Source organism: Perca flavescens, chromosome 7 (genome assembly GCF_004354835.1).
Source record: "Perca flavescens isolate YP-PL-M2 chromosome 7, PFLA_1.0, whole genome shotgun sequence".
In the NCBI taxonomy this organism is placed as follows: Eukaryota; Metazoa; Chordata; class Actinopteri; order Perciformes; family Percidae; genus Perca; species Perca flavescens.
In genome coordinates, this window is record NC_041337.1 from 22524391 (window position 1) to 22587469 (window position 63079).

At 39.7% G+C, this 63079-nt stretch overlaps 2 protein-coding genes across 5 annotated transcripts in view; one reads left to right on the plus strand and one right to left on the minus strand.

Moving 5' to 3' along the window:
* cntn3a.1 (contactin 3a, tandem duplicate 1) overlaps nucleotides 1–18037 on the plus strand; it is a 138704-nt gene extending 120667 nt beyond the window's left edge. For all 3 annotated transcript variants that reach the window (XM_028582439.1, XM_028582440.1, XM_028582437.1), the window contains 12 exons: nucleotides 2714–2841; nucleotides 5416–5591; nucleotides 8657–8774; nucleotides 9605–9763; nucleotides 9964–10113; nucleotides 11359–11429; nucleotides 11756–11990; nucleotides 13220–13335; nucleotides 13614–13800; nucleotides 14751–14863; nucleotides 15748–15916; nucleotides 16624–18037. In XM_028582439.1, the coding sequence (XP_028438240.1) occupies nucleotides 2714–2841; nucleotides 5416–5591; nucleotides 8657–8774; nucleotides 9605–9763; nucleotides 9964–10113; nucleotides 11359–11429; nucleotides 11756–11990; nucleotides 13220–13335; nucleotides 13614–13800; nucleotides 14751–14863; nucleotides 15748–15916; nucleotides 16624–16715 (1714 nt within the window). In that variant the 3' untranslated portion in view covers nucleotides 16716–18037. The remainder of the gene's footprint in view (nucleotides 1–2713; nucleotides 2842–5415; nucleotides 5592–8656; nucleotides 8775–9604; nucleotides 9764–9963; nucleotides 10114–11358; nucleotides 11430–11755; nucleotides 11991–13219; nucleotides 13336–13613; nucleotides 13801–14750; nucleotides 14864–15747; nucleotides 15917–16623) is intronic.
* A 3675-nt stretch (nucleotides 18038–21712) lies between these two features.
* Nucleotides 21713–60611, minus strand: si:dkey-178k16.1 (band 4.1-like protein 1). Of its 2 annotated transcripts, XM_028583463.1 has the most exons (25): nucleotides 60564–60611; nucleotides 60201–60275; nucleotides 59917–60096; nucleotides 47138–47226; nucleotides 46654–46803; nucleotides 38916–39020; nucleotides 37663–37705; nucleotides 37475–37550; nucleotides 34755–34973; nucleotides 34541–34628; nucleotides 34303–34455; nucleotides 33109–33206; nucleotides 32012–32187; nucleotides 31379–31626; nucleotides 30699–30737; nucleotides 29716–29745; nucleotides 28700–28858; nucleotides 25992–26042; nucleotides 25192–25593; nucleotides 23946–24167; nucleotides 23802–23861; nucleotides 23478–23567; nucleotides 23226–23306; nucleotides 22513–22629; nucleotides 21713–22397 (listed from the first exon to the last, which is right to left on the minus strand). In XM_028583463.1, the coding sequence occupies exons 4-25, from the start codon at nucleotides 47207–47209 to the stop codon at nucleotides 22392–22394; spliced, it is 2685 nt and encodes an 894-aa protein (XP_028439264.1). In that variant the 5' UTR covers nucleotides 47210–47226; nucleotides 59917–60096; nucleotides 60201–60275; nucleotides 60564–60611; the 3' UTR covers nucleotides 21713–22391. The 2 variants fall into 2 exon arrangements, with proteins under 2 accessions (XP_028439264.1, XP_028439266.1); XM_028583465.1 differs by lacking the exons at nucleotides 29716–29745; nucleotides 30699–30737; nucleotides 60201–60275; nucleotides 60564–60611 and having other exon boundaries at nucleotides 59917–60162.
* Nucleotides 60612–63079: the final 2468 nt, after the last annotated feature.

The following is a 63079-nucleotide window of genomic DNA, read 5'->3' on the forward strand; positions in this document are numbered from 1 at the left end:
ACTACACAAAGCATTCCAAGTAAGGAAGTAAGCAAAAACTCGGAAAGGAAAATGTGTTTTCTAAACCAGTGGTTCCCAACCTGGGGTCCGGGCACCCCCAGGGGGGGCGGCAAAGATCACAGGGGGGGCGCAAGTCTTTATCTGGTTTGAGGTTGAGGTAAAAAAAATTGTTTTGCACATGTTAAACAAATGATAATACACTAGAATATCTAATGTATACAAAAGTCTGTATGAAAACTATATATTTTGTTGTATCTTCATTTTTCCTGCCGCCACGGCATCACTATTTTATGAATGAAACATGGAGGAGAAACGTAACAGTGCTGATAACTGCTCTGTATCAAAAAAGAAAGTAAGGCTCTATCTCGAGAGTTACCTCAACTTTGGTTTCGGGCGGGGGGGGCTCAGCTTTTCTTAGACATGAGTAGGGGGGGCGCCAAGGAAAAAAGGTTGGGAACCACTGTTCTAAACTATACTTTAATAACAGGGGAAAAAAAGGATCAAACCTGACTAGTAGGTATTGAAAATAAATAACTTTGCGTTTCATTATAACAAGCTAATATAAGTGACATAAGAAGTCATAATAAGGGCTTGAATTGAATGGTTCTGTTCCTTTTAGCTTTTAATCGGAGCGTTCTGTGCAGCATGTGGCCAGTTTTTCCACTAAAGCAAGGGTTGTGGGGAATGCTTTTTAAGCATCCCTAGTAAATAGAATTTATCAAACCATTTATTTTAATTTTTGTGTGCTTCAATCACCTGTGATCCTGCCATTCATTTCACTTTTATAAACAAGGCGTCTGTGGATCTTACCAAACAACTTTCACTTCAATGTTTGTCTTTTTTTATCTTCTATCCTTGACTAGAAAGGGGCAAAATGAATGGCATTATGTATTTTTTCTTACATGTTCTTTGTGCACATGTTCTTTTGTACACACTTTATGCTTTTAAGGACTCATCCCTCTGCTCATTTTCAACTGGGGCCATCAACATTTCTAAAGTGTAGCTTTTTAGCATGAAAATGTCTACCCTCATGTTACTCTGCCAGTACTGAAAATACTGTAGTTCATGATTTGTAGTTTATAATTAAACACAAATATGAGCAAGCGAGTGAAATGACAAAAAACTAAGCTCATTGATGAATTTAATTGTTGCTGTGAGATGAAACAAAGATAACTACGGATGGAAGCATATTCACTTTATTTAAGCAGTGCCCTGTTGCTGTTGCCTATCTTTCATGTTTGGCTTCACGTCACTCAAGCACCTTAATGGCTGGCAAAGTAGAAGCAGTAATCTCTGGCAGAGGAAATCTGTCAGGCTTGACTGATGACCCCAACAGATGAAATGAGTCTTTGTAATTTGGACTCGCTGGAGTAATCTGTCATAGAGGTTCAGCTTATTACAACACAAACAGGCGGGTTGAATTTGAAATTTCACTGACATAAACAAGACTCAGTTGGATACAATTCAATAACTGGTTGGGTTGGATCTTAGTAGTAGTAGTAGTTGTTGTTTGTACTTTTTATGTTTACTCTTTTTTGCCCAGGTTAGAAATGAACAGCTTCAGAGCTCTTAGCAGTCATTGCATGCAATATATGAATCTAACAATACTATGAACTAATTGATCTCAGTGCTGTTTTAAAAATGTGGGTTTAATTGACTTATTTTGGGCTGCAACACTGTTGAATGTTTAAGGCACTGTAGGCACATTTGCCTCCTCTCTTCAGGGTGTATTTAGTGTGTAGTGTATTCAAATAAATACCTACCATGCACGCAGTGCAGCGTATGTGACAACCAGTTTCTTAGGTCGTGTCTGCTGAAGCAATATTTCTAACATCACACGCTTATAAAGTATGACTAGATCTATAACATTCAGTTATTCAGAATCCCCCTTGATATCCCCTTGAACCCAAAATGAGACTTTCCTCCTATAAAATGATCCTTCACTGTTCTTTTCAACTCAGTGCTGAGAAATCAAACCTATCTCTTCACACTGAGTCACACTAAAATTCACTGAGATAAACTCCAGGCTAAAGTTGAAATGCTTTAGGACACTGGACTTGCTCATTTAGAATAGATTGTTATGCACTTGTTACACACACACACATTGGAATGGAAATGTCTAAGTGACCCAATCTTTTGACCGGTATATATACACTACCGGTCAAAAGTTTGGGGTCACTTAGAAATTTCCATTCCACTCCATTACAGACAGAATACCAGCTGAGATCAGTTGCATTGTTTTTTTCAATCAGGGCAGCAGTTTTCAGATTACATTATGTGCTTACATAATTGCAAAAGGGTTCTTGACTGTTGTAGAAAGAAGTGGCTGATCTTTAATGAAATATCTACATTGCCCATTATCAGCAACCATTCATCCAATGTTCCAAAGGCACATTCGGTTTACTAAATCTGATATCATTTTAAAAGGCTAACTGAGAAAACATTGGAGAACCCTTTTGCAATTATGTAAGGAAATAATATAATCTGAAAACTGCTGCCCTGATTAAAAAGACAATGAAACTGATCTCAGCTATATATATATATATATATATATATATGTATATGTGTGTGTGTGTGTGTGTGTGTGTGTGTATAACATGACAGCCACACAAGCTTCCACAAGTAGAGCTGTATTTCATTTTAACTTCATTAACACTGGTGCACTGTCAATTAGCCTACTGTGTTCATATATATGTTCTTTTTTTACCCACAGAGTTACTGTGTTGGATAATGGCAGCCTACGGATTTCCAATGTTACAAAAATGGATGCTGGACTCTACACATGTGTAGCCAGAAACCAGTTTGGAGTAGCCAGCAGTGCTGGCAGCCTATTGGTTAAAGGTAAAATATTATTTTCTTAACTTGGCTTCAACCATCAGCCCTGGTTGGTTTATTGTAAATTGCAGCTGGATATTGCTTGTTTGTTGTTTATTTCATCCCCAAAAGCTGTTTCCTTGGCAACAACTGCTACACTTACAGTAAATTATACAGTTAGAGCAATAATCATTTATTAAGACAATATCATTATTAGACCAAACAATGCAATTACATCAACACCAAACATGTGATATATAAAACATTAACACCGTGTTTTGCTTTTTGTTGTGTATTTTATGAATGTTATGTGTTAAAAACCTTTTATGTAATCCATTTGAACATCAGGACTCCTGCAGGTTTTATTTATACAGCCCTTGTAATAAACTAACACATCATTTACCATTGTCAGTATTTCGGAGGAATTATCTGGCAGTCTGCACAAGAGATGTGAGACACAACCGACCACTGCTGTATTTAAAATTAACCGACACTGACCCTCACTGCACACTTGATGAACAAACAGTGAAGCAGAGTTGCTGCAAAGACTACTCTCTTCTTACCTGACAGATATATACAGTCCAATTAGTTGATTGGCAGTGGCTGGAGGAAGCGAGACACAAGGCTCATTGCATTCATGTGCCTTAATGTTTAATTCATACTTTTTTGCACGGTGGCTCATAGCCATGCACGGTGTGTTTAAGATTTCAATCCATTTAAATCACACACTTCTGCAGTGCAATGCATTTTCTAGGTCTTTCTAAAGAGCATAGTCAACAACAGTGGTCTATTAAAATGCCTTTTGGTGATTCCTCTTCACAAGAGGAATCCTCCCCCCAACACACACACACACATCCTTTTTATATGTACGAACGGAGCAGTTACACAGTGTACTGTATATCCGTATGTGTGTGTTTTTATAATATTGGTCAGGAAGGCAAATTATATATTCATTAAATTACTGTACCCAAGTGGTCAAGGAACTGCACAAGCACGGTGCGTTGCAGAATAAGGTTTTAAAAACATAAAGGGATTTCAGAAAATATTGTTCATTGTGAGTTTAATCTAGCCACCATTATGTTACCAGCTACAGGTCAGTGTATCAATAATGTTTTAACGCTGAAAGGAAACATTATTGACAATGAATACATATTTTTACTGTTGATTAGGGCTGCAATAACTGATAATTTCCGTTATTGATTACTTTGAACATTATTTTTTTTATTAATTTATGAATTGTTTAGTCTTTAAAATGTCATCACAATTTCCCATCCCGTCTTCTTCTTATGTTGTTCATACAACAGTCCAAAGCACAAATATATTTAATTTATAATGATAATAAAACAGACAAAAGCAGGACATCCCAAAATTTGTTAAGCAGGAAACAGTAAATTACATATTTGTATCTTTGTAAAGCTGGCTTTGGTAATGACAAAGTAAATTATTGATCAACCAAATTATTGAATTTAATTAAAATGATTGGCAAAATTGTTGACGATAACATTTCAATTCAATTGAAGATGAATCAATTAATTCAGTTTTTTAAAATTGTGAATGTTGTACTTTGTACCAGGACTGTCTTCAGGATTCTGAACACTGTCTAATTAATTGCAATTAAGTGCATTTCACCTGGCGTCTCAGGTACAAATCATTGCTAAGATTCCACCAGAGGTTGTATCTATAAAATAAAAACAGCTTTTTATGGTAGTTTGCAATACATTGTCATTCCATAGGTTTACAGAATGAGAACCGCCATGTATGGAGCACACTGAAGGGAATCAGGGAGCCAATTTGTGGTTTTCCTTCCAGTCATACTGTAACAGGAAATGAGCGTGACAGCTTAGCAATCGGAAGCAGAAAGTTTTACCCCTCTCTGTTTTTTTTTTGGTGCCAAACTTTCAGAAGACTCACCTGGAATGCACTGCCATGACCAGTCAGTTCTTCTTAGTGGGTGTGAGATAAACAAGCTGGCTTGTTTTGACAGAGCTGAATATAGACCTTTACTCCTACTGACATGCTGCATTGGCTTGCCTGTCCATTAGTTGCTTATGACATGCATGCATAATTCACAGTGGACTGGTGTATGGCCTCTCAGCCTGTGCTATATTCTGTGCACCGCACTGCTGTTGAATGAGACACCCAGCCGAGTCAGACCAAAGATTATGTTGATGCGCACCACGCTGAGTATAAAATAGGATGGCTTTTTGTCTCGGCACAAACAGAGCCAAATTATAGACTCGGATCTGACCTGCCGTAATGGTTTAGTTTTTCCTTTTGTTTGTTTATTTTACTCCGTCATTGTTTAGTGATATCAGACCATACTCTGTTTTAAAACACTCAAAGAAAAAGATGCAATATAAGCTCACCGGCAGACTCAAATAATATATCTTGTTTGTCTCACATCTGGGACAGGATTTGACGAAGGGCAGGATTTGTTTTTGAGTGTGGCATGTTTTTTGCAATTATTTCTCAATGTTCAGGGAACATATAGAAGTAAAAACAAGCTTGGTGTATTGCTATACATACAGCACACAGTCTTGGCAGTCTGAAAAAGCTATATCTATTCTGTTCCCTTTCTAACTTGCTGCTCCCTGTTTACAGAGCCAACTTTGATCACCAGTCCAGCAGGTCATCTGGACGTAACCGTAGGTGAGAGCATTGTGCTGCCCTGCCAAGTGTCTCATGACCCCACACTGGACCTCAAGTTCACCTGGTTCTTCAACGAGCAGCTTATCCACTTTGGAAGCTACTGGGCGTACTTTGAAAAAGTCGGTGGGGTAAGTGCAATAATGTCTTTAAGTCCTTTGTGTCTCTGTGTCTTCAGGGTAAGACATGAAGAAAATATGATATGTTGTAGCCAAGAAGTCACACATGACCATCCCCTTCAGATCACAGTATAACTGTGTGCTTCAGAAATTATATACACACAAGTTGAGTTGTTTAAATTACCTTTGAACGCTTCAGGTTGGCAGAACTACAATTAAAGCACCAGATTATTGTATTGGCCAAGTAACATTTCTGAGATAAAAAAAACAACCATGCACTTTAATATCTTCTTGACAATCTGTTTCCACTTGAACATGGTGACTCTGTGCTTATGACTTTACCACTTAAAAAAACTTTCAGCATCTGAAGACAGGCTTAATGGAAAGCCATATGTGAATAGTTACACTCTTTATAATACTCAAAATGTATTTCTCTACATCACCAATTTCTATTTTAAATGAAATTGTACACATATCTTTGCCTGTCCTGCTTGTTATTAACACATGAAGCATAGCGTAAGTTCTGGCAGGTTACGGAGTCAAGCTCGGCTATTATCTCAGCTCATAGCTGACAGTTCCTAAGCCAGCACACCAGCTGATGGCTCAGCTAATTCCCTCTTTTGATTGGATTTCCAAATAGCCTGCTCTATTTAAACTGCTTTTCCCAGCCTACCTTGCTACATCTCTGCTAGCGCTTGCAACCCACCTCCACCTTTTAAATTCATGTTGTCTGACTTAATCAATGTTGTGTTTCTGTCATTGATGCTGCTCTGTTCTGTACCCTATGGGGATCCTGCACTGCTGCTCTCCCCGCTTAAGGCTTTCCATACATGCACATGGAAGGGCAGAGAGGAGGGCAGGGAGGTGTGCTCTCCCTGCCTCATGCTTTACACGTATGCACGTGGAAGTGCGGGGAGGCCCCAGAACAGAGCCATACCGCCAAATACAAATTGCAGATGAATTAATCTATTTTGACAAAGTGGTGCTGACTGAACTCCTTTATTGACAAAAGTAGAAACCAAGGATTTCATTATGCAATGCTCAGCCATGCATTACATTTGATAATACAACACCAAATAATGTTTTTCTTTTAATTAGGAAAAGCAATTATGAGGTCTTGGCTTCTTAATTACCGCTTGTTGGTTCTCTACTGCATTTGGCATGATAACAACAAAAAGAGCAATTCATTTAATCACTTGACTACTCCGCACCAAACCCATGCCGACATGTTGTGGCAGAAAGCTATTGACGTATTGATGGTGGATAGTAACGCTATTTAAACCTTCCTGAACGTTGTTAGCAAAACAATTTGTCAGATATTTTTCTTATGGAGCAGACTATGACATGCTTTTCACCATTGATAGGGTCTGCTGTGAACTCATGGGGATTAGAGCTTGTATCATACATGGCAGTGAGTCTTTGTTATATACATAAGTAGCTGCTTGAAGATTGCTGTACTGCTCCCCTAAATGTATGAATCCCAGTGTTTGATTTCACTTTTTACACCCTCTGTAATATTTTTTCATATTAGGATATATAATATTTAATGTTAGGAAATCTGTAACAAAGAGATGAAATATGCCTCTTCGATCCAACACTGAGTAAACTGAAGTATTGGTTGTATGAGTTTTAAGTAGCAGAGTGAGTCATACCTTAATACCTTGTAATATTATACCTTGAGTAAATATCAAGCAACAAGCTCATCGAGCACTGCATTACGGCTCAAAATGGAAACAAATTTGGCACAATTATATATTACTGTATAGGCTAATGTATTTTTCAAATTTACTTTTGAAATGATGAGTATTAACCGTTAAAAACCCTGCAGCAACATAATTTAAATCTGCTGGTAGAGAATATACTGTGTCCTGCAAGTGTCGAACAATAAGAAAACTGTATGCCTCCGGCAATGTAAACACATCCTGTTTTGTTGGGTTTATAACATTTTGCAACTTCAAATAGAGACATGCTCCTTACATGTTGTACGGCTAATTGTTACTGCCAGAGCAGCGGGAACACTACTGCAAGGGCTGTGATTTACAAAATGATGGGACTCATGGTGTCTGTCCAGAAAGAAATTTCCATCTGGAATTGAAAGACATTTTAAGCACACGGTATAGAAGAAACTGAAATATACTTTCCAATGGGAATAAGATGCTGAATATGTTTGGTCTGATATACGCTTAAATTACTTAAGATGAAAGAGAGGCGAAAAGGCTGACTGAGGGATGCATTGGCAAACCCCGTCAGCGTTTTTCAGTATTGCGTATGAATATGTATAACCAGAATGTTACTGTACATCATTGTATTTTGCTCAGTTTTTTAATGTAACCCAACACCCCGTAAATCATGACAAGTCTGCCTTAACATAAAGCAATTGCACTGCCTTGTAGATACAGATGTGACCTGCAATGGACAGAGAATGTGGTTTACCTTTTTATTCTCTCTTAAAGCCACATGATAGATCATTAATGTTTTTTGCAGGACTTCTTAGTCTTATTTGATTTAATAAGCAATCTTGGAGGTTATTTTTTATGCTGTATATAAAATGTGGCAAAGTGAGAGATGTGTGACACATTTCATCCCCAACTATATTATTTAAATGATGGCAGAGAGTTTCAAATAGTGAATGACTTGCAGCAATTTTTTATCTCTGTAAAATGTCCGTGATTATACATCAAAGTAATTATCCAGTCTCATACTGCTTCACAGTCCCTTACTTTCACAGATAAGACATCAACTTAACATTATCTCTAATTTGAAAAACTTCAAAACTAATAATGCATTTGGCACTGAAATGGTTCAGAAACAGAGGGAATAAAAGGGCTAGAGCTGAAAGAAGCTTTTTAATTCCACACAAAGTCCTCATAAGTGATTATGAAAAAGCTTCACTCATTCATTTGGTGCATCCCTGGACTTGTCTTGTATCTTTCTCTTCCATTATGTAATACACTAAAACGCTAAAAGAAATCACTGTGACATTGCACTTCTTTCTGCAGTCCTTTCAGTTCGTTATACAACATTTTACTGTATTGTACTGTTTTTGTCATCTTTTTTCCTAACTTGTGCACTGACAGCGCTCAGCTGGAGACATCATGATCCGGAACATTCAACTGAGGCATGCTGGGAAATATACGTGTGCCGTTCAGACCAAGGTGGACAGTGTGTCTATTGCCACTGATGTGGTAGTCAGAGGTAAGGATGTCCCTCAAACTCCATGTAAAAAAAGAATCAAACCTTGAAGTCAGATTTGTTGTTTTGCATGAAGAAATTATGGCGCAGCCACAGTGTAGCTACATTTAGCAAAGCTATTTCTACTACAAACCCTCTACTCGCCAAGAATGTCACTCTCTTTCATAGTAAATGAAAAAATCTACTATAGTTGACTGCATGGCAGTAGTCTCCTAGCAAAACAAACAAACTTTCTCATTACCACTCTGTCACAAAGCGAATGAAATAATGTGAACAAAGTTACTACAGGATATATAATTATAGCACGATATGGCCTGACACTGTACGCCATATCCATATAATTCCCATGTTGGAGGCAGTTGTGATGTACAGTAAGATTACACCTTTGCCCTCCCAGTGGTTCCCATTGGTCTACTTTTTACCCCTCACAGGTAACATATGTACAGGTAACGTATGTTCATGATTTGTGATTTCCCCTTACAATATCCTTAGATTGTTCAAGTGTTCAAGTGTTTTTGAATTTGTTTTAAGAATTTTCGCAAACAGAAGATTATAATGAGGTATTTCCTAATTCCTTCCTATCTTGTCTTGTGAACCCCTCTGAACCACTGTTGTAGGGCGTGTTATGATCTTTTTTATTTCCTAATAAAGTACAATAAACTGCACTTCAGAAAAACATAAAATTGTTGTTTGGACTCTCTAATCAGTTTCATCTGTTCTAATTATGGCCCACCCACTCTGTCTCTCTGTTCTTCTGCCTCTTGTCTTTATTCATCTCTACAGTGTATATATATCATCCTGTGTGAGTGAACTGTGACTAATTATCCTTCCAGGTCCCCCAGGCCCCCCTGTGGACTGTCAGGTGACTGATATGACAGAGACCACTGCTTCTCTGTCCTGGGGACCCGGGATGGACAACCACAGCCCCATCCTCAGCTACACCATCCAGGCCAGAACACCCTTCTCTCTCGGGTGGCAAGCTGTAACCACCGGTAGGCTGGTTTCATCTGACAGTCTGAGTGTAGGTCGTATGAATGTGTTAGTAGATAAAACAGTGAGGGAGCGGGGCTGGTATGCTTTTCAAGCACCACACTTGAAAGGGACAGTAAATAACACATCACCAGCTTGGCTAACTTTCAGTGGCACATCTTGCAGGGTTTTGATGAAAGGTTATTTCTGTGGTGTCTCTCAGTTCCAGAGCTGCTCGGGGGAAAGCAGCTGTCATCCACTGTCATTGACTTGAGTCCCTGGGTGGAGTACGAGTTCAGAGTTCTGGCAACCAACAGCATAGGAACAGGAGAGCCCAGTAAACCTTCCAAAAAGGCCCGCACCAAAGAAATGCGTATGTATCAGAAGTTCCTTACATTTCCTGTGCTGTCAACAGATACACAATTTGTTTGCAAAGTATGCCCATTATTACTGAGAAGGCAATTAGATCCCTTCAAAGAACTGTATTGTACCAGTGAATTTTAGAGAATGAAATACATAGCGGGTGAAATACACAATAAATATGTTGATCCCTGTAGTTTCAGTCAGACTGTGTGTGTGTGTGTGTGTGTGTGTGTGTGTGTGTGTGTGTGTGTGTGTGTGAGGGGAAAAACAAGTCCCCAAATAAATACAGTATCTGTGGTTCAGAACCTACATCAACGCAAATCTAGTCAAAGGGGTGGATTAAAAAAAGATTTAAATTAATATGTTCCCATGAAATCACCCACCTCAAATGAGTGTATAAGTAACCATACATATAGAATTTTTTATACATAACTGCAAGTACATGCACCTACATATACATAGATCAGATATACACACACATACAACATTTATATGGATAAACATAAAATCATCAAGCAATACTGTATATTGTTTAAGAATGACCAACCCATAAAAAGACCCTCTAACCGAGTGCAGGGCAGTACTTTATGGCTTCTAAGGTGTTTGGATATGAAGTCGTATCCACTGTGCTGCACATTGAAATGTGAATTCCACCGATTTTACACATCAAAGTTAAGGTTTTGTGGAGTACTACTGCAAATGTGCATTGTATAAAGCCTTTTGTGGGTCAAAAGGAAGATGCGCAAAATCGTATAAATTGCCTGAAGTGATGTCACTTGGCAGTTGGTTGGGGCTGAAGACTAGAAGTTTGAATAGGAAAAAAATCCGTAGGTGGAGTTAGAAATATGTGAGCTTACCAGACATCTGTAGCCCACTCCTCATCTCTGCTTGAGGCTAGCGACTTGAGGCTAGATTAGCTGCTAGTACACACCTGAATTTCTGACCGAACTGTCTGCATTTGTGTTGCATTTGTGTTGCATTGTGGTTAATGTAGGTGCCAGGTTTTGACAAGGAAGAAGACTGCATGGAATAAAATAGACCTTTGTCCATCGTGAGTCTGACAGTGTTAGATCAGTGCCACTTTAAAGTATAGAATTACGTAAGACAGGTCTAACTCTTCAAAAAGGTTGGACATGTTCTACTTCTATCTCTTGTAATGTTACAGTGAGCAACAGAATGCTCCATATTGTCAATTCCAATTGCAGATACATCATTATACAAACTGGTACTTCTAACACTGTGGTTCATCTGTTAGTTCCCAGGGTGACTCCGGCCAGAGTGAACGGTGGTGGTGGAGGACGTTCAGAGCTGGTCATCACGTGGGAGGTAAATTTGTATTTACATTACACACAATTGACATATAAATGTATTATATAAACCTGTTTGTATATTTCCAACTTCTTTTTATGTGAAATTGAAACACAGTATAAAGAATGACTACAGCTCTTTTTGAATAGGGCCATTTTATTTCTCCTCAGTATAAAACCAGTCAGACAGAGTGATAAGTTCATGCAAGGCTTTGCAAGTACAGTACCACCCTCAGCACTATTCCTCTTAGGTGCTCTAATCCGAACATAACTGCATTTCTTTTAGGTATTAATATCTTTTAGATCAGTCATCTTGAGTCATTCCTCTGACTCATATCTCCTTAGCCTGTTCCTGAGGAGCTGCAGAGCGGTCCGGGCTTTGGCTACGTGGTGGCTTTCCGCCCACTCGGGGCGCAGGGCTGGATGCAGGCTGCTGTCACGTCCCCGGATGCCTCTAGATATGTCTTCAAGAATGAGAGCATCCCTCCTTTCTCCCCTTACCAAGTCAAAGTGGGGGTTTACAACAACAGAGGAGAAGGCCCTTTTAGTCCAGTGACCACCATCTACTCAGCAGAGGAAGGTGTGTTCTATCACAATACAGCAAAGCATGTGTTAGCTTAACTCTGGGAATGTACACTTGTACTGTGCCAGTGATTACCTATGAAATTAAGTCTTATTTTATCTCTTTTTACCATGATTGCAGTTTTTTTTTAAACACCCAGTGCCACAATGTCATGCATGAACAAGTGGACCAACAAGCACACACTTTCAAATAACTGTCATTGAAAGTGGACACTGGAAAGTGGATTGAGTCTAAAATCCTGTTTCCAAACACCTTGAAAGGCTAAGAAAACACATTTTCTTACTATGACCAATGTGGTCATACATGAAAACAAATTTCTGCCAAGAATGAAACAATTATATGTGTTATTTCTCATTGTTTTTTTGTCTGTCTGAGCTCTTCTCACTGGTTTGCATGGGCTGGGCTCAGATGGAATAAGATGATATATAAGATGAATTTGGTGACAGTTGTTGGGTTGTTTGCTGCTGTTGAGACAGCACTGTGAATCTAACCTGATCAAACCACACCCACCCAATCTGATGAGGTGGATCAGATGAGTTTGTGACTGGTTAACTTTTAATGATAACAAAAGATGTTTTTTTTTCTGAACCAAAATTTAAGTTGTTGCACATTTATTCTTGAATATGTATTGTAACAGAGAAATGGTTCAGATTTGGCCACTAGTTTTCAGGGGCTGTAACGTTGTATTCAGTGGGCTATCCAGGACTTAATGTTGGAGCACTCACTCCTCCTCACACAGTTATATGGATAGATTGGATGTAGCTTGTTAGAATAATTTACATTATCAAAGGATAGATGGGACCACTGAAGTTATATCAAAGTTTGTTTACTTGCGAGTAGAGTCAAATTCAAGCACTTACAGCAAAGCACAAAATATGACTGACAAAAAGCTTTCTACAACAGCTTTTGTTATACAACGTAGAATGTGATAAAACTTTATAGTCATTATAAAGAGTCAGTGTTGTCGGTTATCTCAGTCAAGGAGCGCCTGTTCTTTCCTCAGCATCACACTGTGCTCCAGAGAAGGACACGCAATGGCTCCATGCTATCTTGTTTAGAGTATTCAGTATAATATTATTCTATGCAAACAGTTAATAATAAGAGAGAAAGTATGTAAATCAAAATTTCCCTAACATAGCTACAGTAGATTCGATAACTCATTCGGTAGACGTGGGTGTAGTGAATCTGTTACTCCCTCCTTCTCCTGACTATCCTGTGTGCTTCAGAGCCCAGCAGAGCTCCAGGGAGGCTGAGGGCAAAGAGTGTGTCAGCGTCCGAAGTGGAGGTCACCTGGAAGCCGCTGGCCTGGAGCAACAACCGCAGACGCATCCTGGGCTATGAGGTCAAACCAACACATGCCCACACAATAGGAGTCATACAAATGTAGTGGACAGTGCCAACAGCTAGTGCCATTATATCTTGGATAACAATGTGATGACCTTTTTGTATTAGTGTCTATATAATTATTCATTCATGAAGCAAACTTGCAGTGTATGATGAGCATGATGAAGCCCTCCAGGATTCATGCCCACAATAGTGCAGTTACAGATGGAAGTGTTAAGTCACAAATCAGATGCAAGCTTATAAAGTATAATCTGTGTATTTGTTTTGTGGTTGTAGTTGCAGTACTGGGGTGAGAGGACTAAACAGGACACAGCCAGTGTGATCAGGACAGTAGGGAATAAAACGTCAGTACTCATCAGGAATCTGGAGGGCAGAAGCACCTATCACATGTCCCTGCGGGCCTATAACAGTGCTGGAGTGGGTCCACAGAGCATCATAGTCAATGTCACAACCAAGAAACCACGTAAGGACTGTGTCTTTTTTTTGTGCATGCTTTTCCTTTGTTGTTTTCCCCTCTGCCTAATGGTGCGTGGTCCTTTGATATGTATTTCATTTCAGCAAATAATGTTTCAACAATTAGAGTGAAAGTAGCGAATATTCACACACACAAGTGCACCTTAAAGTTACCATGTGGAGGATTCTTGTTTATCCCCCATAGCTAGAACTCCCGAGGTTCAACTCCCGGACGGGGGACCCTTGTTGCGTGTCATACGCCCCTCTCAGTCCCCACATTTGGAGTCTTACTAACATGGATAGTGTGAAATTGAGGGACATCAAGTAGCACTTGATAGACATGGCAAATCTTTGATGTAAATTGCGGTTTAAGTTACAGTCGTACTGTGTGATTTAACATTCAGGTCTTGCTGGAAAATGATGAGATGTTTCCTGCTGAGAGATTTCCCATAAACGTTAGTTAAATCCTTTTTGTATTGTTTCACTCTGTTCTTCGTATACGTCACCTGCGTGTCAGTGAGCGTATACAGTACATGTGCGTCCTTGTGTTCGTGCTTGCAGAGCATGAGATTTTAAAAAAACGGGCCCACTCATCAAAACAGTTCTCCATGGAGCCACTAATGTTTAAAAATGTCACAGGGATCTGACAGATGAGCAGCACCTTATTTTCATATATGCTAATAATGTATATTATTTTCACAGTTTTAATATATCTGTTACACACTTACACGTGTCTTCTTCACTCTCCCCAACCACCCCCTCACCAACAGCTGTGCACCCACTCTTACACACATATTCCTAGAGTCTCTGCTCACTCCTAACAGTGGGATGATAAACTGATAATGAGAAATCTCCTTCATGCTGAGTTGGTTCTTGACTTTACTGTTCATTGACCATGTGGCTTGTTGTTTTTCTCCCTCCTCTTCCTCTCCTTCTCCCACTCTCCTCGTCCTCCTCCAGCACCCAGTCAAGCCCCGGTCAAAATCATGTGGAACACTTCCAACTCCAAGGTCATCCTGAGGTGGGACCAAGTGCACGCTCTGGAGAATGAGTCAGAAGTCACAGGATATAAGGTAAGGAGTGGAGTGTTTTTCACCTCTCCACTAGAAAGTGTTTAAACTAGACTGGCAAGAGTCTCTGACAAGTGAATGTTTTTATAGATTGTAACATAACAGAGAATGTTTACTCCATTTACTCCATATGAGTTTACTGTTGGGTTTTATTTATGAATACACTGATTTTGCTAAGTAAGGAAGCATCTAAATGTCTCACAGTAGAGTTACTGCATTTAATTTAGAAGGGCAGCCAGCCATGTTCTAACTATTTCAAACTGAAGTAATGAAGGTGTGACGTGTATTTATTTAATATTGAATCCTCCACAAATTGCTACTCTCCTTAAAATATAAAATAAAAAAACCACAACACATGCATCCTATTATCTTTGGCTACATCATTTCAGCCACAGATGGAAAGCGAAAACCTTTCTGATTGTTTCTCAAGAGCGGGGTCATTGTAGGACATGTATACCTGTTACCAGTCGATTGACTGTCATCTTCCAAGATTGTGGTCTTTGACTTGTCATAGCAGCATCGTATGCATAATACATATTTTAATGATATTGCATTTCAGGTTATGAATTCTTCTGTTGTGCCATTTGGCTTATCAATCTAAAAAATAAAGGTCAGCCATTAATTTGCAGCCTCCTATGTCTACATTTATTATCTGTGCTGAACCCTCTCCGCTGGTCCACCACAGCCACGTGCAGATATCTACAGTAAGATTCACCCTTGTTAGTTTCAGAGGCAATGCATTGCATCTCACACATCTGTCTGAAAGAAACACAAACTACAACTCAGCTTGTCTTGTCAATGCATCAACAAGGACACCTTGAGACCACTCATACTGATGCATTGCATCTGGAGTGGCTTCATCATCTTCACCTCTCTGCTTCCTGCAGGTGATGTACAGCCAGGACAAAAACAGCCGTCCCAGTGTGGTGGAGACCAACACCACCTCCTTGGAGTTGTCACTGCCGGTCAACCAGGACTACGTTATCCAGATTAAACCCTTCAGTGAGGGGGGGGAAGGCAGCAGCAGCCGCCAGATTACCATCCCCAAGATGGCAGGTGGGACAGAAAATTATGTCTGTCTTTGTTTGTGAGACGCCACTGCAAAAACAGATGCATTCAGTTGAGCCAGTTTTGAGTCACATGCAAATCTATCTGCAAACACCCATTCACTGGTGATTTTAGCATATGAGGACTTCTTTTGTTTCCACTCCTCCTCAACTTCTTTTGTCTACCTCTCCCTAAATTGAGAGACCAATGTGTGAGTGTAAAACTATGCGCCATAAACACAACATGTTCTGTGGCTGCATTGCATTATGGTCTTTTCAGGCTGATAAATTGGTATCTCTGACTCTTCTATGAGGTATTCTTTCCCCATTAAATGTTGGTGCAAAATGGTGAGTCTTGAAATAAGCCTTTTCTCTTTGAAGCTAATGACCATTGTGTTTACAGTTGTCTTAGCTGTATAAATACAGTCTCTCATCCACCGACTGAGAAATATCTATCATTAAACAACAAAATGGGCTCAGACATGCAAAGAATATTGGCAGTTGCTGGTTCTTTAAAAGTGTATTTTTCCTTTCCACCCAACGTTTACAGTCTAGTTCTTTGAAAGATATAATTGAGCGCAGCGTACCAGTGCCATCTAGCGACATAGTTGTTTACTTACACCACAATGTACTTATTTGTACTGAATGCATTTTATTATTGGTTGTATTTTTTTGCTGCCATAATTAACATTAATTTGATTTGTTTGTGTATTTTAGGCTTCATAGCCACGGGAGCAGCCCCAGAGTCTTCTGCATTTCCCTTGGTCAACCTCGCAGCATTAATCCTCACAGCCAGGACTGTACTATGACAAACATCTGCATCAACCAGGCGCTACAGCTGCTTATTAAGAGGAGAAAACAGCTGGTCAGAGACAACAAGAGACTGACAGCCGCATTTCCACCTGCTCCCTCCCCTACTCTTTTCTCTTCTTTCTACAAAGATCTCTTTGTAAGGAATTTTTTTCCCTCCACATTTTAAAAGGAATTGAAAGGAACTGGCTTTTTCAGTAGTTGCTTTTCTGGAAGTGAAAGGACACCGTGACTCGACTGCAGTCTCTTTGAAGATGTTTCTTTCTTTGCTCCCTTCTGACCAGTGGATATTCTCATATGGTTTTAAGCTTGAAGGCCCAGTGGTGTGTGATGCACAATGTCTTTTTCTGTGGGACTGTGCAGGTTCGGTTAAACGGATATTGTATGTACCTCTGGACTTTTCTTGGATGCTGGGATTAGAACTGGGGATGGAGGAGACCTTACATAACTCATTATAATGTGAGTGAAGTTATATTTTGACTTGGTTTAAGACAAGAAACGTTTTTTCCCTCTTCTCTTTGGGAAACTTGCTGCATTGTCTAAGAAGAAAAACCAACTGTTAAGCTAAGTCTCATTGCTTGATGACAAACCAACCATTTGGGACCTTTGTAACTTTGCCTGGATTTTATTCATGCTTTTATGTTACACCACATTACATCGAAACCTCAAGAGTTGCCATGAAACTGACTTTAACCAAAGGTATTGAGCCAACAAGGTTCAGTTCCACCTGTTGTATCATTGTGAAAAAAATGCAGTGTGTACACCCTCTATATGGCTTCCGTTGTAAACAGCAGACTTGTGTTGATTAATTGTTGTCTTACCTTCCTCCCTCACCCATGATAAGTGTGTAACAAAGGCACGCTGAGCCACATTGGTGTACACTGTATGTATGAAATCCTCAGGTCCCAAATGAGCCTTAAGTCTTATGATTATTATCCATGTTGTTATTATTCAAGAGTTATTATTTATTTTCCTCCTCTGTTTATCCGCATTTTATTTTGGCTCACTCATACCGTAATTTATGAATAACTGATCTTACTGTACGCTGTATGTTGAGATTCTTCACTTTTGTTACTTTTTAGATCATATTTTCTTGGGCTCAGAAACATGCCTTTCTCCTATGTCTTTCATAATGAGCATTGTAATACAGTACAAGTGGCAGTAATTACTGACTTTTCTATCATAGCTTATTACAAAGTAGGGATGGTATTTTACTGTCAGCTGCTGTTTGGCATGAGATTGGTCAGTGTACGTACCTACGTTGCTTAGGATGTCTGAATGGATCAACCTGCTTTTAATAAACATAATGCCATTTTCCTCATTTATTTGTTTGATGTCACAAGAGGCCAAAAAAGGCAGAAAGGCCGTGCCTCATCAGGCCATGCTATGTGATGTAAAGCGCTTATGGTCTGACTAGCACATAGTAAGTAGATATTAAGATAATAAACTCAGATTCATTAATTTGACATAAAGGTCACACTTTAAAAAGGAGTTACAGTTGAAGCAGAAAATTAACATGAAACTCACAAAGTATAGTAACTTTCAGTTTGTATTACTGCACATGAACCTCAATAACTTAAACTTAAATTACATGGTCTGATTTTGTTTAAATAATTGTCATAATAGGTCAACAAAGTGCAATCTTAACAAGCAAATAATATTTTTACATGACTCTACATGTGGAAGATATTGTTAAAGCATTCACAGTTTGGGGTGCAAAAACTAGATAATTTGAAACTTTGCAGCACTGACTTTAACCAAATATATCCTGTAGCTGTATTTCAGACCTGTGTTTCAGCCCATTTCTCTTCACAATAACTGAGTCAATCCTAGTATGGGGTTTCTTGGATGAAGTGTTCACTTGCTTCAGGTCATGCTTCAGTATTCCATTCAATTGGACTTGGCAATTTCAGAATGTAAATTTTAATCTATTCAGGACCTTTGGTTGATAATGTATTTCTGCGCTTGGGGTCATTGTCGCACTGTGTGTCTCAACACCTTCAAATCATACGAGAGAGAGAGAAAGAGAGAGAGAGAGAGAGATAAAGCAGCATTTCTTCTGTTCTACCTACATGGATGCTCCCAATCGATATTTTGTGAAGAGATACTCATAAGTGCAATCAATATCTGCACATCTGTAGCTGTAAACTGAATTATTTGTATCTGTTTTATTTGTGTATCCTTGAGATTTGTTTGGTGCAGTGATCTTTACACCCACTGCCCTCACAGGGAGGAGAGCATCAATGCCAAGTTTCTTCATGCCTCTCAAAAGTCTGGGTTGTGTTTAACTTGTGGAGAGCAGAAACTTCACAGGGAAAGGACATACAGCAGTATCACCACACTAACTACAATATGTAACTTCCCTTTCATTTAAAATATTATTTTTAACAGATTGTGTAAACGTATGTATGATTCAAACGTTTTCTCTTAGCTGTGAGATGACTGCAGCAAACAATTTAAATTCAGCAATACTGTAGGTGAGCAATAACTGCATTAATACACGACATATTTAGTGTATTAATACATTCCTTTTCTTTAGCAACCCTGAAACCAAATGGACTTGGCACAAAAAAACCAAGAAATATGTGAGGAACTTTAAACCTTATTTTTTACTGCATTATTTTTCATGATTGAAAAATACGGTAGCTGCACTACATTTTGGGCCTACAGGACAAATATACACCAGCTGTAATAAGCCCAACAGACAATGTGAAAGAGATCAAACAGAGAAATTCCCCTCTCATCTTGTTCTCTTTTTCTCTGTTCTTTATTCATTTTGAAGGACTGCAAGTACAATGTACAGCAAAGACACGGCACCAAGCAATGGAGAGCAGCGGAGCAGAGGAGATGAAGCTGCTGAGGAGGAGGAGGAGGAGGAGGGCTCTGTACAGAGAGGAGAGAGCTAGGTTTAAGTGTCAGCCAGAGGCCGTCCAATCAGATGGCGACACCAGGTGCCACAGCCAAATGTCTCTGATTAATCAGTCTGGTACTTGTCAGACTTCCACAGGCTGGCCTTTTCTGGACAGAGGAAGGTGAGTTTGACCTTAAAGGCTGATCCAAGGGTGATTTGGATCATTTTGCCTCTTAGGGAAGAATGGCGAGAAGACTTTCAGCTGGGTATGCTCAATGCTGTTGCAAAGCTCTCTTCTTTTTGGTAACTGGTGCCCCCTGGTGTACATCAAGCCCATGTCAATTAACAACTTTACATCTTCACAATCCACCAAACGGCACCAAACATACAGTACACGGTTTGCATGGCTGCATTGTTTTTTTTGTTTTTTTTTTCTTCACCTTCCAGTTTGATACCCAGATCCATGATTGATCATCACTTTAAAAGGATTTGGAACCAAAATATGAAATACAACGGGAATAACACTACACAAGTGAACGTTGACATTAAAAGTTTAGTGTCTGAAAGCCAAAGTTATACCTCAATAAAACCCTCATAAACCTGACATGACAGTTTTAACATAATTGTTTCTCAATTGAATGAATTTGCTGCTGCATGTATTGATTAATATATAAAATGTGACTTTTGCAAGGAGGACAGGTATTTTGCAGGTAAAGTTAAAGACACCATAATTAAAGGGAAACCTTGCCGTGTCAAGTTTATGCATTTGACTTTCTGGCACCTCTGTAATTAAAAGTAGCTTGTTCATACAAATATTTTCATATAAAATCAGAGTTTGTACAATGTGACTGCTACCTTAATGAGCACACTACAGTACATGCCTTTGGCATCCCTCTAACATTAATGTACCAAATCACACAAAACTAAAATTCCAAAGATTCTGCTTCTACTGTATATTTTATTTATAACACTGTACTTTGCTTGAAAGAGTACTGGAAGGGCTGTGATGCATAATACCATTTCTGCAGAGTGTGTTAAAAGATAGAGAATGTGTTGTACAATAAAAAGCCGTGAGAAAACATCAGTTACCACAACTGAATGAAGTTTCTTTGAGGGGGGATTCAATTAAAAGCAAAGCTTTGTAAAACAAAGACATAACGGCACCAGTGACTTGAATGAGATGAAACTGTAGCCACTGTGCGGTCATTGGATCTTGGGATTAACAAAAGGAATGTATTGTGTGCTTGATATTTCCCACTATTTCTGATAAATACTGTTCATTTCCTGTAAGGAAGCTTAATTTCCTTTTTTTTTTTTTTTTTTTTTTTACTTGTCAGAGCTCAGATTCGACTTCAAATTGTGAATACACCCTTTATATCTTGATCATAACAATCCATCCTTCCTATGAGTTAATATTCATATTATTTAATTACAATCTAATAATGCAAGAAATTATCATGCAAACATTATCTCAAATACTAGTATTACTGATGCAGCAGCCCATTCTGTGACTTGAGGGTGTGTCTACTCTATGTACTTACTACAGAAGTGGTATTATATGCAGCTGAATTCGGAAAGCATATCTAAAGGCTGGGAAAGGAGAGAAACTGGGCTCATTCTGAAACACCAGCATGCTCAGAAACTACATCGCCACCATTTGAATAAATACGACAGGTACACTGTGTGTTAACAGCTCCTAATGTCCAGACACATACACAGACATTCTCTAAAAGTCCATTCTCTAACAGTCCAATCAAAGTCCATCATGATGCAGCAACTGACACATCATGGTCAAATACATTTTACAGAAGTCAAATCTTTCAGGTGAGACAGATAGAGGGAAGTATAGTGATCGGACAAGCTCCGAGCACTTGAATGAACACCACCAGAGGACCTTGTTGGCTCTACATGATCCGTTCTGCTCAGAGCATCCTCATCAGTCAGTGTGATGGGGGTGGGACAAAGCTCATTTGTTCATTAGACAGGCTATGCAAGAGTGAAAACGTAAAAGTAGGCTTTGCTCTGCTCTCACTAAGCCCTGCTTCACTGGATCCTCTAACAGTACTGTAATGGATTATTTTACTTATTAAATGTAAGCACACACACACAGTAGGTTTTTACAGCAGTTTTCTTTTCCCAACACACACACACACACACACACACACACACACACACACTCACAAACACACACACACACACACACATACACACAGCAGGGATCTAATGATCTCTTGTTTTTCAGTACAGCAGCACAGACATGTAAAAAGACACTCCTAGGTGCATGATCATTTTTTTTTTCCTATTTTACAAATTATACTTTCTGCATGAGATGGGTACCAGCATGGCACATGGCCTTGGGTTATTCCACAGTGTGAATGAGTGCACAGATTCCCTTTGACCTTTGAGGAATACTTAAGCAAGTGGATTGAATATAGAGGCTTGAGAGGTTTGCATTTTAGGAATTTAGTTGGATTTGAATCGTTTCTCTTTAGTTGTTCCAGATGTTTGGAATTCTGGTGGCATATTGTCGACCAATCAAGGACCATGAGAGCCAAATCACTCTGCTGAACATGAATGATTTGAATAGTGAAATGTTTGAATAAAAATAAAAGGATTTCAAAGCAGTCTTGTTTCAGCTTTTTGTGCGTGCGTGTGTGTGTGTGTGTGTGTGTGTGTGTGTGTGCGTGCGTGCGTGCATGTGCGTATGAGAGGCTCCATTTGAGCACCACTGGCAGTAGAGTCTATCAGTAGGGATGGTGGATGGCAATTTCAGGTCGGGCACTGACATTTTCGGTCCAAAGGGGGGCGATCTTGTCTCAGGAAATCAGGACTGCAGGTAAAGAAAGAAGAGATAGTCAACCCGAAGTCCCTTAATCTCAAAGAAGGGGTTGTGAGGCTAAGTCCTGGCCAGATATTATCGTTTGAAGTCAAGATGGCAGCCATACCTCTGATGCGCCGTGTCGATCCTCAGTGGATGATTCTGTTTCCCTGACAACAACTGCCTTGGTCACCTGCATGTCTGGATGCTGCTGCTTAGCTTCCTGTATTGCAATAGCCAGAGCCTGGGAGGAAAAGAGGGAAGTACCAAATAAATCACAGGAACAAATATAACTTTTTTAAAGATTTTAGTTGATTTCAGTGTTTTATGGCTCAAGACTGAATTCCAGTTCCCATTTAATAATATAATAGAATTATAATTATTACAAGTTGAGACTCTTTTTTTTTTTTTTTTATGCTTGCAAATAGAGCTTAATTTTTCAAGCAAAAATAGTATAAAAAAGAAAATACAGTACCAAACATTGTCTAGTTCCAGCCTCTCAAATGTGAGGATGTGCTACTTTTATTTGTCATATATCATTTTAATATAAATATATATTATTATTGATCATTAGATATTGGGTTGCAATGGACAATTTATAGACTAACAATAAATCTAAAAAAGAATCGCCAGATTATCGATAATGACAGTATTCGTTAGTTGCAGCCCAACTTGCAAATAAAGGTTGATTTTGTTTGCATAGCTCATTTAATCTCACAGATCCAACAACTACTTTCCCCAAAAACTACAACACCCCAAACTAACAACCAGTATAACTACCATGCACAGCACAGGGTTCTTTTGACTTGATTGTTTCATCCACAGTTGAGTTCAGCTCACCTGTTCCTGATCGACATCATCGTCTCCTGTGATTATGATCCTCTTCTCGATCCTGGTCTCTGAATATCCTCCTTTCACCGTCTGCAACACACAATGGCTTTTCTTTTTATAGCCCTCAGAAGTGGAGCCCTCATCTAACTGCTTTCAGACAGAAGATATGAGCTGCACCTCCTCATGTTGCAAAACCCACTTTATCATAATTATACAGTACATGAAATTGTGCGCTTGTTAGTTCAACTTGAGCTTCTTTACCTTGGTGACGTGAGTGGTTGCCGAGGTAACATTCTCAGTAACGAGGATGGGCGACCCTGACGCCTCTCTTGCAAGACTGCTCATATGTACCTGAGAAAGCATAACAGCTGGTGGCATTAGCGAATACTGTAAACACACATGTATGTATACAAATCATTACAGATTATAAGTCATGTTTTTCATATTTTAGGACATCCAGTCAGGCAGATATTCATAAATCCACGTGTGTTTTTTGTACAGTAAGTAGGTTTAAACCCAAGAGAGCAGGAAGGAGTGTGCTGCAGGTCAAGTTAAAATTGGAGAGGTTCCTCTGTTTGTACTCACAGGGGAAACACTCGGCCTTGTAGAGTAAGAAACTTCACTCAGGCCAGTGATACCGTGATCCTGAAACACAAATTATTGGGTGACTTGTAGGTAGTAATACTTTAGTTCATTTTATATATTTTTTTACTAAAATATGAAACTAACCTGATCGGTGAACTCCACGATGGTGGTGGTAACCTCTGACCCGTTGGGCTGAGTCTCAGTCCTGACGTCTGTCTTCCTCACCGTTGGTGTGGGCATGACATCACTGGCCTCCCTGCTCAGCGGTGTGACGGCGGAGACACGACTGGCTTCTCTGTGCGACTGCTCTCTGTCCACTGACGACGACACCGGCACGGACCTCTTTGGTTTTTTGGGCACTACGGGCTTAAGTGAGTAAAAACAAAGAAACTATTTTAGTTTTTACACATAAAATACCTAGATTGAATTGATGTAAAGCTCTTTGCTTGCAAAAATGAAGATATGTATTAAAGCTTCTGATGCACAAGTTAAACCAAAGAGCACACGAAGCAAAAAACAAAGATAACGCAGATGGACGATGTGTTTTGAGCTCAGTGCTTAAGACATATATTTTATATTAGATATCAATAGAATTAAGATAAGAGAAGGACAAAACATAGGAGAAAAGATGAAGGTTCTTTCGTTATTACCCTTCAGTGCTGCTCGATAAAGAGCATTCAACTCGAAACACGTTTCATTACAGCACTTAGTGTGTCCTTTGCCTGCTCTTTTCTTGATTTCAGCACATCAGAAGCATCAATATATATTCAAAGTTCATTTTATGCTGTAGACTTTATATTGTACAGCTTTTTGACAATTCAAATCATAAAGCAGACACAGAAAAACACATTGGAATGTGTGACAAACACTTGATGTATGATCACACCACGATTTCTTTTTATTTGAACCACAGTGGAAAACTTGTGACTTGTTCTATTTTTGTGTGTTTCATTCACGGGCACACTGACTACTGCACACAGGCTTGTAAACAAAACTTGCATGAACTCTTCAACAGCTCGCTTTGGTGGCCTGTCATCACACTTTGTTGGAAACTTGGGTGGCACTGAGATGGGGATATGGTTGTGTAAGGAGTGGGGGGGTTGGGAAGGACGGAAATCCAGTCTCAATTTCGGTTGTTTTGGCAAAACACATGCTTGCACTCTTATTTTATGTATTTATCATGTGCTTCTAGTTAAAAAACACATGGAGACATAGGTATACAACACTTTCAAAAACTTTTGGCCATTGTGTTGTGACGTTCATGTTCACACCCATACAGTGCACACCTTATTTTTTTTAGGTGCCTAAAAATAGCATTGTTCTTACCTGCCTGAAAAAATCAAACTAAAAGGATGAGAAGCTACAAACACACTTAATATGAAAACGTTACCTGCATATCTGACCGTTTGACCTCTGCTCGGACTTCTTCAGCCTGAATATGTTTGGCAGGTGGGCTGCTGCTGGCTCCTCTGGACAGAGGGGCTGACACCAGTGGAGGAGGGGGTTCAGAGGGACCCTGCTGCTGGAGGAAGTCCATGCCAAAGCACAGACCCACATCAGGTGACACACCCCTCTCCCCCAGCTCTGTCATGCCCCTGGAGAACTCCTCCATGCCTGTATGCAGGTCCGTGAGGACGGTGAAATCTACTTCGGCCTCCAAGCTGGACGTAGAGCTGACCGTGATGCTGGAACATTTGCGCTCGATGCCCAGGTGGGTCTCCTTCAGGTAAAGGATCTCGTGGTCCTGGTCGTCCTCGGAGACGGAGCCTAGACGTCTCTCCCACGGTTCCCTCTGCAGAGAGGAGGACAGAACATGGGACCATGTGAACTACAAATAGAAAGTGCGCTACAGAAAAAACAAAAGCATTTTTGTGTTTCTCTACTGATTGTAATTGTAATCACCTACTGTATATGAACAAAATCTAAATGAGCATCATAACACATTTTACAAATTAGATAAAGTTATTGTGTAACTTGAGCACTTTAAAATTGTGTTTTGAATTGTGGTTGGGGTTTCCCCATTGATTTAGATAGGAATTTACAAACTGCCTTTAATGAAAACCAGAATAGTGAAATAATTTCCACATCTCTGTTACATAACTAACTGCAGTTTGTTTACGCATTTTGAAAAGAGTGGCTAAAAAGAAGGAAAAACAAATAGGAGTCTGGTGGAGCTGAGAGACGACTCACTGAAGCTTCGTTGAAAGGTTCCTCATGAATAGCAGGTGTAGGAGGTGTGTCCTGGAGAGGAAAAACAAACAGGAAGCAAACATTAATTAATATAAAACTGATAAAGCATGTGGCAAGTCATAGAAACTACAACAATCACAAACCTTGATACCAATCTATACCCTAATCAACATGTGTGTAATTGCATCTGACAAGGAGAGAGCAGAAACAGAGTTCAGAGCTTTTCTTTGTCACTGCGTTGACATGACGTTGTGTTTTTAGCAGAATAAATGGCTGATAAAAGCATTACTTGTCACATCTGAAGAAGCCATGTTTGCAATGTTCTCTACTCACAGCTTTTAAGCTAATTGCTTGTGTACTGGGTGGAGTTGAACTGCAATATTATTTATAAAATGTAAACACTTATTTCCTCCATCACCTTCAGGGATTATGTTAAACTTGCACAATAAACACACACATGAGAATTCCCAGAGACTGTAAAGCTTACGGCTACTGTCAGAAGCATGCTTGAATATATTTCACAGGTTGACATCATCAGAAATGACTGCAAGTGCAATGGTAATGCCGTGCACTGAAAGGTTAGATTTACAAAAACCCTTTCAGGAAAGAGGTTTTCATATTCGTAAATGCAGCACATGAATGCCTAAGCCCTGAAGAGGTTTGGCAGCTCTGCAGCCTGTGATTACATCTAATCGCCCTTTTTCATTTTCAGAGACCTCATCAGAGGTGCCAAGGCAGAACATTTGGTTCAAATGCCCTTCTCAGCCATTTACAAAAAAAAGATTTAAATTATGTGAAAAAGAGGTTTCAAAGAAAAGATGGTGGAAAGGTCTTGCGCTCCTTGCAACAGCAGCCACCTTTATTCTGTGAGGGTGTTGAAAGGAGAGACCAGGTGTGAACGTGACAAGTTAAGGTGGGATAAAAAGGGACGCCAGACGCTTAAGCATAGGAAACTTTGCTTAAAAGGCCCGCAGCCTTCTGAAATGGCCAAGCAGATGTCAAGCTTTGCGAAGGGGAACAAGGGAAAGCAAAAAAGCTCTCTGGACCATGGACGTGAACTGAGTCGGTCAATGATGCGATGCCAAGGAACGTGAACTTTTGCTTTCTCATACACAGCCACATGAGTTCTGAAGTATGTGTGATTGTTTGTTTTTAGATGGTAAAAACAAGATTTGAAGGACATCGCCTGAAGCTCATGCAATGCTTAACTTTCCGATGATTGACAAACAGGTTAGGACGGCAGGATGGTTTTACCGCTTGCTTCCGCTTGGCTGTTTCTTGGCTAGGCGTCCTGTGGTGGATGTGGCTGCTGTCCACGTTGCTCTGTCTGTCTCGGGACCACTGTGTTTTCAGCGGGAGAGTTCGGGGGGGAGCTGTTGGATATTTGGAACTAGGGAAGAAATTCTCTTTAATCTCTGAGTTGTTCTGAAAAGGATCTTCATGTCCTCTTGTCCACAGACTTTGTCCAGTTGTGCCTCTGCAGTCTCTGAGCTCCTGTTGTCCAAACAGCTCATTCTTAATCTGTTGATGTAATAAACTTTGCTGTTGATATGACATTGTAGCCCCACTGTGGTACTTGGTGGCCCATGAGTTTTCCTTGACAACATCTGTGGCAGACTGCAGTACAGCATTATCATCCACTCTCCTCCCTTCCTCGAAGGATCCGTCTTTTGATTTTGTGATCTGCACATCCCCAGTCACACCACAGATGCCTCTATCAGACCCACTTTGAGGGTTTACATCACCTGTGTTCTCCTTATTCAAAGACTTCTTTGATCTCTGTGGCTTGAGAGGAACTATTTTGGGGACTTCTGAGTGCGAGTTCCCTGTTATGTTGCAATCTCCCATGGGGCTCGGGTCTTTTGTTCTCCAAGTATCACAATGACCCGTGTCACTCTCAATCCTGCCTCCTTTGCCTTTTGGGAAAGAATCCACAGCCACTGGACTTCCAAAGTTCTTTGGTCTCTCTCGATGAATGTTGTGCTCATACTGACAATGCCTCATATCTCTGTCGATTGCACTCCCCTGTTTGTCATGTGGAGATCCGTATCCATTTTCATGAATGGCGTTCCTCGCTAATACAGAACTGTGATGCCCGTTAGTTGCTACTGGATCATCCACCTGGTTCATGTCCGTTAGTCCTGTTGCTGTAAAGTCGGTTTCCTGTTTCGGAGATGTTCCACGCCGAGTTTTTAAAGAGTCCCTGACTGTTTGACAATTGTTCATCTTTGCTTCAGTCCAAGGTGGCACAAAGAACGCATCTCTACCCATAGAAGAGGTCTTACTCATTTCCACTTTAGAGCAAGTATCAAGCTCTTCTTCATAAACATCCTGCTTGTCAATCAATTTGGCATCAGCGGTCGCCTATGTTGACATAGAGTAGACAGTTGCATTAGCCTAGCTAGAAACACTGATCTTCCACTTGTGATATCATTGTTACCCCACATAATAAACGTAAATGATTAGTAAAGAAAAACAGTGATTAACTGGGGGACTTGTGCAAACTTTGATGCATTTCAAGATCCTTTTTTCCTCATTTTCTGTGTTCTGGCTCAATGGAATATATTGTTTTGACAGAATGGAAGAGAGAAGACAGAATGGGAAAGAGTTGACCAACACAACATTTTTAGAAAATTGTAATGTTTACGAAACCACAGAATGGTGAGTAATGTAACTTGGGAATAGAATCTTTGGATAGAAATTCTTACTGGTTTCCGCTCGGGGGTTCCTCCAGGAGGAGTAGCTGAGGAGAGGCGTTTCTCCCTCTGGGCCATCTTGCTGTTAGGCTGCCTCAAAGCCCTCTTCAGCTCATTGATGCTGGCCTGGTGCTTTTGTAGAACATCTTCTGGCTTATCCAAAAACTGTGTCTTACAAAGCAAAGGGCACATCCGGGACACAGATTAACATATGTTACAAATCTGAATCCATTAGGTTCTGGTTACAGTCATGTCTATAGTTGAACTAGATGTGGATTAAGTTTAAACTGACTTTTCATTTATAGCCCTGTTCTGATAAGGGTGTGGGGCATGATTGTCTGTTTTCTGTTTTGGAATTGTGCAGTATGATGAATTCAATGCTGCCCCACATGGTTGGACAGTTAGAGGTCTTAATGACAACAAGTAACAGATATAGATCTCATTACATTGCACTAAGATCATAAGTACTATCAGCATTTTTCTTTCACCTTGCAGCATTGTAGACAAAAAGAGATTCAGGTAAAGTTCGGAGGTTTCAAATCTTCTAATTCCAGGGACAAACTCTATTTAACAGTACATTTGTTCTCTACTTTGTACTATTGCTGCACTTTGTATAACACCTTAGTCTAGCACTCTTTGTAAGATGGAGCGCCCCAAACTGTAATTAGAGGTCTGTAATTATTAACTGATCAAAGGCAATACAGAGAAATAATATCATTTATAATTATAATGTAATATATATATATATATATATATATATATATATATATATATATATATATATATATATATATATATATATGAAACTGACATGCATAACTATGATAATACATTGAAGAAAGTGTTGCACCAAACAATTATGTGCACTGTAGAAAAAAATAACCTGAGTGTTTTAACATGAGCTCCTTTGCTGTTGCTGTTTGCTGTGTTCTTACAGTAAGTGACAGGCACAGTTATGGATTAGAAAACACATCACACCTGGTGAGGGTCACACACAGCACATGCCAAAAAGAGAGGACAAGCGGTACCTCCTGTTTGGGCCGAGGGGTGGCCAGATCCTTGTCCAACAGATGAGGGAGCCCGAGGTGGGGCAAGTGAGATGAAGAGATGAAGTTTAGGGTTTTAAGCAAAGCAGGAAGTTGAGGATTTGGGGGGGGGGGTGGAGAACAGATGCGTGCAGAGACAAAGAGGTAAAGTGCTGCAGGTGAGTCAAAAAGGCAGGCGGCCAGACAAACAGTTGACACCATTGGGGCTTTTGACTAAGACTGTTTCATCCATTTAATGTTCTGCCAAGAAGACAGGGACAATCCATTTCAGAGTCAGCCAATTGATAATTAATGCAGTCATCTATTGACTGAGTGTAAGTGTTTGGAAAGGGGGATTATTCCCATACTTCTTCATCCAAAGATTTGGTGAGAAGGCATAACAAAACCACAAATGAACAGACCCTTCATGGACTAATGCAGTGCAAATATTTCTGCAGTACTAAAATAACACTACCCCACACACAGTACCTGCACAGGAACTAATATGAGACTAGACACACTGGATAACCTTTACCATATAAATAAAACATAAAATTAATTTGTGAGTCTTTGGTTTTGCATAAAAATTACATAAAAATATAAATGAAATTAAATGAGACTTTCATGCATCTTAGCTGGAGTACCAGGAGATTTGCCAACTGGGGAACCACTGATTCACTGAATCATGAACAGTGCTTAGGGGCCTTCTGTTTATCCTGCTAATAACAATCAATCCCTCTAATTCACGCACGGGCACTGTTAAAGATATACTGACAATTGAAAAACAACTGTTTCCACTGTTTACATCTCTCTGGATAAGAGCTAAATGACTATGAAGAAATTCTAATGGGAATTTTCCAGTGGGCAGACATCTGTTGATTGATTTGTGCAGTTTCCATAGATTAGACTCATAGGTTGTGTTTAACAAACACAGAATACGGGTGCATGACCAGACAGACAGACACTAAGGTCCAAGGCCAAAATACCTCTGGTTTTGAGTCTACAGGGGAGCCTTCCTCCTCACCCTGCAGGAGGTCGAGGTGCACGACAGAGAGGCCAGAGAAAAGAGAGCAGAGGTTAGCAGAGTGTGTTAACATTTCAGCAGGGAGAAGAGAAGAACTGTTAGAGGCAGGATGCTGGGTTAAAGAAAATATTATCGGCAGCAAAGAGTTCAAGTTACGACTTGTTGAGGCAACTGAAGAAATGGAGAGGAGAGCGGACTCATACTGAGAAGTCTTATACGTCTGCAGAGGAGCAGAAAATTGGAAGGATTAGGCCAAGGTGAGAAAACATAGGGATGGTGATTACTGCCCAAATAAAAAGGAATGTGAGAGAGATGGATGAGGAGGGTCAATCAGAGGTTCATGAGGAGTTTCCAGATTTGGGGCGAAGGCATGTACTTTTTTCTAATGAGCCAACAAAACTGCTTCGTATGTTTTGTTGCACTTCATCAAAACTATGATTTTGTTTTCACACTTGAAAAGGCAATATTTCATTCATCAGGTGAGTGTTAATTAAATGTTCTTGTTTTATGTTGATTCACTGGCAATGATAACATTTAATTCAATCATACTTTTAACCTCTTTTAACAGCTATACATCAAGGTGGCAAAGGTTGCAGTGAAGGCAGGTTTCTGTGTATTTGAACATATCCTCTCATATTGTACCTTGAGCTCCAATGTCCTGGTGGGTGTTGATATGTGGGCACCCCAAGTATGCTTCTGAACTTGATCTTGATCCTGACCATCAAGCTCCTGATCTGTGTACTGGTCCTGGTCTTGGTCCTGAATGTGATATTGATCGTGGTCCAGGTCCAGGCTGCCCTCCTGGTCCAGGTCTTCTCTGGACATGAACTGTGTGCGTTCACTGGAGCTTCGCTGGGACAGCTGGTCCATACTGTAGCCTAGAGCTGAGGCTAGTGTAATGGGAGGGAAACATCAACCACTTGGACTCCAGTGTTAAAGCTTTTACATGACATAATATACAGTAAAGTCTTTAATATGGCCACATACATCAATAAAAGTTAAAAGCTGCCTTTATTTCTGTTTTTGCAGAGGAATGTCAGGCTCTAAAAAATGTGATTCTCAGAGATTTAGTAGGCACTCCCTTCACTTTGTTGGCCATAACACAAAATCAATAAACCCTGTTGCTGAAAATGCTTAAAGTATTTTTCATGCATACATTGCTACCAATCCGTTTTCTTAAACCTGAGGGGTTGGAGCCAAGTTATTGCCTTACAACATGATCCAGGAAATCTAAGTGCACCTCTTTGTGGACGGTGAAATCATCTAGGTTCTTACCTCCATCAATGCTTCGGGGCAGCATGTACCTCTTGCTAACGGACCGCTCAAACTGTGGAGCAGGCCTGTCAATCAAAGCACTGGCCTGTCTGGTCTGGGCTTGGGTCCGTCCGCTGTAGCGGAACTTGGAGCCAATCACCAGGAAGCCCTTGGGAGGCGGCTCTGGGGAAACCAACCTGCAGGAAGGTTCAGTTTGTGTTCATCTGCCACAAATACTCAGATTCTGCACCTACACATATTTTACTTAATTACACAGTTTAGACTCGTATAGGAGTTTATTCTACTGGTCCCTTATTTCCTTATCATTTCGTGAAAAGAACCACCATGTGGGATTTGGCAGTAACTACAGGGGAGATAATGACAAAGATCTAACACAAATATTTCCATTGGCACTAACAAATAAAATCCCCCAACCAGCACCTCTAAACCTTCCTTGAGTGTCACTGTGAGGTTGCCAGTGGAGACGATACTGTGCCTAGCCAAGAAATAGTCTGGCAAGGTGAAACAACATCATGCAAAATTCAAACTTTTATATTTTGTTTTTTGTAAAGATTAAACAGATGTGATAAAGGTGTTAGTCTGTAAAATTTAAAAAGGTGCTGTTGGGCAGATTGTGTTACCTTCAGACAGAGCCATGCTAGCTGTGAACAACTGACAGAAGTTCATTTAACCCCAAGTGAATAACCAGTTATTATTGGAAACCTTATACTAAGTGCTGAATTGTATGCTTGCCTGTAGACAAATTTCACAGTTTTGCAAGTTTAATTGCCCTGCTGTGTACTGACTGAAACTCACTGGCTTAGAATAGCAATGAAATGGAAATAATTAATTGGAAGTGTCCAAACTGATCTCTGACTCAATTTTACCACATAATTAGTAGCAAATTACCATGAATCAGGAACCTTCCTATTAATTTACAGTTACATATCAGTTTCTTTCAAGAAAATTATACAGAACTGTGGGATCAAGGAAAAGGAATCAACACATTTATATAAGTGTCACTTAAAGGATAGCTGGATTGTGCCAAGTGTTAACAGTTGCATGTTCATGCATGGTACAAAAAAGTGTGTCTGTCTGTGTATCTGTGAGTATCCTACCTGAAGAAGGTGTGGTGCTCAATGCAGACCTTCCACAATCGCTTCGAGGCCCGATGGTTGGGCAGCTTGAAGCCTATGGTGCTCTCAAACTGTTCATACTGAGCGGTGAGGGAAAGGAGTGGTGGTGAAAGAGGAGGAGGAAGGAAGGGAGGTGAAGAAGAAAAGGAGAGTGAAGGGAGCGAGTGCAGGGAAAAGATGGAGGAATGGTGGCAGGGTGAATTGTGTTTACTCCACAGCAATGAAAAAAATCAATGCTGTTTTTCTGTTTACTCCCACTGCCATGTCAGGGAGATTTCCCATCTCTAACCAACCTACAAATTAGCTGTTTTTGCACTTACTCCATCAGATGTTCAGTGGTGTGAGCAGAACTCTTTTAAATCAATAGGTTATTAGCAATATAACAGGTCATTAAGACTAGTCCATTCACAAGAGAAAGCCAATTCTTGTCCACACAAAAAATAATCTGTGGAGACAGTTTAGAATAAAAGGGTTTCAAAACACAATGAAGACCCTTCGGGCAAATTTGAAGTGACAGCTGAGTTAAGACGAAAGATCTGCAGAACTAAGTCTATGCACAGAATAGCCGTGGTATTCACTATGAAGACGTCAATGTCAGTATAACAGTGGATGTAAGCAGGTGCCCCGAAGGCCAAAGAATGAAGGAAAAAAATAGCAAATCATAATAAGTTTAGGGAGTTGAAAACCAGAGTGAGCATAATGTAACTAACATTTGCAAGTCAAATCCTTGATGAAAGTGCAAATCCTCATGACTGGCTAATCACGCTTTAAAGTCACCATAGAGGAAGAGAGAAGGAGAAGAGTAAAAACATGACCTATCAGCTAGACAGTCTTTAAGAATGGTATATCTGAGGGCTCTAAATAATGTCCTGGTCAGCTGTCACTTGGGACTGCTGCGGATAAATCTCAGAAGTAACACTTTTATCAAACCATGAAATTACTATTTATGCTGCTTGGGACAAGTCAAGAGAGAGACAATGATGTAATTTTAACAACTGTGAAACCATGAAATAGAAATGTGGACTTGGCTCTTTACCAAATGATCCTTCATCCAACTTGCCTCTGCTCTGCCAGAATGATATGAGCTGTTCTGGTGGGAATGTGCAGGCAATAATTGTGCAGTGAACTCCTAAGTCAAGCAAGGTGCAAACGACAAGATAATGACAGTTTATCTACCTCTCCGGGACGGATCTTGATGTAGAAGTTACTTCTCTTATAGGAGATCTTGAGGATTTTTGGCCAGGCGAACCGGTTAATCCTTAGACGGTCTCTGTAGATTAGCAGACCGTTGGCGCTCACACCAAGCATTATGTCAATTCCTTCTGAATCCTGGTGAACACAGGTATTTACCATCAGAAAACCTCAGACACAAGTGCATTGACAGATACCAAATACCTAAGTTTTATCTCTGTACCTTTGCATGATGCAGGTCCACTCCATACATTGAAAGCTTCTTGGCATTTTCTAGAAAGTTCACCTCTGCATCTGCTGGACTCATTCCCCTAAGACACAAATGCCACACATGAGTCATCATTTCTTTTATATTCATCCCACAAATCAAAAATACCAGCATTTGCCATTATCCTGATGGCATTTAATCTAATTAATGGAGTTGTAGTTTCTCTGACCTGTAGTTACGATGCAGCTCCATCACTCTCTCCTCCAGCTCACGTGTCTGGTTGGGTGCAAAGCGGAAGTCGTTGACGTAGTCTGGGCCATGTTCGTCTGGCTCATAGTCTCCCAGTTCGGCCTGAACGGTGTAGGAGCCCAGAAGGGCGTGGGTGACAAACGAGCAGGGCAGACGACCAGACAGGATGTCGTCCCTCAGCTGCAGGCACAGGTAGTACCTAAAGAAATGCAGTCCTTATTTTATGTTGACTCAAGTTTTTTGTAATACGAATGGCGTAGCTCTAGGGACAGCAATGTCCGCGTGACGGTCAGCCGGTCCACTTCTTTATTCCAGACTGAAATATCTCAACAACTAATAATGCGAGAATTGCCATGCCATTTTCATGTTTTGATATTCATGTTGCTCAAAGGATGAATCTTAATTACTTTGATAATCACCTGAAATTAATTTAGTGAATTCAACCTGTTTTGTCCAATACTGGTGTATGACCAAATACCTGCAAATCTAATGACATTCCTGTCATCCTCAAGCTTTTATACAATAATTAAGTCAGTATTCTATGCATACATAGCTCCAACCAACTGATCTACTATATATCTTGGCTTATCCGACAGTAAAAGCTAGTTCACTCGAAAGTATGTTGTTTTTCCACATACGCCTAGTGCCATTTGTTGAGGTTTTTAGATCCTGACTGAGAATTTAACCGCTGACCTAATAGAATTGTGGTGAAAATGCATTAAAAACTCAACAGCAACATTTCTTCCCAGAAACAATTTTCAAAGTATTTAGGATAATCCATAGATCTCACTGTCAGCATTTGAATATCATTGTCATAAAATGGGCCCTATTGAAAACTGCAATATAATAACAATGCCAACAGTTTTCATACTCTTATCAATGTGGATTAACTTGAATACTGTTGAGAAAGTCTTTTGTTAAACACTTCGAGCATCACAAACCACAAACTTCATTGGAGTGGCAGAAATATCTCACAACCTTTGCATATAAAACTGAAAGTATCTGAACAGCTTAGAGGTAAGCCCGAAAATGTGTTTTTATGTGACTTGGGTGACCAGACCTTTTAGATTTATGACATTTATACACACTTTTGTACAATGCACTTATGGTGTTGTTCTTTGCTTTGTTTAGGATATCTTGACAGAAGCCTTAACATTTTCCGTAACCTCTACTGTGTATATGTCTACACTGAGTGCATAAAGTACATACACCGTAGACAATAGTCTAGTAATGAAAATAGACCTATGTTTCTGCAAAGATCATGGTGTCACAATATTGTCAACTCCATTGTTTCAAAAGGAAGTTCTATTGGATATTTAGTTAGTTAGTTAGCTGTGTCCATATTAGCTTATATGGACATTCAAAACAATAACAAGTGACAATATGACAATATGTTCTGCACTATTCATATCTTGACAATATTCTGCACTATGCATATTTATTAAATGTATTACTCTGTGTCACCTCCTACTGTGCAATGTCATTTCTATTCATCCGCACCTTACTTATCTGTATATCTGTGTATTTATTTATTTATTTGTTTTACCTCTGTTTATAATAAGGGTGTTTATAGTGTAAAATGTATTACTATTACTATTATTATAATTATTATTATTATTATTATTATTATTATTATTATTATTATTATTATTATTATTATAACTCTTATTCTATTTTTTCTATTTCTTATAATACTTTTACTTCCAGGTAAAACCTCTGCGTCTTCCGGGTTTACTTCCGGGTAACACCTCTGCGTCCTGTATATAAAATTTAACAGCGCTGAGCAAACAGGGATGCGGAACAACTGGTAATACTTTTCATCTCATCTAAAATGCATGTTTGATGCTTTCATATGTCAACACTTTGACTAACATCAGGTTGGAGACCTAATTTACCTGTTGGGCCACAGAGTAAAGAAAATGACACCACCCAAACTAGCAGTCAGTCCGACCGGTGGTGAGATGTTGCTGTTCGTAACGCTAGATTTGGTTCATCAAAGACACTAGCAAAGCAACACAGTACAGAAAATAAGCACAGAAGAAAAGTCAGATAGGTCGGACCAGCATATATCTTTAAACGTTACAGTTACGGCTGATTTCACATATCTCCACAATTCAAATAAACTGCCTGAGCTAACATTTGACTCTTTTTTTACTCTTGTGGACTTGTGTGTGTATGTTTACTAGTGTTGTGTGTTACAATAGTGTGCAAAGTACCTATGTTGATCCGTCATTTCTTCCTGGCATTAGGGAAAATGTTAGTAGTAGTAGTAGTAGTAGTAGTAGTAGTAGTAGTAGTAGTGGTAGTCGTAGTAAGTAGTCTAAACTACTGTCTACTTTTGTGAATACAGCCTCCTTGTTACTGTAGTGTACTAATTCATTCTTAATCTTTTGTTTTACCATTTTATATAATATCTCATAATTTTCTGATTTGTGATTACTATCATTGAATGTGTTTTCACAGATCACAATTTCCCTTCAAAGACTACTGGAGCCAACTCCTTGTCTTCAACCTTTATTAATTAAATTGTGTTGAGCTCGCTGCATAGGGTACTCTGCTATTATGTTCTTTTCATAAATTCCATCAAAACCAAAAGAATTTCCTCGGGAAAACTCGACATATTAGCTTCAGACAACCAAAACAAATCAGTGTTCTGTAACAGTGGGCTGTGGTGTTGTAGTTGTTGTTGTTGACGCCTACCTGGTGATGTCTTCAATGAGCACAGATGGGTCTGGAGGGTAGAACTTGACAGAAAATCCAAATATCCAGGAACCAACTGTAGACGAACCACAAGAAAGTTTGTTTTGCGAGGGACTGCTATGTTTGTGGATTTGTTGGACTGTGTGTGTGTGTGTGTGTGTGTGTGTGTGTGTGTGTGTTGCACTTACCCCGAATTTGTTTCTTAATCTCTTTGGAAGGATCCAACCAATGCTGATAAAGAAAGAAAGAAAGAGACAATCCCCTTTGAAAAATTCAACCTCAGCAAATTAACCATATTCACATTTTTAAGAGCCCTTTTAATAACTTTACCTCACTGGTTGTCCTTCCCTTTTTAAATGTATTCCCTAGTTGAAAGCCAAATGTATTCATACAACAAAAAAGGATGGTTTCTATAAACACTGAAATCCAGCCCCTTCCGCAAAATGTCACTGGAGCTTTCATGGTGCACTGTTTTTAAAAGGCCATACTGTCTAATCACATTTCAAAAGGTTAAAAGGTCATGTATGCCACTCTCAGGCTGTAAGTGGTTAAGCACGGTTAAAAGGGCAACCGGGGACTCACTGCTTCATAACACCCGGAAAAACAGTCTGGTTAAATGGGCTGCTTGGCTGAAAGGCTGGTTGACATTTGCTTTGAAATCAGTGACAAAATCAAACACAAAAAAGTAAATAGTCTATTAAAAGCGTGAATAAAGAAACACGGTAAATTCATTGTCAATACATGTATTTGGCCTTGGTCTTGACAAAGCTATTCACCACAGAAGGACCTAAATTACTCCCACATAATATCAATAATGATCACAGAAAACAAGATTTACCTAATAGAAAATCAAAACTAAAGTCTGTTGCACTTTGGACGATGTTACACAACAAACAAGCATGAGCTGCCGAGTGCTTCCAAATCATAATGGATCAAAAAACTGTGCCAGACTACTATCCAGTAAACACAGTTTAGAATTCCGAGGGCTCCTGTAATCACATAAGTGCCTTATGTGTTGTCAAATTAATGAAGATGTTTTCTTTATTTGCTTGCATTTTGTTTATTTGCATGTATTTTATTAAGTTGCAGTGCGTTTGCCCCTGTCGGCCACCGTAATTATGCTAGTAAAAAGGTCCTTTTTTTAGCCATCACATGTAGATAAATAGAAATATGACCACAAGACATTTTATTTAATTTATGTGTTAGACCGTAGTGAACAATTCAGACATGCAATAAACACCCACTACACACATACACCTAATTTGCGTGTATGTGTGCAGTCTCTCATAACACACATTTGTAAATAAAGGTAACTTTACACCAGCAGACTCAGGTTAGTTTGTAATTGGGGATACAATTAGTGTCCTATGTTTAATTGCACTGACTAATGGCTCAGTTATATATCTGGGTGCATGCATGCCTGTGTGTCTTTATGTCTGACCTTGGAGTTGTCCGTGTCCTGGAAAGTCAAGCCAAAGTAGTCCCTTTCCAGCAGGTTCAGATGGCCACACACCATGTCCAGCAGGGTCTGGCCCCTGGCAAATTTCTGAGACAAACACACACACACACACACACACACACACACACACACACACACACACACACACACACACAAACACACACACACACACACACACACAAGGTTCAGCTTTTAGCCATGCCACTTTTTTATGCACATTTCAGTTGAAGTAAACAAACAGAGTTGTACTTCACACTGGATACCATAGTGGAAAACACTTGAAATTGCAGGGACCAGAGTAATTTCATTAAAACCTTTAATGACTCGTTCACCAAGTTTGGCTCATGAACACTTGGAAAAAAGGCCTAAAAAATATATTATATTTGTTCTAAAGTTCCTAAACAATAAAAGCTGTTTACTTTTTTTTGTGAAAAGTCACTTTAGCTCAAAGGGAAGTAGAGACATGCTAGTTCTGGTTGCATGAACATCACATACTATAAAAGACAAAAACAGGATAGAGTGTTATCATGCAATTCAATAAAGATGTGTAAGACAGTGGGGCGTCTGCTGGCCTAGTGCCCAAGACCTACATTACAACTCCAACGTTCTGGGTTCGCTTCCAGCCAGGAACCTTTGTTGCATGTCACAGCCTTATTTCTCTCCCAATCATTTCTGTCTATATCTACAGTATTCGGGAAAAATACTAACAACAAAAATTGGAAGAAAAAGAGATTTGTAAAAATGTTTATTCTAAAAATATATTGTATTAATTATAGAATTCTGTGGTTGGTTATCTAGCAATAGCTGGACAATATTTTACTAGAAAATAACATCTTTTCCTTCTTCATATTTTACAAAAGAAAAATCAGTGACACAAAAATCCACCCCAACTGTGGTCTGAGAGAAGCTTCCAGTCTGCCCTCTCCCCTGTTGAGCAGGAGGAGCTAAACTCTGTATGCCTATATAAGGGGAGGAAATGCATTTCGCATCAGTGGCGTTTTAACAGACCACACGTTTTAACAGACCACACCTATTTTCTATCCTGCTCTTCAGGGCTGAAAACAAGGCCTCTGTGGAATGCACAGACGGCCTTGGCAACGCACGCACGCATGCACACACACACACACACACACACACACACACACACCATCTCCTAGGGAAACCTGGCTCCTCTGTGACAAAGCGACCAAGCAGCTGTTACCATGGAAACAGAAGGTCGCTTCTGTATGTGCGTGCCCTCTCGCTTTCTCTGGTTACTACAAGGCCATCACAGAGCTTTCTTCAGCTCTTGTAGGAAAAGCAAGAAGTACAGTACGCATATCTTTTAAATATTTAAAAGGATAATCAATTTACCATAATAAAGTGATCTGTCTCTCAATCAAATTAGCAATAATTTATATCCGGCTGAGGCTGAGGCTGCCATGGGCAAAGCAGTGAGAGAATAATGTTTATTAACAGGCAGAGGCTGCAGCCAGTGATATTTTTGGGGAGTTGTGTATATATTCGATTTCCTTACAAAATGAAATTGTAACACACATCTCAGGTGGTCCCCCAAGCATGGCAACCAATTCAGGAGGTGCTGATGAGATTTCGTTGTCGCTCCAATTGGCTCCAGTCACATTTCAGTGACTAGTTCTGTGGGCTGATTGTGTTAGCAACCATTTGGTGTAATGCTAGAAATCCATTTTGCTGATTGCCTCGCCCATGCAAACAAGATGAGGAGAGACAGTGTGTGTGTGTGTGTGTGTGTGTGTGTGTGTGTGTGTGTGTGTGTGTGTGTGACTTACAACCGTTTTCACAGGCTTTGTATTAGTGATGAGTAAACTGAGCTTCATGTGTAAAATAGGTCGTCTGACATCACCTGACCAAAATGCAAATGCGAGTTAGTCTGGAACTTCTCAGTTAATTTTTTATATCCAAGGGGCATTATTAACGGCTGTGGACCTAAATGCCTCAGGACGCACAAACATTGGATAGACCTACAACCAATCAGAGCCACGAAATGTGTCTGTGAACGACTGTTGCCATTTTCGCCATCAGAATTTGAAAAGAATAATTCAATAGAAAGTTCCACATCAGCAGCAGCCATCTTGGTAGTTTTCAAAAATGCCTCATTGGTGCTCCTCTTTACTAAGCTAGGGTTACGCTTGCAGCTTCCCTGGCGCCAAAATTGTTTTCCTAGGATGGCAAAGTCATGACCCACCCTGCTCTACTTGTGATTGACTAAAACTCGTTAGGTTTAGGCACGAGGAGTGAGATTGGTTAGGGTTAGGGTAAGAATATAAGGGTAAGCAAATCAGAGGCAGAGTAGGGCGGGTCATGTCCTCGCCATCCTCGAAAAAATAAATATCACGTTCCCGGCATGAGGTTGCACAAGCAAAACATTTTGTCATCACATATTTTGTGTAAAGCGTGAAGGCTCCACAAGTTGTCCGTCATCATCTGAAACCCGTACCATATGAGATAAACATTTGTGATTGGCCCGAACAGGATCTGGTCAGCTGGAAATCTGCCTGAATGGGAAAGGACCAGACGTATCTGCCAGAGCAAATAAAACAATCCTCCAGATTTGTCTGGTTTCCAGGCTATAAAATAGGTGGAATGCCCCTTTAATGAAAGAGCAGCCTGTAATAAAACTTGACATTGGCTTGACATTTTCTTGATTTTAGCTATGCCACTTTTTTATGCACATTTCAGTTGAAGTAAACAAACAGAGTTGTACTTCACACTGGATACCATAGTGGAAAACACTTGAAATTGCAGGGACCAGAGTAATTTCATTAAAACCTTTAATGACTCGTTCACCAAGTTTGGCTCATGAACACTTGGAAAAAAGGCCTAAAAAATATATTATATTTGTTCTAAAGTTCCTAAACAATAAAAGCTGTTTACTTTTTTTTTGTGAAAAGTCACTTTAGCTCAAAGGGAAGTAGAGACATGCTAGTTCTTAGGATGTGGAGCACTGTAGAAGACAGGCAGCCCTTCAACCAGACAGGCTGTGCTCCAGTGTTATCAAGTATGCAGTATACATTCTGAAGTTCCTTGAGCAAGAGACTGAACTCACTTAAACCTTCAGAGGCTCAGGTATGCAGCTGGCTGTGCACATAGAGAGAGCGATGCTGCAGGAAAACATGGTAGAATATCCTGCAGATAAACTGATGTTATCATTCTTTAAGGAGGCCGAGCTTGGTCCCAGTGTCATGAATCTTTTATTTGGATTTAACTCGTTAAACACATGATCACATGAACCTCACATTTATGGAGCTGTGTGTTTTTCTCGCTAGGCACTTTAAATGTAAGAATGTTGAACACTATGGACTGTAGGTTTATTGCTTTTATCCTTTGCATATATAGATGTATCTGTTGTCCCCACTTTTTATACATGATTGTTGCTACTGCTGCATCCCAAGAGAACAGCTACAGAAGTGATTTGGTTTTTGGTCAGATATATTAGAGGTTTGTATTACAATTTAGCCTACTTATGTGAAACAGAAGCACATTTCCACAGTACAAGTAAAGGATCAACTGAGGATAAATGGACAAGAGCAGTTATTTTTTAATTATTTCTATCACTAGGTGAAAAAGGCACTTCTTAAATAGCGTAGCTGGTCAGCACCAGCAGCTGAGCTTTGAAGTATTAATGGAACAGAATACTTTTCAGACCCCAAACAGCCCTGTCTCTAATAAAGAGGAAATTCACATGACCATGTGGTTAACCAGCAGAAATGAATGAACCGTGGAAATAAATATTTGCATTTCATGGGTTGGACCTGCAGAGAAAATTCCATTCAGCCAAAGTTTAAGTTGTAAAAATTTGTGTACAATGGTCTCCTCAGGATGTTATTTAAAAAGCCATATGTTTCAATGGTTTTTGGGAAAAGTAATAACTTGAGCGTAAAGGCTGTGGAATAGGCTACTGTAAGCAGGTGCAGGTTCTTTCCTTAATCATATGGCTTTAAGTTAAGGACTATACAAATGCACAGAGATCAATCAATATCTATAATGCTGTGAGCCAAACATCAATATGAGGCTCAGGCTGCTTCTCTTTGTTTTTATCATTAGGGAACGCTCTCTCAGTGGCCATCATGACATGCCATCGTCATTACAGCAAGAATTTCACTGTATTTATCATTGTGTCCCCGCTTGCCTGTTTTTCATTGCACACATAGTGATATACACACTCACATAATGTAAATACTACATTACACAAGCGGGCACTCCTTTATCTAGCTTCTCTCCATCTTTCTCTACCACCTCCCCCACTCGCTTCATCTTTTCCTCCTCCTCTTTCCTTCTCCCATTCTATTTTCTCCCCGGTCAAACCTAAGAGCACTCATCTGTCAACTGTATGGATTTCCTGTTAAATCCCAATACTATAGTGTCACTGCCCAGGTGACATGAAGAAATGTGTGTGCATGTGTGTATGCATGCACGTAACCAAGACAGAGGGAGAGATGGGGGTTTGAGTTGAAGGAGAATGTGTGTGCGATGCCTCGGTCAGGACTCCTGACATATTTCTCCACTCGTAAGTAAAATATGTGAGGTCACGTGAGAGACAGTAAGCCATAAAAGGAATACAGTGACATGAATGAGGTTGAGCCAACAAGATCATTCCCTTCACACACAACACTCCATCAGCAGCAGCCGCCAATGGGGTTTCAGCACTGGCTTTAATGTGATTCATGGCAGCTCTGCAAGTCCTGGCCAGGATCTTCCTCTGGTGTGAAACACCCACTTTGACACACCTCGCTTAACCTCAACATTCATTTCACTCCAGATTAATTTTCTGCAGTGTTCGATCATGATAAGCATATGAGCTACTGTGAAATTCAAATAGACCAAGAGCTACACCCTTCTGTTTACAAACACAAAAGGCTACATGATTATTATTACTATTAGGATTCATGGAAGCCAGAGCAGAGCCGGCCCGAGGCATAAGCGAACTAAGCGGCTGCTTGGGGTCCTCAGGCCACCAGGGGGCCCCCAATCGAGTGTTGTTTTTTCTCCTTAACATTTGCCGACAGTCCCATCTGGGCTCCCGTAGTTCAGAATGGGCCCAGCCCTCCCCCCGCGCGTTTGCCATGGAGGTACACAAACAACATGGCAGCGACAGCGGCTAATATTAGTTATTTTCTTAACTAGTCGTTTCATTACTTACTTAACCGTAATCTCCGCCGAAATGACCGGCAACACATGGTGCTCTTTACCCGGCTCAAAGTCACCTATTCTCGAATAACTGAACCACGAACTACCGCTGACCTGACGGAGCGAGTATTGGACGGAGCACCATGGAGCACCGTCAGCTGTTGAGGAACTTGGTTGCAGCTCAACACATCTACTAGAACGCGTCATTAACCCGCTGATACGACCGAGCTGTGACGGAGGTCTGTAGCGGCTTAAACAACTAGCAATTGCCGCTTTATAGCACGGAGCTCCTCTTCAATGTTTTTTTTTTTTTTTTTTTTTTTACCGCTAGTTACTACGATGGAGCTTGCTACAGGTATGCTACACTCATGAGACCATGGCATGTTAATGTACGTTACTCAGCAACAGGTGAAAACAGGAGCAAGTCAAACTACTAAACAACTAAAGTCAAAATGAATTGAACTTTTACTGAGGTACGAGAAGTGAATTACCTGTATGTGTGAAAACAGCTTTATCTCACGCATCCGTTTAGTTGTTGTTGATAGCATAATTATATAATTTGTTGAATACATAGCATATGATTTTGTCATTCTTTTACGCAGGGTGTCCCCCCAATACAATAGTAGGGAAAACACTCAAATGAATTTGCATAAAATTGGCATGAATAATCATAATGGTATACATGTCCCGTGTGTGTGTGTGTATGTGTGTGTGTGATCTTGTCATTTATTTGTCATCTGCAGATTGATTTTAAGTAGGGGGGAAGAATCGATTTAAATCATGAATCAGATTTTTTGTGAAAAAAATCAGGGATTTTTTTGAGGTCATATCGCCCAGCCCTACTTCCTACTAAAACAGTGTATGTCCGGCAAACCCACAGCTGACAATCACGCAGCTAAACTAATTGATGTGGTTGCTAACTCTTCCAGAAGGGTGGACATGGACTTAGTCGGCTGATTGTTAACGGTTAATAAGCGGTTAACACGGGCGGGCTATCGGTCAGGACAAAAAATCTAAATATGCATCCCTATCAGGATAAATAGAGAACATGAAGTCCTGTGGGATTGAACGTGTTGTTTGGCCCTGAAGCCCAAGTAGTTGTGTGAAGTCACTACCTTATTAAGTCAAAAAGCAAAAAGCTTCTTTCTGAAGCTGACCATCCCAAAAATGCACCAGAATACAGGAAATCACATCTCTCACATTCACCCCCCCTCACTCATCTGGGTCTTTCATCCCCCACAATGCAGAGCTTGTGGTACCTCACTCTACCCGTAACTCACCCTCTCAGTGAGAATAGCAACAGAGCTGCATTTCCTGACTGAGTAGCATGTTTTACCAAAGGAGACTAAATCCCACTAAGGTATACCGTGGTGTAGTGTGCTGAGTCAAGGGCTCTGTTCAAATGAGGTAGATGTACACCAGCTTCTTAAAATGATGGTCATCCTGCACAGCCAGATATAATATTTAAGCCTGTGTGCATTTTAGCGTGGAGAAATAGCCAAACTGTTTTATTGGCACTGCAAAACAACATTTTCAAATCATTATTTCTAATTATGTTTCTGCATGTTTCCAGAATTTAATCCGAATATTTTTCCTCCAGTTTACAGGTTGATAAAGAACATTTCCTACCATCCTGTATTATTCCCAGAACTACTGTAATTTTATGATCAGATCTGTGACTGTCAGAGTTCCAGAGGTAACCATGTAGGACTGTGAAGTAGTATACAGTCCAGGGTTACAAGTAAACAGTTGGACTAGATTATCTAAACTATTTAATCTGGATGTAAAAGTAAAAGTTGCTAATTGTAACTGAATTTCCTTAAGATTTGCAGAACAGCGAATTAATGCGCATTTCCATCCACAATTTAATGGGAATATTAGAATCTGGTTGCGTCAACATGAACATTTGCAGGGCAACCTCTAGCTCAACTGGTAGAATGTGCGCCCCATGTAGGCCGAGTCCTTGGCAGCGGCCCGGGTTTGAATCCAACCTTCAGCCCTTTGCTGCGTGTCATCCCCTCTCTCTCCCTCCTTTCCTGTCTATCTACCACTATCTAATAAAATAAAAAAGCCCCACCCCCCCACCCTCCCAAAATAAAGAAAAAAAAAGAAAAGAGAAACATTTTTGAATTTTGGGGGTGTTTCCACTGCGCATAAAAACAGGTGACTGGTAACACACTTATAGAGAGCGACCCCAAAATGTTGATAATAATCCCTCATTGATTGCACAGAATACTGTGTGCTTGCACAACTACAGCAAGTAGGCTACTGTAAATCAAAGTTGGACAAGGAAGTCGGTCTGTAAAACATTCGGGTAACATTTATATTGTTGACCTTATGTTTTGTTTTAAATCTCTGTGATTGTATGACTGCTCACTTCTTGCCTGGCCCAGATCTCAACAAATAATTTGGTAAGTTAAAATATTATTACTGATAAGAATTATATGAAAATTATGAATATAAGACCTGTGTTGTAATAATCTTTAAATAATCTTTAAAACACATAATTATAGTCATTTGTTTCACATGGATTGATCAGACTTTTTCTCCATCCATGAAGAAGTGGGTAGCATACCTCGACTCCAGCCTCATAGTCCGAGCCGTCAAGTAGAGTGATTTTGACAGGGACAGTCTTGGACCGCTTGCTGCTTTTCTGGGGGGATTTGGAGGCTTTGCTGGGGGTCTTCTCTGAGCTATCATCCATATCCCCCTGGTCCTCAGGAACCTGGGAGAGAGAAAAATCCTTCCTCTTAGTGTGTGAGCTTCAAATCACCCAATCATTTGTCTTTCATATAAATATTTTATTTCTGAGTCTCATTGGGGCATTTTGTACTTGTCTTTCAAAGTGATTTCAATGCAAAATATTTGATCATGTGAGGCAATCATCAAATGCAGGATGTAGTGTGAGCTGCTGCTCTAAGATGTTGAGACGTTAAGTTGCTGGCAAAGGCAGAGCGGGCTAGCTGCCTTGCATATCAAACATGCCGGAAGGCCCCTGAGTGATTGAGAGGCCTGAGTAAAATGATTTATAGGTGCTGTGAGTTCCACAGCTCTCCCACCTGATTGGTTCTCATGGCGTCACCCTCCATTGCGCTATTCAATTCCCCAGCCAAAGCCGTCTCTGTTGTCATAGAAATGGATTGCAGTCCTGCAACCACACATAAACATATTTAGTCAACATCAACTATTTTCCTGCTAAAAAAAAACAAAAAACAAACAGTGTTGATTGTTGTTGAGGATTTCTGATGGACTCATAAAATGTGAGCAAAAGACTTTCCCCATCTGTACACAGTATACAAAATCTAATGAATAGCCGCAGAACAGATACCTGTCGTGATATCACATGCTATTTGTCTTTGCAGCTGACAGCTGCTATGTGGTATCTGTAATTATCCTGTAATACCATGCAAATTGAGTGTCTTCTTCAAATGCATGGTCATTGCATTGTGCATGAGCAAGAGCAGGAAGAGGGTAGCTAAGCTCAGTCAGTGCTGGCTCACCGCCTCCCACAGGAGCACTCTGCATGAAGAGTGCTGGCTTCAGGACGCTCTCCTCTCACACTAGCAAAGTAGATAGCATAAATTACATCAGCCAGAGAGCCCTGCGGCACGGCACAAGGTAGCAGACACACAGGGAATGAAAGGGAGAGAGAGAGAAAGAGGAGGAGGGGGGCATTGGAAATGTGACAACAATCTGAGGATGAGACAGAAAGAATGAAAAAGTACAAAAGGCAGAGGTTATGAGGGGAGAGACACCAGGCAAGGGAAAAGAGAGGGGCTGGAGAGTGAAACAAACAACAATGCTGATACAATATTAAGGTGAGCCGGAGACAGATGAGTCTTGTCATTTGAAGGTGACCACTGCTACACTCGAGCTGAACTCCTGCACACTTCTGCAGGTGACATCCAGTACAATAGCTGATATTCATATGAGGAAGTACAGCTAAGTGAAACAAATTATCTGGAAAAAAAAACAGAGTCAATGAGTAGCTTTAGTTTGAAAAGGGAGCACGGGTCACAGAGTTTAACATTACTTAAATGTCAGCTAACATTTTTCAAGATAACATGAGACATTTTCTTCTGAAAGAGAGACTGGATTATGATGAGATAGTGATGGTGCAGAGTTGTATGTAGGGGCGTCCTTTTCCCAGCCAAAAATAGGGTGGTAATTGCCAAATCATGAGGTTGTTCCTTTCCTCAAGTATAATGTTTTTCTTAGAATATCCTCATTTTTTAGCCTCAAGAAAAAAGGATGTGTGCAAGAAATGCAAACTCTGATTTAAAATGTAACAATTTCTTCTTAAGTAACTCCTGGAAATGTGTTAGCCTAAGGCATGTATAATATGGTTTAAACTTACTTCATTAATGACTACCTATAAAGAGTTAAACGGCTTAAAAAATTTGCTTTTCCATACAAAGCAAACCATCATCTAATAGCAAACTTCCCTTAGAAATTGTGGATTTGAACATGGGGGAATATACCTTATCACACACTGGGAAGATGTTTGTAATACAAACCTTGAAGCCTGGATGTAAAAAAAAAAAAAAAAAAAAAGTGAAAACAGCATAAAATAAGGCAAGAGGTTAATGAGAGGAAGGGATTAGTAAGGAGGAGACGTAGGAAGCTCTGATAAAAAGTACAAAGCTTCCAGGAAACTGTCATTAGGGAGGAGCAAAACAGAAGCTTAATTTGGTCTAATAACGGCCAGTGAAGTGTTTGTAAACCAGGAAAAGATATGGTACTTTTTTCCCCAAAGAAAAGGCTCTAATTACCAAATTTTCCCTCAACCAGCTGCCTGAGTACATCGCTGTGTTTATAATTTGGGAGGCTGGAACACAGCATGTCTCAGCTTTCATGATAGGTCAGCCTCCCTCTGCATAATGAAGCCAGATCAAACAGGAGAGCAGTCTGGCACTAGGAAGGCTGCAGATGTCACACTGACACCGTGCAGTGTTCCTCCACAACTCTGAAGGGCCTGTGGGTCGTTTCATTAATCTCATTAATAAATAATGACATAATTGATTTCAAAAGATATCCTCATAATGACTGTATATGTGCACCCATTAAATTTTTAGTATTTACAGTACATTTAAGTGGTAAAAATAAAGAAAGATTTATATATTTTCCAAAACAGATTTCCATGTGTAAAGTTGACTCATACGGCTCATGTTTATGCAATGAGACGATGGCAAAGTCAGACAAGGGAAGCAGCCTATTGACATTAATGCATGTATACAGCCTGAAGAGGAAGAATAGCTGTGAAACAACACTTTCACACTGCATGGAGATTACTGATGAGTGAACCTGTTCAGATATTTCATGAAAAATGTCCGCACACTAGTCCAAAACTATCTCCAAGTCATGGTGTAGAGTAGAGCTCAATATGAACAATATTGAAACTTTCTTTATGTAGCACATTTCATTAGAGCTGGGAAATTATTTAATTTTATTATAAATTGACGTTTGGTATGATCATATAATGTTATTGATTTATAAAATTATGTTTCTGGTTTTCTGTTTCCAGAGAAATCATGATAAAAGCAAATATTAGGATGCTAGCACATTAAACTAAACTGTTGAACAAAGTAGATATTATTCCTGCTAAACATTAACATTAGCATTATCATTGTGAGCATGTTAGCATGCTGATGTTAGCATTTAGCTCAAAGCACAACTATGTCTTAAAAGCCTTACAGAGCAGCTTGCATGGCTGAAGACTCTTAAGCTGTGTTGCGTTTACACTACAAGCATTAAAGCGACAGGCTACAAGTCATTTGCAATGGAAGCTGGTGACACGAAGCTACAAACTGAGGCCCAACACTGACATGGCATGACGCAATAAAAATCAAAGTTGAGCTGTCCTAATGGTGAGTCTGCGAAAACGTAGCTGGCCACACTGGCATTTTAGTAAGTAAGTAAGTAAGTAAGTAAGTAAGTAGGTAAGTAAAATGTATTTACAAAGCGCTTTTCACAGATAAAATCACAAAGTGCTGTACAAAAGAATAGGTAAAACAAACAATATAAAAATGTATATACATATGTAAAATTAAAGTGACACTAGTGAAAACCCATCAACCAAAAGCTTTCCTAAATAAACATGTTTTCAGATCCTTTTAAAAAGAGACAACAGAGTCTGCCAGACACATGGACAGGGACAGGGCGTTCCACAATCTGGGAGCAACAGCTCTATAGTTGATGTTGATGTTGAGCTTTTTAGACCTGTAGTGTTGTTTAATTGTAAAGTGTTGATACTATAACGCCCTTCAGCCCTACATTTCATACAGATACTCATTTCATACACTGTAGAAAGCAATAAAAATGATTCAAATTCAGAGTCCATTCTTTTACCTTGACATCCATCTCTAATCTGTGCTAATTTCTCTGCTAAATATATCAGTTCTCCTGAACAATCGTTCACCTGAGCAAATCAGATCTGCAATCTGTGTGAATGTCATCCCTCTATGAAACAGCTGTCAGAAAAATGTATCAGTAAATCACAAGCAAACTTAAGAAGAATCCTAATGGATCAGTGTCAGAGACTTAGGGCGCTCATTTCACACACAGACATCATGATCGCGAGGCCAATCAATTCTTTCATTTGGGTCACTTTGTGATTCAATCACTCCTACTCCACATCAGTTCTGGTCTCCGCACACCTAATCATCTGTGCGAGGGAGATGATGGAGACTGAGAAGTGTGAGGTGCTGCTGCTGCTTAGATTCAACATTCCTGTAACAGTCACTGACTTCAAACAGACTCCCATTAAAGGTCTTTTTCCACAAAAATCATCTGGGGCCTTTTGGTTTTTGAGCCTCAAAGAGCAAACATCAAGGAAAGTCTTTGTTGAGTATGACAACATCAGGATGGGTGATGCTCTGAAAACAACGTGCAGGATTGAAAGCCTCCAAAAATAGGTGCATTACATAAGTTTGCTTATCTTTACTTAAATAAGACAGAAATACATTTTATTTATACTTCAGAAGTGTATGGCCAAAATTAAAACAATGTCAGACTAGATTTGGGAAAGTGCTTTTATTATGATGGTTATCTAACTCTGTGGTTCTTAAACTTTCGAGTTGCAACCCCCCAGAATAATCAGGTTGGTGTTTGCGCGGTCACTGTGTGTGCACTGTGTGTGTGTGTGTGTGTGTGTGTGTGTGTGTGTGTGTGTGTGTGTGTGTGTGTGTTTGTGTGTTTAGTTTAAATGTGTTTCTGTCCTGATGAAAAGCAGTTGCACTTACAACTAACTAAAGGTCACAGCAGTCCCAAACTACCAATGATGGCAATTGTATAAGACATCAAGAGACAGAAGTCAAGGTAATATTGACAGAAAAACAGGGGAAGCTTTGCAACCCATTCTCACCATTCATCCACACTGTTAAAATGAACACTAATTACTATGTTAAAAGGCCCTGAGAACCTCTTTAACTAAAATAATTATAAGAATAAATTTGGTTATTCTCATCATTTTCGTCGGTGCTCTTCTCACTATTTAGAAGTGGGCAGGGCACTGTTGAAAAGAGGTGATGTCACAAATGTGACACCAATCAGAAGTGAGCAACATAAGAATCAGAATAACAATGTGATGACAGTTGCTGTGGGATTCTTTGCTCAGGTTGCCAGGGAGATGCCGCTCTCAGTCAAATCAGATCAACCCACACAGTTCTCCTCGTCCAAGTAAATTTGCAGACTGGAAAATCAGAACAATGAGCTGGAAGACTGTAGAGATGAGGGGAGCTGCAGAGTCCAATCATTCTGTATGGGTTTGTCACCATGAGTGATCCCTTTTATATCACAGAGTCATTTGAGCCATTGCTATTACAAAAAAAAAATAATGTTTTATAGCAAATATATTTATATTAAAATTTCAAACCAAGGTCAGGTGTTTTAATCTACTTCATGTTAACCAGCTACATCATGAAACATTTGCATTGGGGAACACCTTGACCCTCCCAAAAACAGGAACAACATCATGATAATCTTAAATTATTTAATGTTAATTCAATTGTGCAGGATGGTGGAGACACTGACATGAACACCTGCAATACATTGCAATAGTCAGTGTTTTTAAAGCTTCTACAGTATGATTTCATCTTGACAGGTGTTGATCCTTTTTACTCTTAAGCTCATAGTATTGTTATACTGTACTTCACCTTACAAGTCACCATTGGGGTGAATAATCTCTGTAACAGTCTAAATAATTTATAAGCTTCGCAAATGTTCAGAACATGACTTATTTCCAAAACATTCAGTACAGCATGTTCTGTCTGGAATAGGCTATACCCTGCTTCTGCTCATGTTCCAATTACAGTCTAGTCTGAAATTAAAAAATATTGATTTCTATCCAAAAACATTTTTCAGTGTCACTGTTGTCTGTTTGTGCCAAGGGCAAAGCCAAGATTTTTGAAATTCTATTGCAACACTACCACACTCAAAATTTGGACCAGACATAGAAACATTCCTACATACCTAACCCTACATGAAGGTCTAAATTCTCTTTCTGCACTGCCAGAAATGAAATGAGCAATATGAACTTTTATTTAATTTTTTGAAGGCTTTTACTGTCAATTTATTAGGATTGGCTTTTGCGTCTTACCAACTTTAACTTGCAGAATGAAATTCCAACACCCATTGGTCCCCATTAAAATAGAGAGGACTTGACCTGATCATCTTAGCTGCTGGTGGCACACGAGATCCACCAACATTTAGCAAGTTTACCTGCATAAACCCTGCAATTAACTCATTATGGGAGGGAGCCATGAGTGGCTGTCTGTCACAACATAGAAGGGCGTACAGATGGTCCAACAAATATGAGACGTCTGTAAACTTGTATTTTTCTGCAGCAAAGTACATTGCAAACATTTTTCACCACATCGCACTTTGATTTATTGTCTTTCTGGGTGACAAGCAAAGATGATAAATCTAATGTCTATGATGTACGGTATGTATCTCTGACTGTCAAGAAGAACAGATTGTATCAAACCAAATGAATACGCTTTGTTTCCATAAGAAGTGTTGCCTATTCAAGCGTGTTACAAAACACTGCAGGCATCATAAAGATAAGCTGTCTCGCTGATCAGTTAAAATCTAAGACACAGATATGCACAATTCAGCCTAGTTCTTCAGCAGATTCAGCCTATTTGAGATCAACTGCAAGATTTTGAAACTGCACTCACTGAAGAGCAAAGAAGACTCAAACTGCAGAACGTCAACAAAAGGAAGCAAAATGCCGACAATGTGATGCCCCAAACACTCATTGTCTGCAGCGGGGTAGCTCAGATAAATTGCTATATAGTAACAGGCATGATGGCTGATCATCTAGGGCAGAATGATGCCCATGATGCACCATTTACCTCAGCCAGCCTGTGCCTATTTGTCTTCATGATGTCTCTCAAACAAAGAGTCTGTCAATTTAGAGGCCCCGGAAATTGATGCTTCTTGGGGCAGGCGCTAGTTGCCCAAAGGCCCATTCTTCATCAGCAGGTGGGCAGCAGAAATCTGTCAAATATAGCATCTCAAAAATATGTCACAGCAGAGCAGGGGATACACAGCTTGTGGATTCCTCTCGCTCCTCAAACACAGTATGCTTTTAGGAAATTGTGCATGTGCTAACAGTGTCAACCGTTTGCCTTCCTCCAGAGTGTATTGGAGAAAAAAAGTTTGGTATACCGTGGCACAGTGTAAACAGCACATCCTTTGGTCAAAGCTTTGCAAGAAAAGTGTTTTGGAATTACTGTATTTCACAGTGGTTTTAAACATAACCTAAATATATAACAGATAATCTCCATTCTAACCCTGCCTAAATGTAGGTAGGAAACCATTTTTAAATAATAACCCACTAAGATTTTAAAAACAAAAATATTTCAGGTTTTCAAGCTCTCATCAGCACAATGAGGGAGCTACCTCCCCCTCACTGTGGAAGCCGCTGATTGCTCAATTTTACAGCTTTTAGATCAACTGTGATTCAGCACTAATGATTTGTTACTGGTAAACAGACTGGTAGTTACTGTATGAATGAATGAGGAACGAATGAGGGGCAACTAATGGGTTACAAAAACAAAGTAGTGATAGTAGCAGTAGTAGTAGCAGTAGTACAGAAGAATAGATTATGTGTCATCTGCTGCAGAGAGGAGCACACAGATAAATGTGCTTACTGTGATACCCAAGCAGTGTTCTTCCTTTGCCAAAACGTCTTTTGAGACTACATAATTCACATAAATGAGCAAAGCATGCCCTAAACTGTACTCCTGTTAATTAGACTATTCATTAATTTGGAGATTTAAAGAGATATTACTGTCGCTCAGAAACAAAGACAATTTGCTTCAACCAAACCATCTGTCTGTTTTCAGGACGTTTGAAGAGATAATTCTCATTGACTGCAAGTATGGATCTAAGTCTCCTTATTTTATGCCAAGTGTAAAAGTATCCTTGTAGTTTTACAGGCATTTAACTGACAGGTTGGTCGCTCTAATGAATTACTGGCACTTTCTGGAGGTTAATTCCTTCCTGGATTGCAATACTGGTTGGCTGGTTGGTCCACCACTTTGGTCCAGACTGAAATATCTACTGGACTATTGGAGGCATTGTCATGACATTTTGCATGGACATTCATGTTCCCGGTAAGGATGCATTCTGCTGATTTTGGTTATCCCTTGACGTTTTTCAGTGAAATGTCTTTGCAACTACTGAATGGATTGTCATGACATTTGTTACAAACATCCACAGTGCCCAGAGGACATATCCTAAAAACGTTGATGATCCCTTGACTTTTCATCTACATTAGTGCCACCAGCAGGTCAGAATTTTAATTTGTCCAATACTTTTTATGACCTATACCTGCAAAACTAATGACATTACCATCAGCCTCAGCTGTACTTTGTGTTAAGTAATTAATTAAATTTGTGTAATTAATGCTACACTGAGATGTTGAACATTATATCTGTTAAACGGTACAGTATAGCCACGCAGAGCCGGTAGCATGGTTGTAGACTCAATATAATATTGTACGATGTTCTTACTGCTCAAATTACTGGGATTTCTAATCCAACTCTCTACATTTACAATTTAATGAGCACAATGTATACCAAGACTGTCATGGTTACCACGACTACTAGTGTGAACAGCTATACATTTTTACATGTTAATATCTAAAGCAGCTACTGTTGCTAAAAGACAATAGAACACACTGCCACATAAAAAGTATTACATGAGCTGTATACATCTTGTTGAATTACCGTATGTCCACTGACATGCACAGAAGCCACCCACCCCCAGCCAATCACTGAACATTTCTCAATGAGCCTTGCAATTTTATCATGCAGCCCTTCCACATCTCAGCTGTATAACCAGGGCCTCCCTTCTAATGGAATATAGCCAGTCCATCAATCCTTGCTGGAGAGAGGCTGGCTCTGGGAAACCAGGTACAGGACTGTGGGGGTTGGGGAAGTGGGTGTGGCAAGATGTCCTTGTTCAGAGGAAACCACATGCACACATTCTCCGAACCTTTGGCACTCAGCAGTCTTGGGAGCAGATTGCGTAGCACGACTGTTGCTGCAAATCACGTCACACCACAACAGAGATAAATGATACGACTAATGAACCAATGAGGCTGCAAGTTCATCCTCCAAAGAGAAAGCAAGCCCATAGGAAGTTACCTGCGTTGACATAGTACAAGCACTCTCTCATGGGAATCGTCTGCACTAGACAGCAGGGGATATTACAGGGGTTAGTATAGAGTAGTTCTACACTTCAGCATCTAAAGTACAACGCTCCCTTTTTAAACTGATATGAAAAGACAGATTATATGATTGCAAACTTATCTCTGTCTGCATCATTATCACTTGGAGATGGAGAAGGTGGCAAATGTGCATATCAAAATTATTAGTGGGGGGGGGGTGTCATTGTAAAGTTAATCCTCTCTGATTAAAACAAATCAGGCAGTGAAATCTCTCAAAATGAGCTGTCAGAATGCATCGTTTGATTTATGAGATGAATATCTTAAATATTAATCAGTTTACACGAGTGGAAGAGCCAACCTCCTCCATTCTCCACCACAAAGTAATCTTACATCCATTTGCTACAGTAAAGGTCAAAAGAAAATTTTGAATTTTTTGCTATCAGAAAACTGAATTATTTTTAGAACAATCACTGTACAAACACTTGTGTGGGTGACACTGATTGTGAGACATGTTGATGTTAAAACTGAACCACAGAGTGGAATCAGAACCTCCTTGGCTTGGCCTCGACAGAATCTGAAGATTACGAGCTTTACTGATTACATAACATCATATAGGTATTGCTGTTATTGTGTCCACTGCCTGTGTGTTTTAGCGGCCCAGTAAATGTTCATTGTCCAGGTTTTCTCGTTAATTATGATAAACACAATACAATGCATTTAATAAATTTGGAGAATTTTTTATTTCACTCCACTTCCCTCTATGCAATTCTACAGGCCTTTACTTGCACAGTCAAAAACAGGAAAACAAAACATAGCTTCCCTCTTTAGCACAATGACAGGAAAATGACAGGCACCATACTGTGCCTGCGTCACAGTTCATTTGACCAAAGAGTGTCACCACTAACGATGGTTAACACAGAGACACCAGGCGTGCCTGTTTAAAATGCAGTTACCATGGGAACCCTAGCCTAACATTGTCTGTCAAGCTTATCACAATAAGACAGAAAAAGACAAAAGAGAGAGCGAGAACAGCCTGTAGAAATGATTTTGCTAGATTAAATACACACTCATAACATAGAACAAGAGGTGAACAATCACATGGTGGCACTGAAGAATGCGACAATTCATGTAGAGGTGGGCGCACTGAAGTGAGACGGTGGTGGTGGGTGGAAGACAATGACCAACAATAGGATGCTAGCTTCTAGTCTGCTTTAAAATGGTTTGACAAGAGTCGTTAAAAAAAAAAAATATGTCAGTGAAGGGACAGATTATTATTAAGCATATTTAGTCGTACACCCTTTGGGGAGGATCATTTGTTGCTCACAAATCTGGTCAGACTGTTCAAATCAAATATGCAATATGTGATGTACCATTTAGCTGTCAAAATAAAAATGGTGGCGTGGCCATGTTGGATCAGTGAGTAGAGCAGGCATACAAATACTTGGAGGTTTATGCCTTGACGCAGAGGTCCAGGGTTCGAATCCAACCGGTGACGATTTCCTGCATGTCTTCCCCCCTCTCTCTCCCCTTTTTCTCACCTAGCTGTCCTATCAAATAAAGGCGGGAAAAAAAGCCCAAAAAATAATCTTAAAAAAAAGAAATGGTGGGATGGATTGTCTATCATGAGAGAGATCATTCAAGTGACCTTTACTACACTGTAAATGATCACAATATAGTATCTGTTGAGGCTATGTAATGTAATATTATGCCATAAATCTTCAAATGCGGGGTTTATAAATGGAGAAAAATCTAGTCACCACATGTGCTCATAATTTTAAAACCATTACTGGTATTTGGAAAATCAAGCAGGAGGACGCAAAGTTTTACAACATCAGCATAAAGTGCTGAATGCAGAAACTGCCAAGTTATTAATCAACTTCTTTACTTTAACAGGGTTTGTCTACATTGTTTTACAATTGGGGTCCATGGGATGATTGTTACATTTGAACACATCTACTTATCTGATCACTTTCATTCATTCAGTCATTCATTTTAATTTCAGAAAATGTCTTGCTGAGTTAGACATTGCATCCCATAACACACTGCATCAAATACAGTTATCTTTAATATGCCTTTGAAAGCTCCTCTCACTTCTAACCAACGTGGGTTTATCTTGTGGAGAATTCCAATTTAGCTGTGAACAGACTACTGGCCTCGCTTCAATGAGCTATTACAAATCGATCACAGGATGACTTTAAATAGGACTCAAGGGAGAATTCTATCAAAGTGTGCAACCTTAAACAAGCAAGCACGCTGACTTTACGTGCAAAGAAACACACACACAAAAGTGCATCCTGCAGCAGTACAACCTGTGACCTAACCTTTACCCTTATGGCACGTGCGTCCATGACAGATTGCACAGATATTACACATTGAACGGAAAATAATGGAGTCACCGCCTGTGAACGGCATGTGTACATATAACCTTGCTAGTCCCTTCCTTACTTAACTGAAGAGTTTGCTTGACTGTCGTCTTACCTGTCATAGATAAAAGCAAATTGCTCTGTGGAAAATGTAGCATGTAATTGCATTACTGCATTACCTGCACTGAGACTCCTTGAACCACCTTGACAAGCCTAGAAAACAGCTATTCAATTTTTTTTTTCCTGTAGGTGTTTAACACAACATGCATCCACACAAAGATGCTTTGCCCTTTGATGCGAATGAGCAAAGGGGCATAACAGAGGGGCACCACTGCTTATAGTTGCACTATTATAATGTGCACCAGGGAGGCTGCAAGTGCTGCAGGTGAAAGAAAGGAAATGAGACTGGAAGATGCATGAAGGGACAGAAGCACAGATGGCCAGATGGATGGATTTTAGATCATATTTTCCCCCTCCTTGACTCTGCCTCCACAACTAGAGTCTGCAGTCTGTAGCCTGCAGTGTGGCTTCAAAGGAGCCAGATACACAAGGACTGACAATCTGTGTGAGTAGGATGAGGTTGAACAGAATGATGCATTACTGATAATGGTAACTTTTACCATCTGACTTATCCAGAGGTGTTGAAATAAAACTTGCTGAAAACCATAATTATGTATTTTTGTTATTATTGCACTTCACTTGTTAGTAAACTCTCTTTGTTGTCTCATTCTTTGCAAAACTTTTACTGTAGTAGAGTTATTTTTACTTCTGTCCCAAAAAGAAGTATGCTTTATAGTGTTATGTTTTTTTTTTTTTTTTTTTTGCAGATTGCTGTATCTGCTATAACTGTCAAAGTCTAATATGAAATTCATTTAGTTTATAGTTTACCCAATATCTATTTTTAATTCAAATTGTCATTTTAGGAATAGCCTACATTGTCCAATATGTATATAGGACAGAGGATCACGTATTTTGAGAATACAATTCAGAGAGAGAAACACATTCTATGTGGTTTACAGCTAAAATACAGTTTTGACGTGCAGCTTTTAAAATTGAGGATATTTCAAACCCCTATTTCCTAATCATCATATTTATTTAAAAAAAAGGAAAACAATCTGATAAGCTTTACCAAGAACTAGTGTGTCCCTTTTCTTAAATGTTGTTTCTTAAAAAATATAACAAAACAAAAAGTTCAGAGCATTTCCAGTTTAATCCCACTTTCTCACATTGCAGTTCACATAGGATTCACGAGACCTTCCGATTGCCGAGGCGCCCACGCCTGCCCCCTCTGCCACACCCGCGACAACACACCGTCTTCAATTAGCTCATTATCTTGAGCATCAGCTGTTAGCCTATAGCTCCACATAGAGAACAATCCTTACACACTGGCATGTCCAAGAATAGCTCTGAACAATCGTATATGGGTTGGATGTGTGCAGAAACCGGGCTGATCAGGCGATATGTGATTCAGTAGACGATAGTAAGGTGCACCTGCTGACTCCTTCTGCCTACTGGGCCTTGATTTGAATGGAATAAAGGATGCCCTGGTTCTATGCAGTTTATTAAACCAGCCCGCCGACCATATTGGTCGGATTAAAGCTCTATGGCAACACCCTCCCCATCCGTCCATGAAGCACAAAGCGGTGTCTTTGCAGAGCATGCAGAGCACGGTTTGCTATTAAAGCTTGTCACCGATAATGTTCCCCGTGCCTTGCCTACAATGTCAAACAACCGGCAAATGCAGCATGCACCTGTTCACCGTATCAGACAAACAAATAGGCTACAACGCAGAGCCTACCTGTCCTGTCAGGTCCGGGGGTCAAGCTTCAATCCAGATTGTGATCATTGAGATCGCAGAAAACTGGAAGACGGACGCCACCGCCCCGGAGCGCCTTTCCTCTGCCACGGGAGCTGTAGCCCTGCAGGCTGGGACAGCAGACAGGCACAAGCCGGCAGAGATGCTTACGGACGGGAACAGCTAGGAAGAGAGTAGAGGGGCGTTTTCACCGTGTAAGCGAGGGAACTCCTAACGTTGTCCGTGATATGTGAGGACCGCTCCGCTTATGACACGCAGCGCCTTACCACTTGCTTTACTGATTTTCGGGTCATCTTTTCCCACCTTAGGCTAAAACACAGTGCTGAGGGGTTTTGGCATCCCTCGTAAAAAAAAATAAATAATAATAATAATTAATAAAACATTCTCTAACGCACATAGAGTCTTATAGCCTAGTTTCATAGTGAGCTAAACACATTTAAACCTGCTTATAATTAGGCCTATTGTCATTCATTTGAATATCCTAGATTTAATAAATGTCGTCTCTTGAATGAGTTTTCTGCATTCGTAAGATGGATTCTTAATTTGTCAATTCCATGTCTAATCGTAGCTATATTCAAATTCAATAGGTCTACCCCAGCTCTTTAAAATAAAGAGGGGAGGACACCTACTGGGCTGCTGCTCCAGAGCTTTTAGCAAAGTAGGCTACAGCACTGTAGCCTCTCCGTGTCAGAGCGCCCTCAAATGCCATTTATATGCCCCTGTCAATTAAACGCCCAATGCAATGTGCATTTGGCATTATTTCCAAATCAATGCTCTTGGCTTTGCATAAACTAATGGAAATTGTTATTGATATTTGTTGACATGGGGATAGATTTACACCCAATTTACAATTACACTTTTGTCCTGCTTTGATCAATAGCAATAACGCATATTGTTAAAGGGATGTAGCCTATATTATATGTGAGATCAGTAGGCTATATAATAAAAGTCCATTTTATGTTCCATTGTGCCTATGTTATCACACATCTATCAAGCTTTAACCATGACATATTTTACATTCAGAATCATTTATCTTTAACTCACAAAATTAAGTAAAAATGGTTATACTGTTTCCTGCATAGGGAGCAGTGTGTTGAATGAAGGCTAAGTGAGTGATGTTTTGCATTGGTGAGTCATAGAAACCTTCTGTGCTGAACGCCCTCTTTGGCTTTTATGCACAAGTGTTAATGCAAATATGCATACAGGAAAATAAATTCCCATCACGCTTCAGTGGGTCTTCTTCAGTTGCTTACAGGATATGCAAAATTGAGCAGCCGAATGACTCCATTGCCATAGGATGAATATGTTTGAAGCGTAAACTAATCCTATATCTCTTAATTTATTATCCCAGTAATTAATTATAGGTTAAATATTGAATAAACTGAATATATGACCAGATATCTTTATTAAAATCATTTAGGATATAATTTTTGCATTCACTCAAAATCGTTATGAAGAGACTTCTCCACATGGTGGGGCTGATATACCATCATCACAACTATGAGGACAGTGTACTAATGTGATTAAAGGGGTGATAGAATGATTATATAGGGTATTTCACACCGTTCCTTAAGGTCTCCTAATAGGGTATGTAACATTGGTTGGGCTGAAAATGGCCCGCTTGCTATTTTATGGGCCCTTAAAGTGATGGTTCGGAGTAATTTCACCCTAGGGTCCTTTGCACCCTGACCTTGAGCCAAACACCCCCCGAGAAGCTTTTTTCACCTGGGTCTAACATTGGGAGAGTTAGCGTAGAGTAGCGTTATCAGCTGAATAGCTTAGCGCAGGGGCTAATGGACCCACGTTTGTATATCGTAAATGAGCCCACTATTAATGCTCAAAATGATACCAAACTTCTACACTAGTACAAATAAGTTATGTACTCATAAAACGATGGATTGGAAAGTTAGTAAGTACTACGTTTAAGTTTACTGCCTGAACTAGCATGCAGGCGTCGTACCATTAGTTGAAATAATTTAAAGTTCATTCAACTTAAATTTTCTGGATTTCATTTTCAGACAATTCTGCCTTATAAACATGAGTTCTTTTGACTTGAAGTCTTTTGTCCTGAAATTATGATTTGAATGAATGTACTGAGAGTTGATTTACAGTAACTCATTGAATTTAACTTCTAAAGAAACTTCCCAGCATGCATTGTTTGAAAGTTTAAACTCTCCAGAGACCCTTGTTTTTGTCATTTGGAGACAACAAACATGATGGAAACTTGCTGTGTGACTTTAATACATGTTGAATTAAGTTATGGTTAATTCTCCTGCTATCATTGAAAACAGTGCAAACCATAGTTCCACAAAAGAAAAAGAATTTTAGCCAAACTGAGCTGAACGGATGAAAACAGAAAGTACGCTATTCTTATTGATGAGAATGATTAAATTAAACTACAAGTCTGGCTTAAATGCCCTGTTGTTGCTACTATGGAGGACATTGTTTTCTAGTATTATTCAGTGAAGCCATTTGAATTTTAAGGATGCGTAATGGAATAGAGAGTTCTGCTTAGGCTCAATAGAGGCTCTGCTGTTCCAGCATCATTTCACTGAACAAAATCTGGACACAGATTGAGCTGAACTGTTGCTCTATGCCAAGTCAAGTGAGAATTTGACGGATAACTAGACAGAAACGTGGAAAAATAGGAATTCCAACATGTAACTCCAAGACAGACCTCAAATTTAGAAGCAATGCTTGATTGAGATTAACATATTTTGGCAATGTGCACTAAAGCAATAAAAGTAAGTGTGGTAGGAGTAAGTGCTTCCTCAAACAAGGGTTCTGCTCAGTTTCCAAGGTATGTATCCACTTGTACTATTTCATCACATTTGTGATCTAGAAATTGAAGAGCATTTTTCATTTGCTCCTTGAAGGAGCCAGGAGGTGACGGGTTGCTTTGTCGCTTTATGTTAGGTCATCAATGCTTAATTTATCAGCTAAAAGGCATAAAATGGGCTAAATCTGTTTAGATGCTGCAACTGATATATTGGGACTATAAAAGGTCACATAAGGCTTATATAAGGCAGGTTTTCAAACACTAAGTGTCTTCTTTTTCTGCTATTCTTTGCTGTTATTCCCTGTGACCTTGAATGGGAATTAGTGCATTCCTGCAAGTAGACGTCAGCCTTGCCTTCAGGCATTG

What these genes read in the sequence shown, in the direction of transcription:
- si:dkey-178k16.1 (XM_028583463.1), bottom strand. Translation starts at nt 47,209, where the DNA reads ATGACAACAGAGACGGCTTTGGCTGGGGAATTGAATAGCGCAATGGAG. An exon ending in CTCATTGAAGACATCACCAG is followed by an intron (nt 34,974 to 37,474) that starts GTAGGCGTCAAC and finishes GCATTTCTTTAG; the next exon opens with GTACTACCTGTGCCTGCAGC. An exon ending in TCAAACGGTCAGATATGCAG is followed by an intron (nt 24,168 to 25,191) that starts GTAACGTTTTCA and finishes TACTCACTTAAG; the next exon opens with CCCGTAGTGCCCAAAAAACC.